Source organism: Cannabis sativa, chromosome 1 (genome assembly GCF_029168945.1).
Source record: "Cannabis sativa cultivar Pink pepper isolate KNU-18-1 chromosome 1, ASM2916894v1, whole genome shotgun sequence".
Classification (NCBI taxonomy): domain Eukaryota; kingdom Viridiplantae; phylum Streptophyta; class Magnoliopsida; order Rosales; family Cannabaceae; genus Cannabis; species Cannabis sativa.
In genome coordinates, this window is record NC_083601.1 from 10,155,077 (window position 1) to 10,227,165 (window position 72,089).

General features: G+C 32.6%; 4 protein-coding genes across 5 annotated transcripts; 2 read left to right on the forward strand and 2 right to left on the reverse strand.

The window, feature by feature from the left end:
• The first annotated feature begins 12,096 nt into the window (after positions 1 to 12,096).
• LOC115705581 (3beta,22alpha-dihydroxysteroid 3-dehydrogenase) lies at positions 12,097 to 17,003 on the forward strand. The gene is made up of 9 exons (XM_061103638.1): positions 12,097 to 12,854; positions 13,162 to 13,311; positions 13,413 to 13,688; positions 15,341 to 15,430; positions 15,543 to 15,621; positions 15,751 to 15,857; positions 15,963 to 16,096; positions 16,485 to 16,567; positions 16,816 to 17,003. Exons 1-9 carry the CDS (start codon positions 12,333 to 12,335, stop codon positions 16,869 to 16,871), a joined length of 1,497 nt encoding a protein of 498 aa, XP_060959621.1. The 5' UTR covers positions 12,097 to 12,332; the 3' UTR covers positions 16,872 to 17,003.
• Positions 17,004 to 17,282: 279 nt separating this feature from the next.
• LOC115705580 (nuclear pore complex protein NUP88) lies at positions 17,283 to 23,560 on the reverse strand. Its single transcript, XM_030632950.2, has 9 exons — positions 23,149 to 23,560; positions 22,702 to 22,853; positions 22,360 to 22,482; positions 21,746 to 21,890; positions 21,440 to 21,501; positions 21,061 to 21,277; positions 19,869 to 20,777; positions 18,990 to 19,239; positions 17,283 to 17,993 (listed from the first exon to the last, which is right to left on the reverse strand). The coding sequence occupies exons 1-9, from the start codon at positions 23,431 to 23,433 to the stop codon at positions 17,734 to 17,736; spliced, it is 2,403 nt and encodes an 800-aa protein (XP_030488810.2). The 5' UTR covers positions 23,434 to 23,560; the 3' UTR covers positions 17,283 to 17,733.
• Positions 23,561 to 35,811: 12,251 nt separating this feature from the next.
• LOC115706182 (uncharacterized) lies at positions 35,812 to 38,392 on the reverse strand. The gene is made up of 4 exons (XM_030633736.2): positions 37,800 to 38,392; positions 37,411 to 37,691; positions 36,471 to 36,627; positions 35,812 to 36,290 (listed from the first exon to the last, which is right to left on the reverse strand). The coding sequence occupies exons 1-3, from the start codon at positions 38,122 to 38,124 to the stop codon at positions 36,562 to 36,564; spliced, it is 672 nt and encodes a 223-aa protein (XP_030489596.2). The 5' UTR covers positions 38,125 to 38,392; the 3' UTR covers positions 35,812 to 36,290; positions 36,471 to 36,561.
• Positions 38,393 to 47,472: 9,080 nt separating this feature from the next.
• LOC115707427 (putative ABC1 protein At2g40090) lies at positions 47,473 to 53,669 on the forward strand. 2 transcript variants are annotated; one of them, XM_030635389.2, is made up of 12 exons: positions 47,473 to 47,795; positions 48,351 to 48,505; positions 48,687 to 48,812; positions 48,913 to 49,008; positions 49,158 to 49,258; positions 49,444 to 49,480; positions 50,222 to 50,440; positions 50,664 to 50,775; positions 51,388 to 51,479; positions 51,586 to 51,765; positions 51,890 to 52,003; positions 53,096 to 53,669. In XM_030635389.2, the coding sequence occupies exons 1-12, from the start codon at positions 47,612 to 47,614 to the stop codon at positions 53,300 to 53,302; spliced, it is 1,623 nt and encodes a 540-aa protein (XP_030491249.2). In that variant the 5' UTR covers positions 47,473 to 47,611; the 3' UTR covers positions 53,303 to 53,669. The 2 variants fall into 2 exon arrangements, with proteins under 2 accessions (XP_030491249.2, XP_060959624.1); XM_061103641.1 differs by lacking the exon at positions 47,473 to 47,795 and having other exon boundaries at positions 48,635 to 48,812.
• Positions 53,670 to 72,089: the final 18,420 nt, after the last annotated feature.

The window sequence follows — 72,089 nt, forward strand, 5'->3', positions numbered from 1 at the left end:
CTTTTTGCCACGTATGCATGGAAATTGTGGATCAACCCCAATGAGACCCACAGAAAGATATTTCTTCCATTTTTTTTAATTCATGAGTATGATTATAATATTATTAAGGTGTTACAACTTTCACGATGAGAGGAGGTAAGAGACTTACAATTAGGATTCGTTTGTTAGGCCGTATAAAAATTGTATTGTATTAATTAAAAAATTAGATAAAACATTAAATTGTATTAATTATTACAATTATAAATTTTAATACAATGTGAGTCATATTATATAATACATAATAAATGACATGTATTAGCTTGTATTATAATATTTACAAAGGGTCTAGCATCAACCCCAGTCCCAACCTCAATCTTGGACTGTGACAGTCAGTAGTCCCGTGATCCGTAAGGGGAAACACCGGGTAAGCTGTGCAATCCCACACCGCCTGGGGAAGGTCAAGTGGGATGATTCTGAGACTGTGTAGGTATGAGACTACACAGTTAAAGAGAGCTTAAATGGATTGATTGGTACTACCTATATCAACAAGGTGCATCTTGTTTTTCGGTAGCCCATCACGAAAGAACTCCACAGTTAAGCGTGCTTGGCTTGGGAGCAATTTCAAGGATGGGTGACCTCCTGGGAAGTTTTCCCAGGATGCGTGCGAGTGAGGACAAAGCACGCTGAAAAACACTCGTGTTGGTCTGTAGGGTCAGTCATCAATCCGGGAAGCAGCCAGAGTGACGTACTCGTGTATAAGAGCCATTTATTCCGTGGGTGTAAGGACCCAATGGAGGCTTGAAGCGGGGACGTTACAGTTGGTATCAGAGCCTTGACCCAGCCGGAAGTGTGGTCGACGAGGACGTCGGACCCCGTAAGGGGGGGTGATTGTGACAGTCAGTAGTCTCGTGATCCGTAAGGGGAAACACCGGGTAAGCTGTGCAATCCCACACCGCCTGGGGAAGGTCAAGTGGGATGATTCTGAGATTGTGTAGGTATGAGACTACACAGTTAAAGAGAGCTTAAATGGATTGATTGGTACTACCTATATCAACAAGGTGCATCTTGTTTTTCGGTAGCCCATCACGAAAGAACTCCACAGTTAAGCGTGCTCTGCTTGGGAGCAATTTCAAGGATGGGTGACCTCCTGGGAAGTTTTCCCAGGATGCGTGCGAGTGAGGACAAAGCACGCTGAAAAACACTCGTGTTGGTCTGTAGGGTCAGTCATCAATCCGGGAAGCAGCCAGAGTGACGTACTCGTGTATAAGAGCCATTTATTCCGTGGGTGTAAGGACCCAATGGAGGCTTGAAGCGGGGACGTTACATGGACCTAGAACCCGGACCCATACCCTAACCATGGACCAGGACCCGGACCCGAACTCCAGACCTCGGACCCCAACCCAAGACCCCAATTTAAGACCCTGACCCCCGGACCCCAGACCTAAACAGAGACCCGAGACCCAGACCCCAAAATTGGACCCCAAACCTGGAGCTCGACCCAGACCCTGACCTGAACCCTAATCCGGACCCAAACCCGAACTCTGGCTGCCAGCTCCCGGCCCTGGACCTAGGGTTCTGGTTTGAGATCTGAGGTCTGAGTCGCAGTTTGGGTCTAGGGTCTGGGTTTGGGGTTCGAGGTCGAGTCCGAGGCTGGGGCCGGGTCCGGATTCGGGTCCAGGTCTAGGTGCGAGTCCAGCTTTCGGGGCTGGGTCCTGGGTTCGGGTCGTGGGTGGTCTTTGGGTTCGTGTATGGGTCTGAGTCCGAGTTCGGTGTTTAGGACCGTGTCCAAGGTACCGCGAGTCTGGGGCCAGTTCCAAGATTCGGGGTCGAGTTCGGGGCTAGGGCTGGGGAAGGTCTAGGTCTAGGTCCAAGTCCAGGGCAAGGGGTTTAGGTCCGAGGTCCGAGTTAGGGTTGGAGTTTGGGGTCCAGGTTTCAGTTTCGATTCGGGGTTCAATTCCAAGTCCGAGTCCGAGTTTGAATTCGGAGTCTAGGTTTGGGGTTCGAGTTCGGGTCCAAGGTCTGGGTTCAGGTTAGGTTCAAGGTCCGAGTCCAAGTTGTGGTCGGGGTGAGGGTCGAGTTTATTGTAAATAATTTATAATTCTACACAATCTTTTAGTACAAGTTAATGTCAAACATAGTATTGTATTAAATAATACTAATTTAATACAATACAATACAATACATCACGGTGTACCAAACAAATCCCTAATCGTCATTGATATGGATTAAACACGATAATACGATTCAAAACTCAAACAAAATAAATAAATTTGAGTTTTTCTTAAATGTATTTAAGTTATTTTGAGTTGACAGGACTGACCTATAAATCAAACAGGTCATTTTCGTATTGACACAAATTTAGTTTGTCTATTAAATAGGTTATTCTTGAGTTGACATGACAATAACTAATTTAATAGTTATTTTTTATTATTATGTTGACATGACTAATCCTTCGTAAAGGATTATGAACATGTTAAACTATAAACAAATTAATGGGTTGATAAGTGTACAAAAATTAAACATTATCCTCCATATAAATGGGATACGGTCATGTTAAGTTAATCTCCCCACCTAGTACTAAGCAAGAGGCCACCACTACTAGAACACTTTGTAGAAAATTTTCCCTTAAACTTTCTTTTTGTTGTGAAACTCCCTAAGTTATCAAAATCAATCGTTGCAAATATTCTCATTCAATTACATTATGATCATTTTTTAAAAAATAATTGTTTATGTGGTCATAGGTCACGGGTATAGAGGTACAGTATGATGGGATCTATTTGACAATTTTAATTAGCTACTCGAAACCTAATTTATTAGCATTAAACATACAAACATAATTTTAAGAATGCTTATAATTAATAATTAAATGGTATTTATAGTATTTTTCTTTTTTTTTTTTTTTTTTGTATGTGTGTGCCAATTGCGATAAATTAATGCTGAGTTAGTGTTACGTTAATAAATTTATACAAAAATAAAACAAAAAAAAACTCAAGTCAAAATTCTACAATGAAAATCCTAGTTTAGGAGAACAAATCCTTTTAATTAATTATTTAATGTATTAATGAATGGAGAGATATTATCAAACTTAAGACGTCCATCTAAAAATTATTATAGTTCTATAAGTTTAACATTTTGGAGTATTTAAGATATATATACAAAAAAAAGTAATTATATTATTAAAATATTTATGGTGTGCCCTTTAAATATTTATATAGCCCACAAATTAAATATTATAATAATACCTCTTCATTTAAACTTTCAGCCGCACGGAACGAAACAAAAAAACTCACTTATGCACGCTTCGATCGATCAACCCAGCAAGCCAACCGAAACGAAACCCAACTGGGGGAAGAACTACCATTAATTTTAGCGAATTCACCTAAGAAGATGATCAGAATTAATTAAAATAAGGTTGTTTTGAATTTTAAAAAAAAAAAAGTGTAAAAAAACTACTACAAAACTAAAATTCAACCAGAAATCCAGTTTAATTCGTATAAAACTTCAATTTTCAAATCTATGAAATGTAGATCTCAAAAAGTTGAACTGAAGTTTCCAAACAATCCAACTCAGGTATAATCCAAAAAAAAATACATCAATATTATAGTTCAATGTTTATCCCTATGCATTTTCGTCATTTTTCAAATTTTTAATGGTTTGTTCATATTAAATCACGAATAGACACGTAAATAGAGTTATGCACGTGGAAACACTGTTCTGTTTTTTAATGTTTCATAACAATTGTATTACCGTTGCATAAATATTTTGCTAACTCTCTGAAACTTAACATATCAATTGTTACAAATCGATAACGATACAATGGAATTTATCATATTTACAATTATTTCATATCTTCAATACAATACATTAAAGCTCTTTAAAGAAACTTTTATAACATATTAGTTTTATTAATATATATACTAAATTAGTTGATATAAAGTTAGTTTATAGAGGTCTAACAGTTATTTTTTCACATATTACGATTAAGGCATAATTAATTATTGATCAGTGACAAAAAAATATTGACAAATAGTTTCTTATAGAGACACATTCACATTTAACATTTTTAGCTGCAATTAAGTTAGACGTTAGTTGAATAATAGTTTTGCTACTATAATATCATAGTATTATAAAAACATGGCTTAGAATTGTCAAATACGCGACCTGAACAGATAAAATACGATGTAATATTTGTTTGTATTAAATATGTAGAATTATTAGTTGTTTTGTGATTTTATGTTAGTTGACTCGCAAGAGATATAATGGTTGCATTACAGTTTCATCACAGCTGTCTTGAAGTTGATTTTTTCTTTCTCTTCTGGCCGTCAGAGTTGGAATTTTTTTACTGGAGGACGAACACCTTTAGCCACGGGGGGAGCGACATCGGAGTCATCAACGTTGATGACTAGACATTTTTCTTTAGCCTTGTTAGCAACTGATTTATGACATATTTTTGAAGCTTTTTTTGGCAATTGAGATGGAGAAGCAAAGCCACAGGTAATAGCTATTATATAAACAAAATGAAAGATATAAAAAGATGATAAAAAGACCGTTGGAAGAAGATGGGGAAGGTTATGGGTGGGAGGTGATTTTTGTGGGTTTTGAACATGGATTTTAAAAGGGTAATGGCTAAAAGGTGGTTTTGAAATAAAAAACTGAGAAAAAAAAGAGAAAAAGAAACTGAATGCTAAATTTGAAAATAAAAAAATAAAAAAAAAAAAGAGTTGATATTTGGACTGAAACGAATGAATATATGTGTAAGTAGTATTTTGGTAAATAAAAACTCATTAAAAATAAAATTATTATCCATATCTTATGAAAATATTTTTATAAATAAAGTTTCAATTTGTAATTTTTATGTAAAAAATTTTAACATTCGTTCAATAATCTCACGGCCTATTTTTATGAGGACCAATTAATTTTAATTTTTTTAACAAATGAGGACCAAAATTATTTGATTATCATATAGTAATCATCCAATATATATCATAAATTTAATTAATTGAAGTTTATTAAGTTATTGGGTATTTTGTTATCTTGTTTTTACTTTAGGATGGTAATGTAATGTGTTGTTTGGTTAAAGCTGTTACAGAGCAAATTGTATAATTAACTAATATGATTTCTTTCGAACACATATTGAGTAGCAGTTAAGATAAATTAATTAATAAACATATTAATGATTGCAAAGAAAATAATTGTAGAAAGAAACATTATAAATATTGCTTCAACAAGACAACATGGCAGGGAAAACTAAATAGATAAACTTTGGATATAAATTTAACCTATATAAAATCCAAAATAAAATAGTTATAACGTATAGTCAATTGAAAAGTATAAGATATCCTTGCATTCCTAATCTCTGTATAATTAATACAAACAAATATCATTTATTTAATATCCCTTTACCAAACAACATATAATTAATTAAGGCATTACTTTAATTCTCTATTTTAATATTACATTCAGTCTATATCTCAAGTTAGTTATTAATTAATTTTTTTTTTTATGTATAAACAATTAATCAATTAATTAATTTTCTGCTACATAGATGCTTCAAAATATCAATAATGTATAATTTGTGTATTAAAAATTAAAATAATTCAATTCCATGTGGGACCACTTCCCTTGTTGACTCAGTGAGTTTTATCATTTTCAAGAATCTCTAAATATACTATTTCACTAAATTAGTATGAAATTTTCACAACTTTCTAATTTAAGAATACACTATGACATATAGATTAAGGACATGGTAGTTCAATTGAGTGGGATCGCTAATCATGGATACAGAATCTATAACTTCTATCTGAACATAAAAGTGAAACGATAATTTCTTTCGAGCTTGGCTTAATAGAGATAAATAGTTGAGTACTTATTTCAATAATTATATTAATTCACTGAAATATTATTTATAGGTAGCTAAGTATTTTAAGGATAAAATATATTGAATGGTGTAACGGTAAATCTGTCCCTACTCAATGTAGATCATCTATAGAGGATCATTGATTATTAGAATTATAACAATGGATAATTCAAAGTGTATCTATATTGTGGAACTTATAGATCGCTCTATATAATTGAGAGTGCAATTCCTATTGGTGCAAGGATGAATTAATAAGTTAAGAAATGTACTTGATGAATTCTAGATCTACTTATTGGAAGCTCAGTTATATAGGTCAATAGTCCTCATACTAGTTGAGACAATACTACTTGTAAGACTCAGTTAATTGATTTTAATTAATCAATTATAATTCTAAAATTAGACTATCTCTTATTTATGAATTTTCATTAAGTTATTGATTGTGAAAAAAAAAAAGATTTCAGGGTTTATTTATTAATTAAGAGACTTTGTGGAGTCTAATTAATAAATAATATAAATGACAATTTGATAATTACTTATATTTATCAAATAAATAATTTTGGCATTTATAAAATTAAAATTAGAAAATATGGCATTTGTGAAATAAACGATAAATGGTTTAAAAATAGCAAAAATATAATTAGTGTCGCCCACAAGTGGTCGGCCACTTATTCCCTTGTTTAGTTATTATTTTATCATTTTTTTATTCTATATAATTCAATTCTAACCCTAAGTGAATTAATATAAAAAGAATAGGATGGTCTCATAATTCAACTAATGACTCTTAACCTAGTATACAACTTAACAGACAACTAGAGAGTTCTTGAGACTTCTTCCTCTTCTTTCTTCTAATATCTGAATTCTTGAGTGTTCTTCACAAAAATTTTCGAGCCTTGGTGATTGAGTGCATGCCCACCCATAGTAAGTCTAGTACTCAATCATAGTGTGTAAGACTGTGGAGAATCCAAACAATTGAAGGAGAATCGGGCTTAGATTTTGATAATACTCTGCGACAGAAAGGAACAAGGGTTAGAGATCTGAGTGGGAGGAGTCATTATATCCGCTACAATCAATGTAAGGTTACTCAAAATTTATATGTGTTTAAATTCTATTATTTTAGAAATTCATATTTAGGATGTTAATAAACATACTTGTAAATAAATCTAGGTCTTGGTAAAATATAATCTAACAGTCAGTACCCAACCCTTGAGTGTTTTGGTTGAAATAGCTTTGTATTAAGTCAGCAGCTTCTTGAATGTGATGATCTTGGTCGTCTTGGCTCATTGTCATCTCACGAGCATGTTCTTCCAACTAAGATTGGAACTCCCTCTTTTAGTTAGCGAGACTCTCAGTTAAGGCTGCTCAAGTATGAGTTTGCTCATGGTGAACGGTTTGGAACTGATCCTACATTTGACCTATCGTGTCTCGTAATTGATCCATCTCTGGGTCAATTCCTTTAATATCCACATGGGGTTCTCTTCGGGGCCTAAAGATGCCAGGATCCCGTGTGGTTTGGGTTTGGCTTGTGCCTTCATTATTTAGGACAAAATTTCTGGTATTGCCCCTTTCGGTGGTGCCGTCAATAGCACTGCCTCTAGTGGCGACAGCGTTGGTGGTACGCCTAGCCATCATTTTCCCAGCAGCGATAGTTTTGTCGATTGTCTCATGACCAGCAGTAGTCTGGGTAGTGGCTTGAGCTTTGGCTGCACTGTTGGAAGTTATTTTACCAGGAACTTAGATCTACTCACAAGTATGTTGATTTAACAACCTAAATATGAACTTCTAAAACGATATGAAATTAAACACATAAGAGTATCAGAAATCTTACAGTGATTGCAGCGGAATATATGTCTCCTCCCACTCAGATCTCTAACCCTTGATTCCTTTCTGTAGCAGAGTATAATCAAGATCTGAGCCCGAAAGTCCTTCTTTGTTGTCTCTGAAATCTACACAGCCTTCCTCACTATGATTGAGGTATTACTTGATGTGTGTGGGCACTACTCTAGCACTCATACATTTCGAAACAGTGAAGGAATAGAGAGAGAGGGTGGCGGCTCAGAGAGAATTTTCTGAGAGAAAATTCTTTCAGAATAATGCTGTGAAAAGCTTTTTCAGTTGTGTGCAACTCTGAAGTCTTTGCCTTCTATTTATAGAAGACCACCAAGGGCTATGATTGACATTTTGAATTGAAAAAAACAAAGGGAAAAGGAAGCTAAGTGGCCGGCCTAGGCAATGTGGAAACAAGGCTTGCCACTTTTCCAACTTTCCTTTTCCTACACTGATAGTTTCCTGTTTTGTGAAAAACTGCCAATTCCATTGTTCAACCATATTAATGACAAATCTAATTATTTAATAATTAAAAAATAATTATCAAATAATATATTATCATTTATTTTATTAATAATGAAACTAATTAAAGTTTCCTAATTAATAAATATGCCCTTCAAAATCTCTATTTACTGTTTTGCCCTTAATAAGTGCTAAATTCTCAAATAGACAAGTCCATCTTGAGAATTTTTAATTGATTAATTAAAATCAATTAAATGAGTCTTACAAGTAATATCATCTCAACTAGTGAGGGGACCATGGGTCTATATATCCGAGCTTCCAATAAGCAGATCTAGAATTTACCACTTAAATTCACTGACTTATTAATTCTTCGTTGAATCCACACATAGAACTCAGAATTGCACTCTCAGTATATAGAATGCTCTATATGTTCCACCATATAGACACATTATTAGTTATCCATTGTTATAATCCTAATGTGATCAATGATCCTCTATATGGATGATCTACACTGTAAAGGGACTTAAATTACCGTAACACCCTACAATGTATTTTATCCTTAAAACACTTAACCCTGTATAAATGATATTTCAACTAAGTGAAATGAGTACTCAATCATTTATCTCGTTTGGTTAAGCTCGAAGGAAATCACCCTTTGCTTACTATTCGCGAGATAGAAGCTATAGATTCCATATTTATGTTAGCGCTCCCACTCAATCGCACTACCGTGTTCCCAAAATGTATGTATTGCCCAGACTAAAGATTTAGGCTTAACTAACAAATCAAAGAACACGAATAACACTCTTGAAATTAAGCCTAACCATATCAGGATTTAGATCATGTGATCTAGGATCAACTTATGATATTGAATTGAATAGATGTTTACGGTAAATTTCAAAATCTAATTCAAAGTTCAATATCGGTCCATTCCAATGCGTACTCCATGCATCCAACCTGAGCTTTACTTTAACCTATGTTCTGGAAAGAACATAACATTTCTCCAAATGTAAGTAAACTCTGTTGTAGATTGTCATATCAGTGAAACCCTGTGTTCTGATAAATCTAGGAATACTTTATTCACATAGTCATGTTTATTTTCCACTATGTTGACAACACAATAAACATGATCAAGTATGTGAAAAGGGTTTGGATGAATTTATAAATCAAATAGACAAGCAATTGATTAAGTGAACCAAAACATACACAAGTGAATGAAAAATTACTTCTGTTACTTTATTGATATAGAATAATCTGGATTACATTGAAACAGAGTTTTATTTAGGGCATAAAACCCAACATGCACCACCTTTACCAGGATGTGGGGGTTGTTGTCCATTTTTTGCGGTGAGATTGCTTGTTGATGAAACTTGTCGAGCATTATCCATCTCCTCATCAGATCATTTTTTAGATCTTTTGGTAAGCACCATTTATTCTGGTGAAAAAACTCAAGGTTTTGGTTTATGCTCTCAATGAAAGTACTAAAATATTGATTGGATTTTTAGCCAATCGACGCAGAATTATAATAAATGAGATTTAAATCAAAAAACAAGCAATAAATGTAAATAATGACACCATAATTTAAAGAAGTACGATCCAAATATCGGTAATAACCTACTCCCATTGTATTTTATTAATCAAAGTTGCAAACTCAAGAACATGCTCTTGAATGCAAAAGATAACAATGATAGTCTTTTTCTCTAAGTACTCAAAATTTTTGGATCCCATTCCCAGGTCATGGGTAACCCCTTATATAGGGGAAGGGTCGATGTTTCTCGCTTCATGAGACACGACCATTGCGGAGATATCTCAACTGTCTCTTTGGTTTTCGGAGGTGGTTGAAGTCTAATTCTTTTCATAATATCCTGCTATTTTCGTGGATTTGTAATTGTTGTTGAGCTTCTTGCAGGATTTGAATATTTGAATTAGTTACTAAAGATGAGGGTCCCTCTTAGAGTACAGTATGACCGTTTGACTTCCTCTAAAGTATTAGCCATTACTTTGGGTGACATCCTCGAGGCCCATTGTGAAGGGGATGATAATTGTCATCTCGGGCTGGTTCTCCCCGAAACCCCTTCCACTTGATCTTTGATGTTGTGGGTATCATTGGCGTCATGAAGATGTACTATATCAACTATGTGTTACGTAGGTAGAATACGTGACTTGGACCATGAGGGTGTAGGGGGTAGGGGTATACCCCTAGACTAACCCTTTAGGGTGTAAGGGGTGTACCCCCAGACTAACCCCGTAGGGGGTAAGGGGTGTACTCCTAGACTAATTACATGTAGATCATTACATTTGAGGTAGGGATAGTAGTATATACCCCCTAGACTGGTTTAACTCCTGCAGGTGTTTGGTGATCGTTTATCCTGTTTATGAGGGTGATAGTCCACCGCAATCCTAGGGGTAGTCACCTTGCTCAAGCTAGGGGGAAGAATGACTATCAGAATTTTCTTCCAACGGTCATGACTTTACACATTCTTTTTCAATTCAATCCTAGTATTCTCATGCCACGTGTTATCATTTTTGTCACGTCACTATTGTCAAAATAAACAATACTCATATATTTAGTTTGTTTAGTTAAGAAATGCTATATTTAGTGGCATTAAATTTAATGTCATATTTATATAATTTTTTTTTTATATAGTTTTGTATATAACATAATTATATTATAAATTAGTTATTAATATAGATATTTTTCTTAAATATATATATAAAAGTTGGAAGATTTTTTAAGTAAAGTATATTTATTTTATGTTATGTTTGGTATAAATTATTGAAGTTAGTATACTAAGAGTAATAAATTCTTATTAAAATAATAGATTCCACTAAATTAGTAAAAAAATTACACCAAAATAGTAGAAGAGTGAGATTAGGGTTAGACATCCGATCCGATCGAAGTTTTTTTTTAATTTGATTACTAATTCGAGTTAAAAAAAATTATCATCTGATCCAATCTAATTAGACCTCAAAATTTAATCTAACTTTGATCAGTTTTTTAATTTGATATCTAATTACACACTTAATTTATAATATTAACTAAAAAGAAAGAAAAATACATAAAAATTAAATATAACAATTTATTTAAGTTTAATACTCCATAAAGATATTATCTTTACAAGATTAATGTAACTAAAATAACAATACTGCCAAGTAGTAAAATAGAATAAAATATCATGGAAATAAATACACAAAACAATCAAGTGTTACAAATTCAACAAAAAAAAAACCACTAAAATTATAATTAAAATAAATATTTTTGTTATATATAAATATTTTTTTAATATATAAATGTAATGGGATCAGACTAGATTGATTTTTAATTGGATTTTGAAATTTTACACCACATATTGAAATTTCTAACTTTTTTTACTGTGGGGCAAATTTTTTTTCAAAAATACTGTGTTTAGTTTTCACTGTTGTTTTACGGTTATTTTTTAGTTGTTCTATTGTTGTTTTGAATTGTTCTGTTTTGTTGTTTTACAATTGTTTTAGATTGTTTTATAAAAAGATAGTATTTTTGTAAAAGTTCGTGTGGCAATAAAATTGTAAATTTTTACTCAAAATTTAGTATTTTGTAAAAAGTTTTTTGAAATTAGCATTTAATAATTGATTCAATCAAATTATAAAATAATTTTTAATATCCAATTCAATTAAATTGTAAGTGGATATCTAATATTTTGTAATTAGATTGTATTAAATGATTCCGTTCAATTAGATGGGATGTTTCTATGTGAGATGGTCTAACTCTTGGAAACAATAATATCACATTTATCTTTTCCTTTAAAGAAATAAACAATATTAAACAATATCTTTATCTAAAAGACAGAAAATGAATTAAAGCTAATTAAAAATAGTGGAAAATAAAAAATAATATTAAGTTGTCATGTAAGAAAAATAATTAAAAAAAAAGAAATCCAACATCAATTTTATTTTCCCACAAAACCCAAAAAAATTTCTTTCTCTTACCTTATTCAGATTCTGAGTAGATATAGTAGATACCCCTCGTGTGCTTTCCTACATCTTCCATTAATGCCTTCTTGAAAAACTCCAAAAACTCACCTTTCTTTCTCTTTCGTAAACATTATTTCTATACACTCACACACACATATATATATATATATACGCATACCACGTATTCATATAGAAAAAGATTATACACCAAAAAAAAAAAAAAAACCAATGTACAAATAAGAAGAAAAAGAGACTCAACATGGAATCCCCTGTTTTTCTCCTCCTCTGTTTATCAATCATCACCGCCTTTTTCTTCCTTCTGTTCCTCCGGTCATCCAGGCACCGGCGGCTCCGGTTACCGCCGGGGAACCTTGGTTTACCCTTAATCGGAGAAACCCTTCAACTGATCTCGGCGTATAAGACGGAGAACCCGGAGCCCTTTATCGATGAGAGGGTCAACAAGTTTGGGTCGATATTCACTACCCACGTGTTCGGTGAACCGACGGTTTTCTCGGCGGAACTGGAAACTAACCGGTTCATTTTACAGAACGAAGGGAAGCTTTTCGAGTGTAGCTACCCGAGCTCCATATCGAACTTGCTTGGTAAACACTCTCTGCTTTTGATGAAAGGGAGCCTCCATAAAAGAATGCATTCTCTCACTATGAGCTTTGCTAACTCTACCATCATCAGAGACCATCTTTTGGACGATATTGACCGTTTGATCCGCCTCAATATGGATTCCTGGACCGACCGTATCTTTCTAATGGAGGAAGCCAAGAAGGTATATATATAAATATATAAATATAATATATATGAATCTGATTACTATTTCTGGTTGACTCGGTTTTGAATCGTCCGAGTTGAGGTGAGTTGTAATTGAAAATTGGTAATGAGTCAGATTCCACGGCGCCGAGTGGGTGGTATGTACACATGCATAAGCTAAGAAGTTACGACATAATAAAGACAATCATTCTCAATGTTGAGAGATTTTGTTAACAAAATATTATATATATATATATAATCAGAATTAATTATATTATTTATTATTTAATCTTTGTTGTTGTTGTTGTTGTTGGGTTATTGTGAAGATAACATTTGAGCTAGCGGTGAAGCAACTAATGAGCTTTGATCCAGGAGAGTGGACTGAGAGTCTAAGAAAAGAGTATCTTCTGCTAATTGAAGGCTTTTTTACCATACCTTTTCCACTTTTCTCTACCACCTATCGTCGTGCCATTAAAGTAAGATGAGTTTAATCCCCTTTTAATAATTAATCAACTAATTACCTATATATATTCATCATAAGAAATTAAGTCATATATATGTGTGTATGTGTGTATAGGCTAGGAGTAAGGTGGCAGAGGCATTGAGCTTGATAGTGAGGGAAAGGAGGAAAGAGATGATGATGATGATGAGTAGAAGTGATGAAGATGATAGAAAAGTAATAAAGAAAGACATGTTAGGAGCTCTATTGGGAGGAGACGATGGCTTCTCTGACGAAGAGATTGTTGATTTCTTGCTTGCTTTGCTCGTGGCTGGCTATGAAACTACATCAACTATTATGACTCTTGCTGTTAAATTCCTCACTGAAACACCTCTCGCTTTAGCTCAACTTAAGGTAATTAATTAATGCCTTAATTAATCAATTCATTGATTTTCTTTTCCTTTTTCTTCTTTCATTAGTTTTCTTAATGATGATCAACAACTAGCTAATAGCAAATAATTATAAGAGTAGTGGACCTAATTTTTAGAACCCCACCTCATTTTCGTTATCTATCTAAATCCATCTCTTACAGTCTTACAATATATATATAGATATGATTTTATTGTGATGTACTTTCACGGAATGTATTTCGTGTTATATTAAATGGGTCTCAGAGTACATTAAATGAGTGTCATTACTTTTTAACTCTAATTACTCTTAGATCAATCTCAGCTGACAGATGAAATAAATTCCTCATCTAACGGCTGCCGTATATCACGGATTACACTCCCTGAAAGTACAATAATAAAACAAAATTATATCCCCATATATATATATATCATGTGATTGAAGAAATTTGTTCTTATAATTACTTGTTGATCCATGTTCGTGCACATGCTGCACTTTATTTTTATTTTATTTTCTTTCCTTTTACGTTTTAATTGCTTCTGTTTTGTTTTTGTTCTTTTGTTTTATTTTCTTTCTATGATGTGATTATTTGGTCACACGCAAGGTTTACAAGTAGAACATTGAATTGCTTTTTTGTTCATCTTTTTCTAGACAATAAAAATAAAAGGTCACTAGTAGTCTTTTTTAACTGTATAATTTCTTACCACACTCATGAGATAGATGTCAAAATAAACTTTTATATATATTCTAATGTTGATTTTTATGTGAAATATAGAAATGATGATTACCCACATGAAACAATGATTGTAAAATATGCTATATATTGTTAAAAATTGGTGACATTTTTTTCCTAAAATTATTTTAAATTGTTAGATAGGCATGGCATAGGTATGCCCTAGAAAAAAACATTTAATAAATAGTACCTAGAATTCTGTGACACAGCCTTACAGGCTACGAATGTTTATTGTGTTGGGAAGTGTTAAGTGTACAAACACTGTTTATTGTGTTTTTCTTTTATTTTTTGAGTTTGTGTTGGAAAGTGGAAAGAAGATCGAGGTGGTGGTAGTGGTAGTGGTGGTGGTCAAAAAAGTCAAAGAAAAAGAGTAAAATGAGTTTTTTATTTGTACCGACGGGGACAGTATGATGCCTATATTTTCCTTCTTTCGAAACTGCACGCCTTCCTTAAAGCTGTTCTTTCTGTAGCCCTCTCTCTATGCTTGGATGTGTCAGATTATTCTGACCCCTTTTGACTAAACTACCCTTCTGAGTCACGTGCTTTCTTCTATTGGGAAGGGGTATTTTTGTCCATTTATTCATAATTCTTTTTTAGATATTCAACGGTTGAGATTCGGCCGATGTAGTCATATGACAATTTGAGGTTTTCCATTACCACCTGTGAGAGGAGAAGAAGAGAGTTGGGGTTTGGTTAGGAGTGGGAGTAGGACCACTGGTGGTACAGGGCTCATAAGAAAACCACATGGATATGGTCCACTTGATGGGCCCAAATTACTGCTTTGGATATGGACCTAAAAAGGCCCATCCAAGTTGGTTTTCTCATGACCCTTTCTTTTTGGTTTTGGAACTTTGATAGTAGTATTGGGTGAGGTGAGGTGAGAAAAGAAAACTAATTTTTATTATTGTTAATGGTAAAATGACAGGAAGAGCATGACCAAATTCAAGCTAAAAAGAATAAGTCTTCAAAGGCTCTGGAGTGGAGTGATTACAAGTCAATGCCATTTACTCAGTGTGTAAGTCCTTTACATTGAGAGACTCAATACTTTCTCATCAAATGTCTTAACATCATTTTCCTAAAATGCACTTTATTATTATTAATCATATATATTTATGCACATGATGTAGGTTGTTAATGAGACTCTACGTCTGGCAAACATAATTAGTGGAGTATTTAGGCGAGCCATGACAGATGTCAATATCAAAGGTAAAGAAATTGAAAAAAAAAAAAAAAAGTGGCTAATTATTTCTAAAGATTGCATTATATTATATTGTCACGCAAACATAGGCTTATGCAACAAAATAATAATATTCTTATGATATGGGATGAAAACAGGTTATACAATCCCAAAAGGATGGAAAGTTTTTGCATCGTTTCGAGCTGTACATTTGGATCAAAAAAACTACAAGGATGCTCGATCTTTTAATCCATGGAGATGGCAGGTAATTATTTCATATTAATTAGAGTAATTTTCTGAAATTTGTTTCTTCTTTTTTATTTTTTGGACAAACTATATATTTTGCTCATTGGTTATTAAATTTTGACAGAACAACTCAGGAACATCAACAAGTTCCTTGAATGTGTTTACCCCATTTGGAGGAGGGCCAAGGCTTTGTCCTGGTTATGAACTTGCTAGAGTAGAACTCTCTGTTTTTCTTCATCATTTAACCACCACTTTCAGGTATCATGCCAAAATTTTAATATGAGAAAATATTGGATTTTACATATTTGAATTTATATTTAAAATAGCCTATATTTTATGTCCATGCATAACAAAACAATATTAGAGAGCTCTATTCCATCCTTTTTAGAATACATTATCAAAATTTCACTTTCTCCATTTTATCTTAAATTTTTACATTACATTAAAGGTTAACTTATTTTAAATAAATCATTAAAACTATTTTAAATATATAATGCCAAAACATAAAATAATTAATAAAATATATTTAAAAAAAATGAATAGTCTTCAATTTCATAGAGCATAGAGCATGAAAGAGTTCAAAGCATCTAATATAGTGTATTTTTTTAGTTTGGTTTTTCAAATATTTTGAATTTGAATTTGACAGTTGGGTTCCAGCAGAAGAAGATAAGTTGGTGTTCTTTCCAACTACTAGGACTCAGAAAAGGTACCCTATCATTGTGAAGCCTAGGAATCTTGAGTGCCCATGTAAAGAGTAGATCTAAAACAGAGAATGAAAGAAAGAAAGGGAAAAGAAAACAAGATAAGATATGGGCTTCAGGGAATGTAGCTATAGCTATAGCTCGGCTATGCAATCTTGTTTGATCTTTGTGATCCTAATGAAATAAAGCTAATATCTTTTTCTTTTATTATTATATGTAAATCAATTAATTTTTGTTCAATTGGTTGGTCTTGAGCTTCTCTAGGATAGTTAAGTGGGAATCTCATTGTTTGGTCCAAAAAAATGGAGGAGAGTTCATTATTGCCCTCATGATAATCTCCATAAAGGGCTTCTTATTATATGATCATTATCATTATCCCTTTTGTACCTTCACTTTACACATGTTTTTACTTGAGCATGGAACAAGAACCAACGATAATAATAAATAAAAATAATATTCCACAATGGCCTCTCGTCAGAATTGAGAAGCATTTTGCATGTGCACGACATGTGAACTGAACTACCTGAAAGCCTATTTTTTAATTCATAAAGTTGTAATTGAAAGTTTTGATGAAGAAAAAAAGAGATCTATCCTCGAGCCCCTCAAAATTTTACTTTCATTTTCTTGCTTTCTGCAAATACTTGAGAATCAAATGTTCCTGACTTTTCATATACTATATTACTCGTATCTTATGCTATATATGTGCTTGTACTTTTCAGCTTGCTAAATGTTGAATACAAGTGTTAATAATCATTGGCATCAAGTACCACCTTTTTACTATATCATCATATCCAAATAATCATTGTTATAAGGTAAAACACTTCCGACATTCTCGGTAAAAACTAAGGATTCAATGATACAAAAAAGGGACAAGTTCCTTACCAACTCTCCTGCCCAGCATAGCCTCAACTTTTCGTGAGAAGTAAAGACAGAAAGGCCTCTAAAGAACCTCGCTGCAAACGCTTTTGTACAGATTTAAGTTAACATCTTAGAACAAGGATATGGCAATCAGGGTGATGAGAATATGTAAATCTTTTGCTCAGATTCATCTATAAAGAAGCTTACTATCTTGCATGGTACACACCATGTTTGCCTTTCTCAGCTGTTCAAAGAGCAATGCACAAACCCGAAATTGGCACAAGGCCCTTCACCCTAGTTATCCAATCATATAATTCAACCAAGAGTAGATATCTATCACCTGCCGCTCTCCCGGCCCTTCAATACAGACTCAACAAGCTTAACCTTTTCTGAGTTCTCGCTATTAACAAGTGAAAGCTTCTCAAGTGAAGATTTCAGAAGAGAGACTTGATTATCTTGAATGTTTTTCCTCCCTGAAATCAACTTGCGTTGGTCTGATGCATTGCCCTTAAGAGATTGTGTGTGCCTTCTCAACCTGGCCGTTAAAGCAGATATTGAAGAATGCAACGAATCCAGTTCAACCCCACGAAACTGGTCTGTAGAGACAAAAGAGGGCATTTAATTGCTGAGAAGGTACTCCAGCCATGCAAGGAATAATAGTGAAAGTTCTTTAGGTATGGACAAGAAAAATAGATAAATACATGTATATTTTGAGGGGTGGCAATATGGGTCAGACACGATAACACGATTCGAAACTAGCAAGAAATAAACGGGTTTGAGTTTTCCTTAAATGGGTTTGTGTCATCTCCGGGTTAACACAGCTAAACGGGTCTTTTTCAAGTCAACACGCCTAACCCGAAAATGACATAACAATTAGCTATGTAAGAGTATACACTCTTAAATTTATTATACTTATTACATGTAAACTATATTTTTTAGTTCAATGAGACATAAACATCCTAAATTTCTCATAAATGTGTTATAAAAAGATTGTAAACATGTTAGTGAGAAAATATGTTAACCAAATAAAGCATGATTCTTATATAAACGGGTTAAACGGGTCGAGTCAGGTTAATCCATTTATAAACAGGTTGGGCTAGGGTTTTAGTTTTCGACACGATTAATAAATGAATCGGGTTAGGGTTTGACATTTCGACACGACACGAACACGACCCATTAACACAAATTGCCCCCCCTAATTAAATATAAATAAACACCCAGATATATACAGACAAAGGAAAACTGAAGGAAAAAGCTACAGGGGCGGGGATATGAAACCCTTGACAAATCTCATTATTCTCCACTTTGATAAAGAATGAGGATCACATTCTTATCAAGCTGATTTAAATATTTTTCCTTGCCTTATTTTTCTAGAACTACTAATACTATACAAGAATGATTTGCTACTGGTACCGTAGCAGGTGAAATCAGAATATGATTGGCACACGAATCCCAAATAAGGAACACTAGCAGCAAATCTATCTTCAAAATTAAAGTGGACAAACAAGTAGTCCTTGGCATTATTTTTTAGCATGTAGTATAGAAATCTTTACTACAAAAGAGAGAAAAGAAATAGTTATAGAAATCCTTACCAAGTTCAGACTTGAAATCCCGCTCAGCTCTAGAGAGTGGTTTCCTATGTGCCCCAGGCAAGTTCCTCAAGCGATTCAAGCGTTCCTCCAAGAGATCATGCCGATGCATTGCATGAACAAGCTTATCCTCCAGCGTTGACTGCTTCTCCTCAACCTTCAAAATTTTATCATGTGCCTCATCTAAACGAGTGTGCTGGTTATCAATAATTCTCTTCAAGTGAAGCCCGTGATGCTTGAGCTCAAAGTACACCTAAACAAGTGGACAAACATTTCACAAAAAAACAGCATTGAGATGGCAAAGTATGGAGATGTTTATCAGTTTAACATCAGATCAAATTACCAATACACAAGATCAATGCTACTCTTACAAGTTAAGTTAGAACTGCTTATTAGCAAGATAGGTAAAAGAAAACAAATGCATGGGAGTGGCAAAGTAACTGACATCCCATCAAAAATGAAAGAAGAAGATACACATACAAAAATAAAATGAGAACACTGCAAAACATGTTGCCATCTCATAGACTTTGATATGGTACCTCACAAGTTTCGTGCATCAACTTTTTATCCAAGCTTCTGTTTTCTTAACCCATGCATAGATATATTATAACTTATCAACCGCAATATGTTTGACAAACGTAAGTTAATCGAAGATTGCCATTTAGAATCTTCCAACTGTTCTAAAACTAAAAAGTTTTTATTGAGTTGCTAGAAATAAACAATTTTCAAAAACAGAACACATAGAAACACTAAAATAGGTAAGAGAGATGGTAACACTAAAACAGTCTAAGATTACTGGCCAGCAAAAAAAAAAAAAGCTTGCTAATGCACCACCATTGAACAGTATAGTTTAGTTATTTTCTTGGCATGGTAGTAAATTACCTTATGTGCATACTCCACATAATTTTCATGGAAAAGCTTGAAGTACTGATGAAGTGTTGATCGACCTTCAATAGAATCTGCGGCAACAGAACAAAGATTTGAAGTTTGAGGCATAAGAACCACCTTAGGTCCACTGAGGAGTTCTTTGCTAATGATATCTGGCAATTCTGTCTCATTTAGTTCTGTAGGCTTGTTCTCATTGTCAACGTGAATTGGGAGCAAAAGGTTCCAAGTTTTCATCTCTAGCACTACACACTCTCGTGCAATTGTGACCCCAACAATCCAAGAATATCCAAATGAATCCGATAATGACACAAAACCACAAAGTGGGTATGGCGAGGAGGTTTCTCCCTGGCACGTACTCAAAACAGGATGCACAGATGGTATCCTCCCAACCTCATTTTTGCCACTAATCTGACTCGTAAATGGGAGAAAATGCAACACTACTGAATCTATCCCTCCATCATGAAGACAGTATATTCTTTCTGGCATAAGCGGATCAGCAAACATTGTGATGAGAGAACCACTTTCTGCTTTAGTTGGAAGAGCCAGATCCACGATAGCTAGTCTCAGTAGAGGAGGAGGATGCCCCAACCAAACAGTATTTTCAAGTGATTGATCAAGCTTAACAGTGGAATCATTGCTTTGGCTTCTCTCGCAAATCATAGCCATACCAACAATATGGTCATGGAAATCAACACGGAGACGAGATGGACTACCAACATTCCAAACTGGCTGGATTTCATCGGCCAAGGCATCTATTTGCAATTGACCACCACTCCAAGCAGTCACCAAAATTGAGTCTTTGCTGACTATATTATATAAAAGACTAACTGCACGACCTTCACATTCTACACCACGAATGGATAAATCTTCTTCTCCTTCATGACAAACTTTTTTAAGAGGGCCCTATAATGTAATAAAACAGAATGCATTAATTGATTTTCAAAGTTAAACCAAATTTGTGATCTTCGAAAAGGAAGTGCTCGCCATTGTGAAAAGGTGACTCAATTAGGTTACATTCTCTAATTTAATATTACCCAACAAAAGTCCAACTGACACACATGACATTGCCTACAAAATATTTGTGTTTTACAGAATATTGGTAGCTACAACTGGCGTATAGACAAGACAATCATTTTGGAAAATAAGTGCAGGGAAAGTATGTAGCATGAAAGCACAATATCTATACCTGCAAAGAAAGTGATGCATCAAATAATGCAAATGGACGAGCTCTTAATGTAGAAAGGTCCACCCCTTCTGATGTTTGGTTTGCTAGATCTGGAAATGTTGCCTCCAGCCAAGAAATTGCAAGACTGGAATTGCTAACTGCGACTGGATAAGCTGATTTCAGACCAAATGTGTGGGCATCACTATATATCTCCGTAATGGACTCCCATTTGTAAACACTGTTTTAAGAAAAAGCAGTTCATCATGTATAAAGAAGCAAGCCAGTACAATAGTAACTTAGCCTAAACGTTATGCTAGCTACACCATATATTGTTATCACATAAAGACTATTCAGAATGAGAAGCAATCCTTCTAATAAATTAATTTTATCTAATGCCTACCTTCCAAAAGGAACAACTGGGCAAAGGGTATAAATTGAACCATCACTGAACAAAATAAAGACCTGTACAACGGCGCAAAATAAGTAACAAGAAATTAGTTCTTGAGCTAAAAAAATTAATAAGAAATTAGTTGATGTAAACACAAATTTGGTTGAAAACCTAAAAGCTAATAGTTACCCTCAAAGAATGCCATAAAATGAAGAAATAAAGCACCAGAATAAACCAGCATTATAAAGAGAGCTTCATCCAAAATATTCATTGAACGAATTCAAGTCGATTGGAATCAAAATTTGAACAGTTACTTACACTAAACCTGTCCCACAAGTGGTCACCACCAAATGAAAAATCAACAGCACAAATTGATGTCGCATTCCTGTGTCTACCTGGTTCCAAAGGTTGAAGATAATACTCTTGCTCTGGTTGAATTATATTTGAAGAGAGATCAAAAATTCTACAAAACAATGGTAACATAAAAATGTTAAAACAAAAGGTTATACTGTATAACAAAAATTACATGTTCTGAAACCAGACTAATGAAAGCCAAAAACAATAAGGTAATAAAAACATCAAAAAGTAGAATAAGCAAAAGCATTCTCAACTTGTTGGCCCCCAACCCATTGTATCCAATTAAAAACTTCATGGGACGCAAACTGACCATTTAAATCTCATTCTCTTCTAAACTGAATTTTTCATTCCAACTTCCAAGTTATCTTGCTTCATAATGGTAACCTTCCTAACTAATCATCATAACTTCTAAATCATATTTATAATTTATAGTTTTGTATCTTCTTAATAATGTAAACCAAGAGAACTTTCAGAAAATAAATTTCAATTTGATTCATCAAGATTGGAAAAACATCAGTCTTACAACATAATAGCTACATGAAACATTTTCCAAAATGAAGATGTGAGTGAGATACCTGAAAACTGAATCAGAAGAAAGAATTCCCAAGTGAGTATCACTGTAAGGGTGCCATAAAACTTGCAGCACACGGATGACACTGCTCCCATTAGAATAGATTTGTGAACCAACACTAACAGTCCTGCATAAATGGTACATCAATCTCAAACCTTGACATAAGAAGTGATCTTTACCAACCAAGACTCAACTACAGGTAGAATCGAAACTAAAAAACCAAGAAAACAAAAAGTTTCCCAGTGATTCTCTATTATAAGTATTATAACTAGAAGTTTCAATATTTGTTACATTAGTTGAAGTATAATGCGAACCAAAATGACAGTGCATCACTATGTTTCCATACCTGCATATTATGGCATCGTCTTTGGAAGAACCACGTCCGTAGAGATACATTACACTTAAGGCATCTGAACCAAAAAGAAACAGTGCCGAACCACTCCTATTAATGGAAATTTTATGAACGGCAAATTCAAGTTCCACATCCGGTCGCAACACCTATTAAATTTACCAGATTTAATAAACAATGCATTGAAATCAAAATGAAGAAAACAGTCCAATAGATCTTCAAGCAAGTATAATCAAGAAACTGAAAGCTTAATTTTAAGTTCTTAACAACTGCTATTGTTTTCATAGATTCCAAATTACATAGAGATGTCATATAACAACGGTTGATATGTATTCGGAATCACAAGCATAGGTAATGGAGCACCCACATTCCCTCATATTTTCCTTCACTTTCTCAGCAACCAAAAATAAATTTGAAAAAAGAAGAGAGAGAGAAAGGAGAGACCTTTGAAGGAGAAGCGGCAAGGACAGAGGTGGGTTCTGGGTCGCCGAGGCGAACGGAGATCCTATGAAGGAAAAGTTGGATGGAGTCCCAAAAGTAAAGCCTCGAAGCTCCGTCCCAAGCCAAGAGATTTGTGGAGGGTGGAGCGAAGTTGGAGGCATGGGCTGGAGTGGCAGGAGCAGTGAAGACGGGGTGAGTGTTGAGGGGGACCCAATGGAGTTCATTTTTGGGCGTGGATGACCTTCCATGATCCGTTTTCTTCTCTTCAAATTCGAAGTTGAATCTCATCTTCTGGCTATTCGGAGCTCCCCAGCTATGGTGCGAGCTCTTAAACCCTGATTTTTGTTTACCGGGAAAACAACTTTCTCCAAACGACGACGCTTCATCCTTGAGAACATGAACAAACTATATTTGTAGGTCATAATATAATGGGATAAATAAGAGAAATGTTAGTAAATACTTCTTAGTGATAGTTAATGTTCTTTTTTTAAAATAATTAAACAAATATTTTTTTTAACAAACAATTTCGAAAATTATATTCTTAAATACTTTAATTTTTCGAAATACAATATATATTTATAGAAAATTAAATTTGAGTTGTAAATTAATTTTGAAACAACTTAAATTTAATATTTTTCTAAATATTTATTGGAAATTATTACTAAGATGGAAATAATTCATGTTATTTTCATATCCATCTAAGTAAAATTTATAAATATTAAAATAAAGTTTATATTTAGAATTTTTCATTCTAAATTGGAAATTTTAATTAAATAAATATATATTTAAAATAAATATTAGAAGAAAATACACTTTAAATAATGAGCTTTATTATTAGGACATTCGATCTCCATTGTTGGTTTTACATAGCTTTTGTTTTAGTGAGTAATCCTCCATAATGGAGGAACGTTCATTAGCAAGTTAGGACCGTTTAATCTCGAAATTTGTAAGTGTTTTATATGATATTGATCACCCTAATGGTGGCGATTGTATTTGACTTACAAAATATGAAACAATAGTGGAAGCTCATAAGATAGAATAGCCTTGACTCTCGCATAAACGGGACAACGCTGGATTCCAATCTTGATCGAATAAAAGGTTGCTAGAATGTTTATCATTTTAGATGAGCTGAAAACTCTATTCAATGGATGGTATCACTGACTCTCGCCTAAACGGGACACTGATATCAGTTTGTTGAAGACCTTGGAAATTATTTAGGTTTGTATGTTTTAGTATTTTCACTTGACATTCCTACTTGCTATGTGTTTAATAATTTCTGAATTGTGTATGAATTTATATTGAACCATGTTATTTTCTATTATTAAATTGTAGTTTAATTTCGAATCTTCATTGTTGGTCTAACTTAGTTTGTTTTTCTAATGAGATAAATCCCTAATGGATTTTCACCATTTGACAAACATAATAGTGTTAGATCTCGAATGATAAATATTGTAAATGCAACATCTAGTTGTTCATCAATTGATGACACCTTAGACTAGTATTTACAATATGAAATAAGAAAATTGTATAAATAAGATTACTTTGACTCTCGCTAATTGGAGCATCGTTGGATTCTTATTTAAATACGAAATTATCATAATTCCTCTTAGCTTATTCATTTCGAATTAGCTCAATAACATATCATTGGATGAATGGTCTATAAATCATTTAATGTCATTCTATTTTCTCTTAAGAAATTAATGACGCATATGATTATATTCCCGAAATTCTATCACAAAATGACATAAATCCTCAATCTTAGAAATCTCCTACTTGTATGGACAAATCTGACTTAGAGTTAAAATTAGTAGTTGTGGTCCAAGAAAGAATTACTCATGTATATTTGGTATAAATTTAAGTCTTTGACTTTAAATTTTAGATTCCAAATAACTTTTTAATATAATACAGCTTCACCTTCACAAGTGTTTAATAACCATTTTCTATCAATGGATTCAAACTATATGGAATATGAGTTTAGTATTCTGTGACCAGGATCCACTTGCACTATTCTAAGAACTCTTTGATGTAACTAAACCTAAGTCATCAAAAAGACACAACCACACATTTTTTTAATCTATGGCATTTGTATCTTGTTCATAGTGGTTTTGACAAACTCAATCTCTGCAAATAGTTAATATGCCTATATCCACTGAAAGTAAGTTCATCTCATTCGCAGATGGATGTACATTCAGGGATGAATATGAGTTTTTCGTTGTATTCTTAAAACGATCACTCTAGATTTTACCTTAAGCAAAAGAAATTTGAAATGTTTGAAAAATTTCATGAATTTCTATAAATGGTAAAAAACCATTACGGTAAGTGGTTAAAGATCTTGCGAACTGATAGGGGTGGAGAAATAGTTAGTAGATATGCAGTTCAAAGATCATTAATTTGTTTTTTGAATTATATCCAAACTTACATCCCCAGAAATTTCGTTTTGCATATTAATGATTAGTTACTAGTCATTGCCTAAATCCTTCTATGGTAATACAATTTCAGAATGATGCAATAGTTGGGTACTTAGTGTGAACCATTACTAGATTCATGGATGCCCTAATCGAAATCTTAAGAAAAGCTAGAACTGTTAACCATGGTTTACATGTTTGTTAGCTATTCTAAGTGATTGGGGGTGAACCATCCCTTAGTCATTAGATAAGAAAGTGTGTGTTTAAACAAATACTACTTTTCTAAGAAAATAACTAAGTCTGAAAACAAAGTAGTAAATAAAGGAGATATTTTTTTCTTGATTCCATAAGTGTTCTATCGTCTTATTCCATATGATGATCCTGTTGGGTTTTATGCCCTAAATAAAACTCTGTTTCAATGTAATCTAGATTATTCGATATCAATAAAGTAACAGAAGTATTTTTTTCATTCATTTGTGTATGTTTTGGTTCACTTAATCAATTGCTTGTCTATTTGATTTATAAATTCATCCAAACCCCTTTTCACATACTTGATCATATTTATTGTGTTGTCAACACAGTGGAAAGTAAACATGACTATGTGAATAAAGTATTCCTAGATTTATCAGAACACTGGGTTTTACTGATATGACAATCTACAACAGAGTTTACTTGCATTTGGAGAAATGTTATGTTCTTTCCAGAACATAGGTTAAAGTAAAGCTCAGGTTGGATACATGGAGTATGCATTGGAATGGACCGATATTGAACTTTGAATTAGATTTTTGAAACTTACCGTAAATATCTATTCAATTCAATATCATAAGTTGATCCTAGATCACATGATCGAAATCCTGATATGGTTAGGCTCAATTTCAAAATTATTATTCGCGTTCTTTGATTTGTTAGTTAAGCCTAATTTTTAGTCTGGGCAATACATACATTTTGGGAACACGGTAGTGCGATTGAGTGGGAGCACTAACATAAAGATGGAATCTATAGCTTCTATCTGGCGAATAGTAAGCAAAGGGTGATTTCCTTCGAGCTTAACCAAACGAGATAAATGATTGAGTACTCATTTAACTTAGTTGAAATATCATTTATACAGGGTTAAGTGTTTTAAGGATAAAATACATTGTAGGGTGTTAAGGTAATTTAGTCCCTTTACAGTGTAAATCATCCATATAGAGGATCATTGATCACATTAGGATTATAACAATGGATAACTAATGATGTGTCTATATGGTGGAACATATAGAGCATTCTATATACTGAGAGTGCAATTCTGAGTTCTATGTGTGGATTCAACGAATAATTAATAAGTCAGTGAATTTAAGTGGTAAATTCTAGATCTGCTTATTGGAAGCTCGGATATATAGACCCATTGTCCCCTCACTAGTTGAGATAATATTACTTGTAAGACTCATTTAATTGATTTTAATTAATCAATCAAAAATTTTCAAGATAGACTTATCTATTTGAGAATTTATCACTTATTAAGGGCAAAACAGTAATTAGAGATTTTGTAAGGCATATTTATTAATTAGGAAACTTTAATTAGTTTCATTATTAATAAAATAAATGACAATATATTATTTGATAATTAATTTTAATTATTAAATAATTAGATTTGACATTTATGTGGTTGAACAAAGGAATTGGCAGTTTTTGACAAAACAGGAAACTATCAGTGTAGGAAAAGGAAAGTTGGACAAGTGGCAAGCCTTGTTTCCACAATGCCTAGGCCGGCCACTTAGCTTCCCTTTTCCCTTTGATTTTTTCAATATTAAATGTCAATTAATTCAATCATAGCCCTAGGTGGTCTTCTATAAATAGAAGGCAAAGTCTTCAGAGTAAAACATAACTGTACAACTGATACACAATATTTTTTTCTGACAGAATTTTCTCTCTGAAAATTCTCTCTGAGCCGCCACCCTCTCTCTCTCTCTTCCTTCACTGTTTCGAAATGTATAAGTGCTAGAGTAGTGCCCACACACATCAAGTTATACCTCAATCATAGTGAGGAAGGCTGTGTAGAATTCAGAAACAACAAAGAAGGACTATCGGGCTCAAATCTTGATTATACTCTGCTACAGAAAGGAATCAAGGGTTAGAGATCTGAGTGGGAGGAGACATATATTCCGCTGCACCCAATGTAAGATTTCTGATACTCTTATGTGTTTAATTTTCTATCGTTTTAGAAGTTCATATTTAGGTTCTTAAATCAACATACTTGTGAGTAGATCTAAGTTCCTGGTAAAATAACTTCCAACAGATCCCACTGTCTCTGTTGTTTTGACACAACCGAATAGGTCAATACCATTTAGTTTTCTTAGACATAATTCACGGTACCTTATCGTAATGGGAGAGTTTCTAGGAACGCACCTTCTTATGACTTGGAAGACACTAGTGATTAAAATCCATTGTGAGTTTAAACAAGTAATGGATTGTCAAGATAAGAAACTAAGAAGAAAAGCCAATAGAACTATGGTTTGATCCATTCACATGGAATAACCTAAAATTTTCTATTACAGGGACAAAAAAGGAAATTTTCGTGTATAAGTCTATTCAATGGACTTAACAAAACTTCCTGTTCCTAGTATTATAGGTTTGAGTTTATCTAAATCTATGGCTTGTGGTATACCTGGTAATTACTTACTCTAATGCAAGCAACTTACTTTAGTACGATGCTGAAGCATTTTCTTTCTAATGGCAATCTATAGAAGCTTCTCAACTTCTAGGCATAGATTTTATTTATCTTAGGAAAAGTCTCAACTATTCTAGAAAAGATAAAGCCATGAAAGGATTCCTTAAATCAACAGTGAGAGGTCTTAGATAGGCTTTAGTATGCCTTAGACCAGACACTTGCTGTTGAGTGGGAGTAATGAGTAGGTATCAGATTAATCCAGGAAAGGAACATTGGAAGACAATCAAGTAAATCTTAAGATTAAGAAGAGGAACTATATGTTAGTCGATAAGGGTGTGTTTAAAACTCTTAGACTACACCACATCAGATTTCGAGACTTGCCTTTGTGCTAGAAAGTCTGCTGATAAGATGGTGATTACTTTGGGGGTGGAGTAGTGATTTTGAAGAAGTGTAAAAACCTATCTGAAGTCTCTAGGTCTACCAGAGAGAGACTGAATGTTAAAGTTGCAGGAAAGGTACTTATTCAGTCTAAGGAAAGTTCTATACATTTGTGGCACCGTTCCAACCTGTCTTAACTACTAGTGTTATTTCCTGATTAACCAAAAAGTAGTTGCCAAAAGTATAGAATCCAGTATCCCAAGAGAGTAGACATATAGAGAGGAATTTCACAATATCAAGGATTTTGTGATTAAGGAAGAGTAATGGTGCAGAGAAGGTTGTGTTTAATTCAACCTGTCAGATCCTATTACGAGGAGTATAATACTACTACACTTGATTTGTATATCAAGGTGTTGAGATTATTTGAAATGCACATTTTGTTTTATATTAGTGCTAGTGGGAGTTTGTTGGGTTTTATGCCCTAAATAAAACTAATTTCAATATAATCAAATTTACTTATTAATAAATATCAGAAATAACATTTAATGTTGCATGGTTCACATGATTTATTTCATGATTATGTACATAATGTATGAATTCTATTTAAGTCCAGAACATATCAATTTGTTAATGATTATAGTGTTGTCAGCACAGTGGAATATAATCTTAATTATATGTTCGAAAGTTTATTCCCTGATTTGTTAGAATACTGGATTTAGACTGACATGATAATCAGCGATAGGTATTCTTACACCTTCGATAAGTGTTATGTCCTTTCTAGGGCATTGGAAAAGTTTACCAGTATCGGATGTATGGAGTATACATCGGAAGGGGCCGATATTGAACTTTGATTAGATATATATTAAATTTACCGTAATATCTATTCAATTCAATATCACTTGTTGATCCTAGATCAAATGATCTTAATCCTGATATGTTTAGGTTCGATCTCAAGAGTATTATACATGTTCTTTGATTTGTTAGTTAAGCCTACTTTTGGGTCAGGGTGATACGTACATTTTGGGAACATGATAGTGCAATTGAGTGGAAGCGCTAACATAAATATGGAATCTATAGGTTCTATCTGACAAATAGAAAGTAAAGGATGATTTCCTTCGAGCTTGACCAAACGAAAATAAATGATGGAGTACTTATTTCACTTAGCTGAAACATCATTTATACGGGGTTAAGTGTTTTAAGGATAAAATACATTGTAGGGTGTTACGGTAATCTAATCCCTTTACAGTGTAGATCATCTATATAGAGGATCATTGATCAAATTAGGATTATAACAATGGATAACTAATGACGTGTCTATATGGTGGAACATATAGAGTGTTCTATATACTGAGAGTGCAATTCTAAGTTCTATGCGTGGATTCAACGAAGAATTAATAAGTCAGTGAATTTAAGATATAAATTTTTTATCTGCTTATTGGAAGCTCAGATATATAGACCCATGGTCCCCATACTAGTTGAGACCATACAGCTTGTAAGACTCAGTTAATTTATTTTGATTAATCAATTATAATTCTAAAGTTAGACTATGTCTAATTTATGAATTTTCACTATGTTATGGCTTGATTGTGAAAAAATAGTGTTTTGGGGTTTATTTGTTAATTAATAGACTTTATGGAGTCTAATTAATAAATATTATAAATGACAATTTTATTTGATAGTTATTTTAATTATTAAATAAATAGTTTGGCATTTATAAGGTTGAATTGCAAAATATGGTATTATTGAAAAGAAGAATAAGTGGTTGAAATAAAGTGGCAAAATTGTAACTAGAGATTGGCTCACTTAAGTGTACGACCAAGAGTGATTTATTGCCTAATATTTTATTCTTTTTTAATCCATTTAATTCAACCCTAACCCTATTGAAGTGTTGGAAATTATTTTACCAGGATCTTAGATCTACTCACAAGTATGTTGATTAACACCCTAAATATGAACTTTCTAAAACGATGAAATAAACACATATAAAGTTTAGTAAACCTTACATTGGGTGCAGCGGAAATGAATGACTCCTTCCGTTCAGATATCTAGCCCTTGGTTCCTTTCTGTAGCAGAGCATTATCAATATCTGAACCTGGATCTCTTTCTCTGATTCTTTAGTGCTGAAACTCCTTCTTGCTGAAAGTCTTTCTTCACGATCTTCCTCACTATGATTGAGGTATCACTTGCTGTGTGTGGGCACTACTCTGACACTAAGAATTTCAAAATTCAAGAGGGAAGAGAAAGAAGAAGTGGCGGCTAAAGATAGGGAGAGAGAAAGGCTCAGGTTTTTCTCTGAAGGAAAAAGTAGAAAATTTAAGTGTAATTTTTCTGAAGCCTTCACTATCTATTTATAGCATTCCACTAGGGTTAGGTTTGAATTATTTGACATTAAAATAATGAAAATATCAGTTTAAATTCCCTACAAAAGTGGCCGCCCATGTCAAGTGGATTTGGGTCTCACTTTTTGCAATTTTGCAGTTTTATCTTTTCTGCATCTGATTTTCTCAAAAAACGCAAATTTTCAAATTCAACTATTTAAATGCCAATTCTAACTATTTAATAACTATAAATAATTATTAAATAATATTGTCATTTATCATATTTATTAATTGAACCATACAAAGTATCATAATTAACAAATATGCCCCTAAAACTCTTTCTTTACAATTTCGCCCTTACTTAGTGAAAAAATTCACAAATAGACATAGTCTAATTTGAAAATTATAATTGATTAATCAAAACCAATTATATGAGTCTTACAAGCAATATTATCTCAACTAGTGCGGGGACCATGGGTCTATATAACCGAGCTTCCAATAAGTAGATCAAGAATTTATTACTTAAATTCACTAACTTATTAATTCTTCGTTGAATCCACGCATAGAACTTAGAATTGCACTCTCAGTATATAGAATGCTCTATATGTTCCACCATATAGACACATCATTAGTTATCCATTGTTATAATCCTAATTTGATCAATGATCCTCTATATGAATGATCTACACTGTAAAGGGATTAGATTACCGTTACACCCTACAATGTATTTAATCCTTAAAACACTTAATCCCGTATAAATGATATTTCAGCTTATGTGAAATGAGATCTCCGCCATTTATTTTCGTTTGGTCAAGCTCGAAGGAGATCATCCTTTACTTACTATTCGCCAGATAGAAGCTATAAATTCCATGTTTATGTTAGCGCTCCCACTCAATTGCACTACCGTGTTCTCAAAATGTACGTATCACCCTGACTTAAAAGTAGGCTTAACTAACAAATCAAAGAACACGAGTAGCCTCTCGAGATCGAGCCTAATCATAACAGGATTAAGATCATTTGATCTAGGATCAACTAGGCGATATTGACTTGAATAGATATTACGGTAAGTTTAATAAATCTAAGTCAAAGTTCAATATCGGTCCCTTCCGATGCATACTCCATGCATCCAACCTGAGCTTTACTTTAACCAATGCTCTGGAAAGAACATAGCATTTCTCCAAATGCAAGTAAACTCTGTTGTAGATTATCATATCAGTAAAACCCTGTGTCTGATAAATCTAGGAAACTTTATTCACATAGTCATGTTTACTTTCCAATGTGTTGACAGCACAATAAACAGGATCAAGTATGTGAAAAGGGTTTCAGATGAATTCATACATTATGTACATATAATCATGAAATAAATCATGTGAACCATGCAACATTAAATGTTATTTCTGATCTATATTAATAAGTAAATCTGATTATATTGAAATGAGTTTTATTTAGGGCATAAAACCCAACATGAAGAATAGTATAAAAGGAAGGTTATGGTCTCATTATCCAACTAATGCCTTTAAAGCTAGAAACCTAGATGAGACCTCTTCCTTCTTCTTTCTTCTTCAATTCGAAACACCAAGCCTTTCTTCACACTAAATATTTTCAGCTATTAGTGAATGAGTGAGTGCCCACACACATCAAGTGGTATCTCAATCATAGTGTGTAAGACTGTAGGAGATTCCAAACAACAAGAAGGAGAATCAGCATCAAAGGAAGAAGAGAAAGAGATCCAGGTTCAGATCTTGGTGATGCTCTGCTACAGAAAGGAATCAAGGGCTAGAGATCTGAACGGAAGGAGTCATTATATTCCGCTGCACCCAATGTAAGGTTTACTAAACTTTATATGTGTTTATTTCATTGTTTTAGAATTCATATTAGGATGTTAATGAAACACACTTGTTAGTAAATCTAGATCTTGGTAAAATATTTCCAACATGGATGCCACGTGATTACTAATGTGGACGGATGAAAACTCCCTTTGTAACTCTGCCACGTCACTGGCCAGAATAGCATTCTGGCAGCATTTTCTCCAAAATTTTAGGTGTAAAACTCCTACCTTGCATCATTTCACTTGGCTGATATAAAGGATTTTTTCTAACAACAAAATAGATAACTAATAAAATAATTATAATTAAGACTAAAAAATTAATAGATATCCAAAATTAACTTGCTAAATTAAAAAGAAAGATAAAAACTAACAAAAGTAACAAACAACATACTCTTTCACTATTCTTTTCATCAAAATTAAAGTTTAAATATGATAAAAATAACTCTATACCATAGAGTTATTAGTGCATATCACTAAGGTAGACAAAATGAATTCTAGCTACAACTCTCAAAGTATTTATATAGAATATATTTCAGCAAAGTGCTCTTAGATGCGTGAATATCATTTCAGGTCCCTTCCCCATCTGATTTCATTCACTATTTATAGGGAGAAGGTTGTTGCAATTAACTCTGTAAAAGGAGTGATCAGAAATTAAATATCCCTATATTTTAGGGGCAATTACGATCTACTGAAGCTCTTACTTAAGAATGGCAAACGGGGTGGGTCTGCCCCGACCTGCCACTAGCCCGCCCCGCCCCGACAAGGTATTGCCCCACCCCAACCCGCCCTGATTGGCTCGCAAGCTTAATCGGGTCTGATCCAACCCGACCCAATCAGGTTGGATTTGACCCGAATTTATTTATTTATTTATTTTCACAAACACTCAACAATATAATACATACGTGTGTATACAATATTAACTTCTTCTCTTAAAAAAAATCAATAAATGCATTGGAAGTAAATGAACAAATGCAGAAATGGGAACAAATCATATAAATGATTTGACTTAAACATTAAAAAATACCTTTTTCCGATAGAGTATTATGTCTTTCTTGAAAACCCGTTACGGAATATAAAAGAAAAGCAAAAGTGACAACCCACACACCATTTTTGTTTCTCTCTCTCTTTCTCTTCTTCTTCTTCTCTGTTCCTCTGAGATTGTTGAAGAGGAAAAGCAAAAGCTGAGTTAAAGAAGTTGGTCGGAAGGGAAGGGGATGCAGATGATCTCCAGGACATCCTCCTGTGCAATGGCCTCCTTACCTTGTTCTTCTAGGGTCTATATATATATATATTCCTATATCTTATATGATTTTTTATGTTTGCAAAATTGTGGTTTACCCTAGTTTTCTTTTTCTTGGTTGAGAAATAATTGGATTTTGATTAAATGTAGGTTCAAATCTAAACTTTTATCATTTAAAAATAAAGTAGATTGCTTTCCTTAGCCATTTTGATCTTATTTTTTCCTTTCTCTGTGGATGTACCATATGATTTTCTCTGTCATATTCTGGTATAACATAATTTAGTGGCTTTTGTCTTTCTTTATTATTATTATTATTATTATTATTATTATTATTATTATTATTATTATTATTATTATTTTGGCTTCTTCTTCTTATTCTTTTTTTCAGTTTGTTTATCGAGAAAATTACAGCAGGGAGAAAAGAATCAAAATTAAGAATTTTCGAAGGAATAATCGAGAGATAGAGTATTATGTCTTTCTTGAAAACCAGTTACGAAATTGCGTGAAGATCTCAGATCAAAGGGACTTCATTTAAAAATGAAAATGATTAATTAAGGAAAAAATAGTTGCAATCAATGTATTATCGAACCGGGGCAGCCCCGTCTCGAAAATAACCTAACCGGAGCGGGGCAAAGACCCGAATAGAGATCTGATTGTCCCGGGGCAGGACTGCCCCATCGGGTTGGGGCCCCGATCCGATCCGCGAAAAAGCCCCTATTTCCCATTCCTAATCTTACTATCTCAGGTAAATCAGTCGGAATGTGTAGGATTTAGTTTTAGATATTTGTGGAAGTTTGTTAAAGAAGAAATCAAGGCTCATGTAACCTTGCCCGACATTCTTGGCATCGTTTCATCCAGCTGACATATTGATTGCCCAACCAGACCATTTTCAAGACTGGTCTTTCTTGATGAAGTTACTTACGAAATAATTTTGGAAGGTACATTGATATGCCCTTTATTAGATAGCCTAATGATGGCCTGGCCAGATGTTGCCTGGAAGACAATCCACAGTCCATGGGCACTAGCCTCATATGGGATCTGCCTGGCACATTCCTGTCCAGAGGTTCCTTGTCATATTAATACCAGCTAAATCATGTCACGTGTAAGTGCCACGTCAAATGTACAAGCTTTGGGATAATAATAGTATTGGGTCTCTCATGAGTCTTTTACCCATAAGCTTCGATATTGATTTTGCCTAGAAATCTCCTTTTGTATTATTATCCACACACTCTTGAGAACATAACTCTGTTAAGTCAAATCCAATTAATAAAAATAAAGTAAACGTAGTCCCATTACCATCGCGACATGAGAGGTGAACTATTATAAATTCTTGGTGTCCTTTTTTATTTATTGTAATTTTATTTAGACAAATTAATTCATCGCAATCCCCTTATTTGTACGATCTTCTTAGATTATTTGATGAAAAACTTCGTCAACAAATATTAATTAAGATTATGAGCACAACCTATTTATTGTGTTGGACATGACAATCTATCATGTTGTTAAGTATATATGACACAATATAATAAGGATGTTGTATACAATAATCGATAGTATAGGAATAGGGACATAATGAAAGATTAGGACTTCTAATAATTTCTGTTAAAATACATAAATTGTAATAATCATTTAATAAACATTCTAATAGTATTCTGTTTTAAAAAAACATTCTAATAGTATTCTTGTGAGAGAAGAAACAAGTTTCTTTTGGAAACCCCTTAAAACTTGTTCAAGTCTTGTGTTATCTTCTTCTCCTCTTTCTTTAGTACTTTTCAGTGCTATTTACTTGTAACCTATAGTATAGGATTGAGTTTGTATCCTTCTTCATCCTTATAAATAAGAGGTTCTCATTTTCTTGTTGGTTTAAAAAGTATATTAGATATCTACATCCCACTTTTCTTCTTTTTTCATTTTACAAAGACACTATGCATACATTAACATTATATCACTAAAAATGTCACTCTTTTGTAGAGGACATAGGTACAAGTTCACACCACAAGCTCAAAGAAGAAAACAACAGAGACCTATTTCCCAACTTACAATCTATCCTTATTTTTTTTCTAAATGAATGAAAGTAACTGTACAATTGGTAAAGAAATAAAAGAAGCCTTCAAAAAATAAAAGAAAAAAATATGTGTCGAGATATGGCAGACGGCAGCCTCTCTATATAAGCAATCACCAGTTACACGTCAAATACATTTTAAGCTTATTCGACATATTCAAGTGGTCACCTTCTCTGCTCTGTCTGCTTTCCCTAAGTTTTTTTTTTACTATATATAATTATATATTATACACACACTCCTGAGTTCACTGATTCCTTTAAATAAATCTGCCAAAAAAGTAAAAAAAGAAAAAAATCAGAACTTGAACAGTTGTTGGTATCCGATGTGTTGTTGAGTCATTTTTGACCAACTTGTAATCTAGTCACATGGGTGGGTGGGTGAAATCCAATAGTACAATTTAAGTCATATTCTATTTTGAAAATAAAATAAACAATTAGAGCAATTACCTGAAAACTCAAGGCTGAAGTGAAGAAGGGTTAGTTTGAACACTTGGGTAGAAATCCATTGTTGAAAATTCTCTTTTGGAGGTTAAATAATTTACTTGGTTCTTTCCTCTTGAAGAATCTTTTGATACCTAGGAAACCCTTTCTTGCAAGCTGAAACCTGCACACATAATAAGGTAGACTTAATATTAATATTATAATTCAAAGAACAAATTTAAAGCAAGTAGAATATGAGGCCATTTTCTCAAGTAAACAAGTACGAAAGTCATGTGTATATTTATATGTATATGGAAATGAGTTTTTTCAAAGTCAAACAGTATCGAAGGCTGGCTTATAATTACATTCCCAATAAATTTTTCTGATAATGAAAATTATATGTAGAAAACCACCGTTGAGGGAAAAAAATAATATATATAAGGTATGATCAGAATAAAAGCATAAAAAGTAAAAAAAAAAAAAAAAGTGGAGAAAACAATATTATTTTTGGAAGATTCTTCGTTTAATTATTTTTTAATGAAAAAAGATTACTATAGACTCAACAATACAACTATTCAAATAACTAGGCATAGTCAAACAATACAGCTCCAACAACAAGTTGCCCATCTCTGACTCTGATCACAGATTCCTTTTAATTTCATTTATTTTTATATTGACAATAGACTAACCCATTAATTAATAATAAGAAATATTTATAGCCTAACTTAACAAAAATGAATTGTTGTCTCCAAACCCAACTGCCAATTGTTAAACCACAATAATTATAGTGATTTATTTTTCAATTGAATTTCAAGAAGAACATAAATTCAACCCTTTCATATTCAGCTTAAAAAAAAAGTCTAAATCATTTACACTAAACTTTCTTCCCAAGCAAGTAAAATTGAAAGCAAGGAAGAAAGCAAATAATTAAGAAAAAAAATTAAAGAAGAAAGATAGAACTACTCACAGCTTCAATGTCGATTTTGTAAACTAAAAGCTTTCGTCTTTCTCTGCAGCTAGTTCTATAAGCCACAATTATATGACCCACAGCCAAAATCAGTGAGCATAAGAAAAGGGCTATTTCAGCTACTCTCATATTGATATACCCTTCTTGATCAACACTCGAAACCCCAAATACATAAGAAGCTTTTAACGAAACAAACACAAGAGAAAGCAGAGAACACACTGTTGTAATCCCCAAATATGGTCCTCTCGATAACTTTGGTCCATCACAGAAGCTATAAACACCTACACACAAATACAAATACAAAAGCTAATTATTAATTGATTCATTAATAATTATTTTCTTTCTTTAAAATAAAATAATTGTATCAATAAATTAGTACTACTACTTACAGATGATTACGGCTGATCTGACAATGGAAATGATTGGAATATCAATGAGAGAGTATCGAAAATCGTAGTTTCTGAAATGAAAAGAGAGAGTTTCGAGCGGAGAATAAGAGGTGGGAATGGGATTAGTATTATCATCATGAAACGACGCCGTATGGTGTGGAGAAAGCGAGGCAGAGAGAATCGCCGAAGGGAGTAAGGTATCGGCAATAACAAGAAGAACAGGAGCCGAGAATAAGAGAAGAGAAATCAACATAGTGATTAAGAAAAACACTGTCTTTATTATTCTCAACACTCTTTTAGATTTCTCTTCTTTTAAAAAACCCATCTTTCTCTGTTTTTCTTTTCTTCCTTCTTTTTTTTTTCTTCTGAGGAAAATTTGAAACTAAGGGTGTATATGTACAAGAGAAAGGGTTTAAAAGATTTGAATATTAATAAATTCCAAAAATAGAGGGCTTAAATGAGAAGAATAGAAGAGGAAATGGGCATGAAATGGAAGGTGCAATGTTTTGACTGGACTTGTAGTCTATATACATAGTGATGGCCGAAGCCAAAGATTGGAACTTTATTTACACGCGCAAGTTACTCGTCAAATATTAAAGTCTTTTCTTTTTTTTTTTTCGTATAAAAAGCCAACGGCAATACCTAAACGCCTTAAAACGACAAATTTTTATAACGTATTGCTGTACTTTATTTATTGAGAGATAATCGAGTGTGACTGAGGTCATCCATGAAGCCACCAAAACATTTGGTTATTTACATTCTGACTTTGACATGTGTCATGACTCATCGGCTGAGGTTGCATAAATAAGATTTTTTTTTAAAAAAAAAAAACATGTAATAAATTTCTAGAAAAAAAAAATAGTACAATATCTTTGATATTTTAATTTGCTATGCTCTGGGTCTGGGAAATTCCTTAACTATTTCGCAAGTGCTGTTAATTTTAGTTGATGTATTGTTTTGGCTGATTTTTTTTTATTATTATTATTAACCAAATCTTTCATGTTACTAGTTCTTCCCCCTTTAAAAAAATTGTAACTATATTATATAAGTAGATACGCAATTACATTCTTTTTTTAATTTTATATATTATATCTAGTCAATAAAATTCAGTCAAGTCAATACATATTTTAAACTCAATTCCCCCAAATTTTCAAATTAGCAAATTTGCTCTATAATTGAGTTTTACCCATATATTATTGGATATGCATTCAAATACTCTAAAAAAATAAAATTCACAATTATTTATGTATTTTTTTAGTTTTTATAAAAAGGAAATCCCAATATAAGGGGTAAGGAGTGATTATTTCTCTAAATATTTGCATTTGAGCCATATGCTTATATTCTTGAGATTTTATTCGGTTTGGACTAAACGTATTAACATATGAGTAACATATATATATAAAATAAAATATATAAATATATATTCACACGTCACTACTAAATGTATGCTTCACGACCAAAATTTTAAATAATTCTAATTTAAAATTGTAGTTATATTATTTATAAAACTTGTTTATAATAACTCACACACAAATCAAACTCAAAAATAAATAACTAATAAGTTACCAATCAATCAAGCGGGTATGTTGGAACCGACCCCATTGGAGAGTGCATGTGATCACATGCACCATTTGTCATTGCTTAAGGTCTATTTTGTTTTGCTCTTATAATTTTTATTATATTTCTTTCATTTACTTTGTTTTTTTTATTGTCTTAATTTTGTGGTTAAACTGTTTCTTTTATAATAATATTAATTTTTAAGATTACAAATATTAATTTTCGTTAGAATCTTGGGTGGTTAAATCATAGGACCGTTATATGGTGGAAATGCTACTTTCCAGTTCAATTTCCCATTAATTTTTGATAATTCCAGCATTGGTTGGGGATGAGATTCCACTAAAAGAATCTATATCCCCACTATGCCACAAAAACTATACAATAGCCACCAAACTTGATTTATATATATATATATAATTTTAAATGTCTTATTGTTATAATACATAAATTTTTAATTATTTCTAAATTTATCTCAACATAAATAAACACAGATTATGTCTTCTTGTACAATTTTCCTGACGAGCTACCACTAACCACTCTGTTTTAGCTTTACAAATGGAGAATGAAACTTTTACATCATCATTATTATTTTTTGTTTTATTAATATTTATAGGATAACAATGAGGATAAAAAGTGGAAACATGTACTCATAAAATGCCACCCTGTGTATCTCATAACTTAAAAATAAATTAAAAAATATATACATAAAAAGTTTATGAGGTTATTTTTAAGGACATGAATGAACGTCATTGCTTTTGAAACTAATCCAAGGAAGATCATACTTATCATAAAAGATCTGAGTAAGGCCTTAAAAACCAAACCCCACTTACGTAATTACATAATTTTTTTATTTTGCTAGGTGGTTTTGCAATATATAAGCCTCCTATTAATATTATATTATATACATACAAAATTATAAAATATAGCATTAATTGCTGGTCAATGGTAAGATGATGATTTCATATATTTTGAAAACATGTTTAACTATTATTATTAGTCTCACAATCATTTTCGTATTTTAAGCTTTTAATATCAAGATATTTAGCTTCCGGGCTAAGTTGGGGATAGGTATGGTACGTAAATATTAGTCAAATTAAAACCGATAATGGCTTTGGTTGCTATATTGTGAAGCCGCCTTTGGCCAGGGTTGGGAAAGAAGAGTCAAAATTTCAATTAGTCAAAACTTATTACAAATCAAATTCTACTCTGCCCAAATTCTAGAACAATTTTCTTTTGAATTAGAATTTTTTTAAAAAAAATTAGGTTAATTAGAATTTTTGCCCCTGAACTTTGACATGTACCAAATTATGCCCCTGAACTTTTAATGCATTGAAAATGCCCCTAAACTATTGAGATTGTTGGATTTAAGGACTTTAGTCTAATTTTATTCAATTTTACTATTTCAATGATTGTTTATGTACTAAACCATGTTCCCAGCCTTTGATATCTACCAAATCATACCCTTCGAACTTTAATATGTACTAGAATTTTTATTCATGTTAGACTTTTTTACTAAAATTAGAAAAAAAATCTTTAAATCCAACAATCTCAATAGTTCAGGGGGCATTTTCAATGAACTTAAAAGTTCAGGGACATGATTTAGTAAATGTCAAAGCTCAGTAGCAAAAATCTTAATTAGCCAAAAAATTAATATAAAAAAAAATTCTTCACTTGTGGAATCTTCGATGGCCCCATTTGGTCCCACCAGAATATATATTTTCTTTTATCCATTTTTTTTTAGTTTCAACCCTTTCCAGCGAAGGGTGATGGTTTAATTTTGTACTAAAGCTTTGTTCTATATTCTTTTTCTCTGCCACTCTTTCATAACCAAATTATTGAATCAACTTTTGGATTCATATCATGTCTGGTACTGAAAAAAAAGCCCAAAATCAACATTAATTAGAATATTTTTTTAAAAAAATAATTAATAATAATATTGTCAAGCTGCTAAAATAGTGATTATGTTATCCACATGTACGGTTGGTGAAGCTTTTCAGAAATTAGTAGGTCATGTAATTATACCTAAAAAAGTGGTTAAAAAAATTAAAAAAAAATGGAAGAAAACAAATTGCAAAGGCAAAATTCCTTGTAGAAAACTAATTTGTGGCCCCTTTTTTAAGTATTTATTACCTGAACACGCGTATTACACGCGGAGAAGCAGAATTTTGGATTTTGATTTCATTTTTTTTAATTTAAATTTATTTCGTGTGTTAAATTACATACGTGTGTATCTTCTAGAAAGTTTGATAGGGATGGACATTGCTATAATATTTGTAGTTATTATTGTTTTTTCAGTTAGTGAAAATATGATGCATAAATCACACCTTATAGGCTCACATTAAATATATAATATAATTTTTCTGAATTTTTTTTTTTATGGATATGTGATTGTTAGATCATTGGTAAGTCATGCAACCTGTGAGGGACTGGTTTGGCCTATTTATAATTCTTTTAATGTGTAATCACATCATCTCTCATCTTGTTCCTTATTTTATAAAATATAAATTAAAAGTTTGGTAATTTTGTTTTTTTTTTCATAATTTTCCTTTTACGCTGGAAAAATAATGTTTGGTGATATTATAAAATTCATGATAGAATTGTCATGTAGTAGTATATCTTGATATAATTTAAGGAAGGGGGTGGTTGGATATTTGTCACTTTTGAATGAGAGTTTCCAAAATTTTCAATGTGGTGGGGGTAAAATGGAAGAAAATTAATGTTCACGTACCAATTTTTCTTGTGCCAATAACACAATATAATAATTATTTCTTATTGTTTATTTATGATATATAGATTTATGACTCATTATTTGTAATTATATGGTTTTATTGATCAGGTTGCGATATTTAATTATATTATATATCCTGACCTATACATGCATTATTGCCTTAAGCTTTTCTTATTCTACATCATGTCAACCTTTAATAAAATAAACTACTAAAGTGGGTAAAATGCCTCCACAATAACAATATTTTGTTTTTTTTCTTTATTATGGTTGAAAAAATATTTGATTTTCCTTCAATATATATTTAAATTGTATAGAGTAACAAAAGTAAAAACTTGCAACGAAAACTGTCTTTTTTCTTAATTTTCAAATTTTCTTGCCCTTTTTTTCTAACATTCTAGAACAATTATTAGCCCATGGTCACACTCCAATATTAATGTTTTAATAACTTTTATTTTATATATTTGCTTAATTTCATTTTGGTAAGTAGTATCTATTTTTTATGTTTGATGATATTGTTTCAATCAATAATACTATTATATGTTGGTTACCACTACTAAGGAGCAACAGCTCAAAATGGAAACACCTTGATGCTCAATTGGGAAGAAAATGAGCAAGGAGTTTCTAGTTAAAAACATAGAAAAAAGTTGCTGCAAGCTTCCACTAATCCAGAATCTATTTCTCTTGAATAACATTGCAAAGAAGTATGTACGAGACAATGTAACATTCTTGGTCATAGAAAATGGTAAACTTAATTAGGCCATTAAACTTGTTAAGGATTTAGGGTCCAGTTCCACCACCTCTAAAATTGACCCCTTCATTTATGAGATTCCATTGACTTCCAAACCAAAATGGCCTTGGTGGTAATTAATACAAGCAATAAGCAACAATTTGATTGAGGACCACTAAGGAAACTTGAAGCCACCTTCCATAGACGATATGGAAATGCATCATGATTATATTTTTTCAAATTTTATTCTAGATAGGAAAGACAATATGGAAGGAAAATTTACAAAAATACTGTAATTTGAGTTAATTTTTACAAAAATACTGTCATACGGAAAAAATTTCAAAAATACTGTGTTTTTATAAAACACCATTAAAACACAAAGCAGAACAACTCAAAACAATAGTAGAATAAGTACAAAACACCGGTAGAACACCAGTGAAAACTTAACACAGCATACTCCAGTATGAAACTTATAAAAAAATACAGTAAAAAAGTAAAAAATACCACTTGGCAGTAATTTTGTAGAAAATTAGCAAAAGTTAGTATACCACTTAAATTTTCCATAAATCCATTTCCATTCATGGCCCAATAGGCCTCTTTTGCATAGAAAAGGCTCCATTTCAAGCTAGCATGTTTCCATAATAGAATGAGAAATAATGGGGAGAGAGAGGGACTTAGGGAGTGTGTAGTGACAGAACCAGTATATAATAATAGTTGGGCTAAGTAATGATTTATGTTTGGCGGCATGAATATATTATTTATATATGATGTATGATAATATAAATATCAGCTTTGTTTACAAAAATAAATATGATTATTATGAGCGAGACAAGAATTGAGGGAGAAGAAAACTCTTTTAGTCTATCCTATCAGCCTCGAATGATTGTTTACAAAGTATGATATAAGGGTTTAAATTAAGGAAGGTTCAGCTAATAGTGAGTTGTACAACTTTGTTGATTAGTTATACTAAGAGAATTATCTAACAGCTAACTAATTCTAACAGTGCTTTAGTGAAGACATTAGCGAGGTTGTTTTTTGAAGAGACGTGGATCAATTTGAGGATGCTTTGAGTGACTTTCTCTCGAATAAATTGGCAGTCAATTAATTTCTCGTGCTTTGTACACTCATGATATACTGGATCCTCACTGATGTGGATGGAAGTAGCGTTGTCACAGTAAAGGTAAGCAAATGGTGTATGATTGATGGCAAAATCTTGAGAAGAGCAAAGATCCAAGTTACTTTACATGTTGCATTTGTCATCGCCCTATATTCAACTTCAGCAGATGATGATAGGTTGATTTTTTGATTTTTAAGAGATGAGTGAGGAGCCAAGGAACACACAATATAGATTGGCATGTGTCTTGACAGCCACCCTAGTCAGCATCTACAAAAAAAGAAATTGGTTTGTTGTTGGGGGATAAACTGGTTTATGCATATGGAGAGATATTGAGGAAAGTCTCAAATGAAAAAATAGACCTTGACCAAGAGTGGCTTTAAGATATTGGAAGATTCGTTGAGTAGTCTGTAGATGAGGTACTTAAGGAGATGCTAAGAACTGACTAAACCGATTGGTGGCGTATGATATGTCAGGTTGTGTGATTATGAGGTAAATTAATTTACCAATAAGGCTTCTATTCTAAATAAGACTATGTCTTGTATGTGAATTTTCACTAAGTAAGGGCTTATTTGAGAAGAAAGAGAGCATTTAGGGTTTGTTTATTAATTAAGATACTTTGTACGGTCTAATTAACAAATAAGTTAAATATAATTTTATTTGATAATTAATTATAATTATTAAATAGATAGATTTGATATTTATAGAGTTAGAATTGAAAGATTGCCTTTGTGATAAGAAAGATGAGTTAAAATAAAATAGCAAAATTGAAATTCTAAAGGCCCATTAAGGGTTCGGCCAAGGAAGTTAAATAAAGTCATTATTTTATATTTTTTAATTTTATTTTAATTCTAAACCTAACCATAAAAGCTACCCTATAAATAGAATAAGATGGTTTTTATTTTTAGATGATGATCAGACTCCTTTATGAGACAATTAGAAAATAATGAGAGCCACCATAATATTCGAATCCCTCTTCTTCTTCCTCTGTTATTTTCAAAGCCTATAGTGGTTGGGGAGTTGTCCATACAATTAAAGTCAATATTTAGACCTTTTGTGGAAGACCGTGTTAAACACCATCGAATGAGGAGAAGATTGAGGTTCAGATCTTGATCATACTCTACCACAGTTGGGATCAAGGGTTAGAGATTTGAATGGAAAGAGACATTATATTCTGCTGCCACCAATGTAACTTTATATGTGTTTATTTCATTGTTTTAAGAAATTTATATTTAGGATATTAGATTATAGTTTATAATCAAACATACATGTTAGTAAATCTAGATCCTAGTAAAATAAGTTCAAACATTTAATGCCCGAGGCTTTCCAAGCCCCCGACAATGCCATGAAAGGATTAACATGGGGGGTTGGGGGCTTGTATAGGCCCGCCTCCTCGGCCTTGGAAAAATCCTTCTCATTATGCTCATTTATGCAGTGTTTCTGCATCTGTCATGGACTTGCTATACTCCTCATTCTCCTTCTGAGTACAGGTTTTCTGACCATCTCCATCTAAATGAGCTGATTCATAACCTGGTTTCGAATCAATAGTAAGGTGATTGTTGGGATAGCTAGTTAGACATGTTTTCTTCCCTTTCCCATCCTTCCCTGAAATTAAAAGGTCTCCCATCCAGCTACAAGGGCCTTCAATATCCTTTAGCCGCCTCTTTTTTCCAACCCCAGACCCAATAGAAATAGACGAAGAACTAGTCCACTTAGAAATCAGGGAGCACATTTGACCCATTTTTTATTATTAGATTTAGTAGCTTTGCTAGCCGACCTATGATTTGGGTGAAGAATACCTTTAAAGACCATCATGAGATGGCTAGTTTTCTCCTCAGCGGGCCCTTCACTATTAAGGCTCAGTTTCCTAACAATATTCTTCGTACTAGGACCACCAAGAATCATGGGCTCCTGAGCCACATTCTTTAACAGCTCATCATTCCCAATCACCTTAGCGTTACCACCACCCACATTCGAAAGGCCATTCGTACCCTCTTCCATACTATCCACGTCAGCATTCTGGATTGATCCACCTTTCAACAACAGAGCATTTGGTAATACCCCATCTCCATCATTTTCTATATTAATCATAACCCCAATGGAGGCTTTTGCAATAGCTTCTCGATGAATCTAAGTTCCCAAAAGATCTGATTTAAATCTCCATCATTTTGCAGTATATTTCTTCTCATTTCTTCATGAACATTGGCCTCCGCCACCTTGTGTTCCATTCTATCATGTTCGTAGGATTGATAATTTGAAAGACAATCCTTTATGCGAGAGCCGAGTCTCATCCAAGGTCCATACATGGGGATTGTTCATCCAAAGTCATCCACGATCATTTGCCTTTTAGTTCGATGAAGAACACTTCATGTCCCACTCCACATTTGTAACACACATGAGGTAGATTCTCATACTTGAAATAGCACCACAGGCCTCCTCCATAAGGAGAAACAAGCCCACCAGCAAAAGTTTCTTCAACTGTAAAACGACTTGGAACCGAATATACTCATTAGTGGGGAAGCCATTTTTCCACATCCTATCGATACTCACCACCAAACTAATCCTATTAGCCAAGACGTTAGCATTTTTCAGCGACCAAAAACGCGAGGGGATTTCATAGACCCTCACCCAAATTGGCCGTGAGGTTAAATCTGCAGAACGCCACTGACTCTCTTCTGGCATTTGTTTAATAATCATAAAACCATCACAAATCTACCATGGGGCGTTCTTCATAGCAAGTTCTGCTTCATGCCTCTTCATGAAGTGAAATATGAAAGTATTCGTGGCCACCTCCTCAAGTTTTCAGCCTTGAGCCATCTTCATTTTATTGATAACATCAAACGGAGTAAATCATGGAAAATGACTTTTTTAGTTATCAATCTTACCACGACGAACTTTTCGTTGAAGTCTTTGCCCACTTCAGCATTAGCCTTTAGCGCAATAAAGAAGTTACAGGCAATATGAGAATCCACTTGTTCAACAACTTCCTTCCCAGCCATACTCGACGTCTTAGCCAACTACAACCAAAACAAAAACAGAGAGATATGACAAGGAAGAGCAAGTATAATATACACAAATACAAGGGACCCTAGACCACAAAGAGTGGTTTAATCAAGAAAAGAGTATGGAAAGGGAAATAGTATAGAGAGAAATGGTACCCTCATCGAATTTGGAGATTAGTGGAGTGGTTGGTTAATTCCTACCGTAATTTTGTTAAAAAAAATCTTATATACCGTAAAACTGATTTATTCATAAAAAAAAACAAAAATTACTGCAACTATATTCATGAAAAAAAGTCCTAATATTTCAGTCTCGTTTTCTTTTCTTTGCTCCAGTTTTATAATTATTTTCTTCTAAAATTAAGTACACACAAAGCTACATGTCGTTCACTTTAGGAAAAATGAAACGACATGATCATATCTTGGTTGGCACAATTAACGACATAAAGAAAATCTGTGATGGCGTGGCGTTGAATACCAAAACACACGTCGTAGCCTTCTAAGCCTATCAATTTTTGTCTTTTAAGAAAATAGTTTTCATTTAACAGTGAAAATACCGAAACGGTGAAAGAAGGGGTACATACAGTACAGGTTCTTTAAAATAAAATTTATTTTTCCAGCAAAAAAATAAATTGTTTTTTATTTATTATTATTTTCAATAAATTGCCGCGCGTTATTCCCGAGAAAATGGCGACGCGATCCTTGTGGCGCGGCCGAGCCAAATTCGCGGCGGTAACCACCGCCTTATTCGGCGGAGTAGCGGCGGCCAACGTAGCTACCTCCGATGATCCTTCCAGGACTCTGAAGCTCTACACTGCAGTTCCTGTTCGCCTGTTTCGTGACTGCGTCACTGCTGCTAGTATCGCCTTTGGTATGTTATCTGAACTACGTTCCGTATTTAGGTTTTAGGTTTTACTCCTAGCCCGTCGTGTTTTTGCTTTAGCTTCGATTAGTCTTTATATGTTATAGAACTTGGAGCTTGGAATTCGGTGCTATAATTGGTGAAATGTGTAACTGATTTGAGCTTACAATACAATTTAAGATGATCACAAAGGAATTTGTTTTATTGCATTAGTTTGCTGATCGTAACTTATTGCTAAGTTGGGTTTATAATTGTTTAAGTTGAGTCTGCTAATGTTCTGTTGAGCCTATGTGAGGCAAAATTATATGTCGTTATTGTTGAAGGCTTGAAGCCAGTGATTGTGAAGAGAGCTTCAGTGCGGTTCTTTCTTCATTACATGTTCTCGGCTTTTTGAATCTCTTAACTGGTGATTTTAGAGAAGTATTTTGAAATTGGTTATGATGGAGAGGCTTTTGATGCATACTTTGTTAGAAACAATGTATTCATACTTAAGCAATCAAGCCCCAAGAATGGAAATTATGTGTACATATCTTTGAACATATTTTTGGTTTTTGTATTGATTAGATTATGAGTACTCACTGTTGGGACTGGCTGAAGATAGTGATGAAAGGTCACGTGTTAAGCATGAAGTTCATCTAAGATCTGCACGTAAACTTCAAGAATTATGTTTCAAGAATGGAGGCATATATATCAAGCTCGGTCAACATATTGGACAGCTGGTATGCTTCATTTTACTTTTCTACATGTCTATGAAGAGAAATTTAACTCACATTCCACATTTCATGACCTTCTGGACAAAGTTTTGTCTAATTTTGAACAATTTATTTCATAAATATATTATTCTTCAGGTACAAATGTGGAATTTCAATTGTCATAGCTGTTCTTTCATACTTTATGCAGGAGTACTTAGTACCTCATGAGTATGTTCAGACAATGAGGGAGTGTATGTTAAATAAATGTCCTGTTTCTTCCTATGATCAAGTGTGTGAAGTGTTCAAGAAAGAGTTGGGAGAGACACCGGATAAAGTATGTATTTTGTTTTCATCTAGATTCATGGTTGCAGTATTTTCGTTATGTAGAGTAGAAGTAAAATAATTGTGTACTGAAGTAAGCATTATTAATGCAGATATTCTCTGAATTCGATCCTGTTCCTATAGCAAGTGCTTCACTGGCTCAAGTTCATGTTGCTCAGCTGCCTGATGGCCGTAAAGTTGCTGTGAAGGTTTTAGTTGTCAATTTTACCTCAAATAAGAATCTTTAGTGTTAGGTGCCGTGCACCACCAAGTTTTCATCCTTTGTGATGTAGAATGAATTACAGTTTCTTTTTCTATTGAGAATTACTTTCCACTTTTAAATCTTTCCAACATTCAGGTTCAGCACATTCACATGACAGATACTGCAGCTGCAGATCAGGCCACCGTGGAATTAATTGTGAACACCTTGCATTGGATTTTTCCTTCTTTTGATTACAGGTATTCTAGGATGATTTCTTCCCTAACACAGTATGGTAAGCCAACTTAGTACCACCACAATCATGCTGTCCAACCATGCATCAATTGTCATATAAATAGTACTTCTAAAATTTAGGAATACACTTCTTTCAAATGAAATGCTGTGTTTAAAATTTCTTAACTAGTTCTTTTCTGCTTATGTCCAGATGGTTGGTTGACGAAATTCGTGAAAGTTTACCTAAGGCAAGTTGCTTAATCTCTTGAGTATGCTTTTCTTATTTTTTTTTTCTCGTCTTTGGATTAATACTTGTTATGTTTGTTTTTGTGATGTATTGGGTAACAAAACATCTGACTTCTATATCTTAGTTTTTTTGCTATAATTATCCGCAACTCTTAGGATCACTTTCTGATGGGGTTAATACTTTTCTCTCAAGTTATTGTAAACTTTCTCCAATTTGTATCCAACTTTTTCAATTTTGGATTAATAATCAAATACATTCTTTATATAATATGTTAGGCCAAATAAATAAATACAAGAAAAAGTTGAATTGATTTTGGTCAAGACCCTGGACTAGGAATTGTCATTGTTTATCCGTGCAAGGTCTTTTGTTAATTTGAGTTACTTGTAATCTACTGATTTTTCATATCACTATTGTTAAATCTTTTTTTAGTGCATCATAGAAATTAGAATAGAAAACTTGTGACAAGTGATGGTCTGTACATGTGAAAAGTATAAAAAAACTACTTTATAGTTTGGAAAAAGAGTATGCTTTTTCAAGTGTGAGAATTATATGTGACAAGTAGACTTATATTAAAAATTTGTAGCTCTTTTTGATACGTAAAAGTGCATGGTTTTTATTTATTTAAAAAGTAAATAAATCTAAACACATATTTGTTTCTGACAACTTGATTAGATATTTGTAAGCATGCTTCACTTATTTCTGATGTAGCCTTACACTGCTTTGGCTTTATTGTAACCACCAGGAGCTAGATTTCTTGGTTGAGGCCAAGAACAGTGAGAGATGCTTGGATAATTTCTGGAAACTATCTCCTCATATTGCACCTTATGTATATGCACCAATAGTGTATTGGAGTTTGAGTACCAAAAAATTATTAACCATGGAATATATAGATGGAGCACAAGTAAATGATTTGAAGTCTATTCGAAAGCTTGGTGTTCAACCACATGAAGTTTCTAAATTAGTAAGCTCATCACTGTAATTTTTGTATGGGGCCTCTAAACTTGCTGCTGATCCAACCATTCTTTGTCATATTATCATATTATAATGGCAGTAGACATTTACTTTGACCAAATTATATTTTATATTTTTTTATGCTTCAATGTCATTGTTTTCACAAATAAAAACACTTGAATGCACTTCGAGTTTACAAAAATATTCATGACATATGATTGTGCTTTATGCAGGTTAGTCAAGCTTTTGCTGAAATGATGTTCAAACATGGGTTTGTTCATTGTGACCCACATGCAGCAAACCTACTGATTCGCCCGATGCCTTCTAGCAGAAAGAGCATTCTAGGTAGAGTTCTGCTTTATTGTTGTTCTATTAGTCTTGGTGCTAGTTTAATGCATAACTTGTGACTAGCATTGGTACTAGTCCAGCCTGTAAATGCCTGCCACCAAAGTTTTCTGAGTCCTAGTTGCAACCTGTCATTAGTTACATGTGTGTTTGAAATTGTGCCAACTACTCACACTAGTGGAAACACGTATAACAATTATTTCAAGTGGTAGTGAGTGTTTGTAGCCTTTGTTTTGGGAATTTATTTGACAGAGGAAGTTTGTCGGGAACTTATTTTCTAAATCTTCTTTAGTAGTAGAAAGTTTGTCATAACTTGTTCCTATTGAAAATGTAGTAAATTTTAGAGCACACCCCATTCTCCATCAATTTTTTTCATGATAGATTTCAATCAGTTAGATAGCATTTATCCAATTACCAAAATCCTATCATGGGGGTTTCCCCATCAAAATAAAATAAAAAAATAGTAATAAAGAAAAATGTAGTTAATATCTAGAGCTTATTTTTATAAACTCAAATAACATGTCCAGTATGAATTTTCTGATCTTCTAGTAGTTTCTGTGGTACTAGTAATTCATATGTGCCAAAAACTAACTTTTCCTTTCATGTGAACAGGCAAGAGAGAACCACAGTTGGTTCTTCTAGACCATGGACTGTACAAAGATCTTGACTTCCAGACAAGAATTAGTTATGCTTCACTCTGGAAGGTACTTAATATTATACCTGACAAAATTCTTATTCCGTTATTGCATCAATCTTTTGAATGAAGCAGCACACTTAGTCGTCTTCCTTCTGTTTTCGTGTTTACTACAGGCATTGATATTTTCTGATGCTAAATCCATAAAGGAAAACAGTGTGAAACTGGGTGCTGGAGAGGATTTGTATGCGTTATTTGCTGGAATTCTTACAATGAGGCCATGGAATAGAGTAATAGATCCAGCTATTGATCACTTAGTCATACGAGGTGGTGACGGTGACCGATCTGAACTACAGGTGAGCTTTTCTTACTGCATACAATCATATTATATGGTACCTAGTTCTGCTCGGTGTTCTATGAATATTGTTATGAGTAGTTGGTACCACATGCTTGACAATATTTTTCTATTCTATCAAGCAGATGTATGCTTCTCAGTATTTCCCCCAAATTTCAGAGCTTTTAAGGAGGCTACCACGTGTAATTCTTTTGATGCTAAAAACAAATGATTGTCTACGATCAGTTAATAATGCCCTGGTATTGCATCTTGACCTCTTTTTACCCCTTTCATCTGTTTTTGATTGCATTCCTTTAATTAAAACCCTCCCTGTGTTTTGGCATTGGTAACTATACATATTTCTTTTCTATTTAAACATGGTAAGATTCTAAGAATTTCTCAAATCAAAGATAAGGAACAATCAAGTAGAAAAGAAGAATAATCATGAGACAATATGTTTAATCTTAGAGATAATCACGCCAAGTTTACACAAGTATTGCACTTTGTCCAAAACCTTTATTTCCAAATCCTAGGTGATGAATTTGAAGCTTGAGGTTTCTTCAATAGAAATAAGGAGTGGGATGAAAAAAGTCTTTGAAATTATCAGGTCAATTTTTTCTTGATGAATTTCTTAGAGAGAATTTGGATTCTTGGAGAGCTTGGAGAGAGTGAGAAAGTGTGATCAAGGCTTTTAAATTCTAATGAACACCTTAAACAGTGGAGGAACCACCATTAGATTTGTCCAATAGAATTAGAGTCATTAAATTCAAATTTGGGATCATTTACTTATTAATTACTTAACCAGGATTTTCTCCCAGCGAGGTTAGGTCGCATAATCCTTGGAGTAAAACCCTGGGACTTCATTTTCATTTGTCCCAGACCTGTTTAGGAATAGGCGATATGTAGCCTGTCCTGTTTTATAATTGCTAAAATCACATTCGACATTTCCAAATGCTCTCAAAAATTTTGGGTATCCTTTTCCACTCCAATGGTACACTTCAGACTGAGAAACTTAATTTCTTATCACCTACAACTCAAAAGTCAAATTTTACATTCACTTTGATGTGATTTTGACTAAGTATGGAAACACAACCATTTGTGTTCGCACTTTGCCTATTACCAGCTCCAACATCTTTTGGCCTTATTTATTTTGTGACGGCCCACATGAATGGGGCATGTCAAGTATATGCACTACATTGTTGCTTCATTTACACTTCTAAAGTATCGTTGTAAACTTGTAGTTTACCCAATATGCAAAAGTTTTCATAATTTATCTGTGGTTTAGTTTGCTCGGCACGTTGCATGCCACCGCTTATTGAGACTCTTCATCCACTAAAACATTTCTGAAACAGTTGCAGGAGTCTTCTCTGGAAACATTCTTGATAATTGGAAGGATATCTTCTGAAGCTGTTATTGAGGCTAAATTGTTAGAGAGTAAATCCTTGTTGGTTCGGTTGAATGTTTGGATCGATGAAATTTTATTGGACGCTCGACTTTTTGGAATGCAGGTGGCCCTATGGCTTTTGCAGCTGAAGAGAGCTTTGTGTTGGATATACTGAAGAGATGTTCTTATAATTATTCTTTGGTTCCTGAACTGGGCTCGCACATTCTTTTTCTCCATAGGTCACATTCCCCACGAAAAAAAATACAGGGTCTCGATCATATGGGATTTGATATATAATTGATTTTATAAAATTGAAGAACAAATAAGTGATTCTTTTCTTTTAACCAAAAAAGAGGGAAACAATTCACTGTTTTTGGTTTCAAGATGCAGACTTTTAATTTTTTTTTTTTTTGGATCTCATCGATCTTTGTAAACATTTTATTCCAACTCGTAAAGTGAGAGACTGAAAGAAAATGATTCATTCGGGATGCTAGTTCTTACACACAACTTCACAATAATTAATTGATTAATTTCCCTGGAAATTCAGAAGTGGGAGTACCAGATTTATACAAATTCATATTTTGTTCTGTATCTTAGTACTACTACACGTCCTGTCCAAATCCGGGTTTTCTATATGATTAAATTTGTATCTGATTCAAAATTGTGTTCATTTGCCAAAATCTTGGTTTGTTTGTATTGTAATAGGAAAATAATAGTGTATACTAATTAATATTTAACATTAATCTTTTTGTTTTGGAAGGGATTCTAAATTGATCTTTAGTAACAAATATTTAAAATTATTTTAAGGAAAAAAAATTAAATTGAGAGGTTGAATAAAAAATTATTCTAGAAGGCACAAAATTTATGTCAGAAAACAAATATGGTTCATAAATATTTTTTATTAATACATATATTATAATATATATATTGTATTTTTGTATCCAATACCATTAATTAAAACACAAATCGAGTAAGATACATGCCCTCACAATTTAGCCGACCCAAGGACTAAATGAATTATGAGTTTCTTCACCCAAATGTCACAATACATAGAGTACGTCAAAAGAGACTTGTGGCCTAACAGAAGAAAAGAGTAGTAGAATTTTGTGTTAAGCCTTCAAAAGTACAACGATCGTTACCTTGTTGGCATCATTGATGTGATATGTTTATTATTTCAGCTTTCATTTATTAAAACTAAATGAATTGAATTTGTATTTGAATGCCTATATAGTAATACACATTGATACATACCTTGAAAATGAATCCCTGAATTTCATGTAAACATCTTTCTTTATTGTAACATGTGGGGTGAGTTAGTGAGTGAGGGTTGCAACAACTACATCCGCCCCAGAAGAGTAGTAAGTAGTTGGTCATTATAATTAATAATAACTCCAACTGGTTTATGCTCTACTATTACTACTACTATTTCTGTCCCTCAATTTATTTCTAGTGTCTCTCAACCAAACTCGTACGATTGCATAATCTTTACCGACACAAATATGGTAACAACAATAAATGAATAATTAACATTATTACTTTGGTTGGGTTGCTGCTATCATAACTCAAAATCAAAATAACAACATATGAGAGAGGAGAAATTTCTGCTTTTGTGACGTTGAACAGCACATATAAGACAAAAACGACAATGATTTTTATATTGTAATAGAATTTTTTTTTTTTGGGTTTCACCTTTTGTACTTGTATAGTGTTTAATTTGTTTTAGGATAATTTAAAATATAAAAAAGCTTATCCAAAAGCTTTATTTCACGCATATAGAATAAAAGAGAATGCAATATACTATTTGAAATATCTTAAATAACATTATATAGAGTAAGTATTATTTTGAATTTGTAAAACTTATTAACTGGACTATTTGTTTTGTTAAATGATAAAATGAACCTTGCATTTTCTAAAATAGTAAAAATAGGATTTGAGCTCAAATTTTGACAATTTTATTTTTTAATAAAACCAACTTGAAGACAATTTATAACAGTACAAATACAGAAAATGTAACTAGTTTTACCAAAATATCTCTAGATCGGATTATTATTAAGTTTTATTTTGACAAAAAATTAATTGAAAGTCTTATTTGTACCATTTTAAAAAATACTAACAAAATAGAAAATCTAATTAATAATTTTTACAAAACACACCATCCAAAATAATATAATTGTGGAAATTGATCCTCTAAAACAACTTACTTTTACAACTCATCTGAACCAACTAACTTAACTAACTTTCGATTATGTTAGTTAGTTAGTTGGTGCTATCCTTGTTTGAGTTAGGACTATGTATATAAGTCTAGTCTTTTCACTTCAGAGATATGAGATAGTGAGAGATCTGAAGAGAGAGAATAAGAGAGAGGATTAGAGGGAATTGCTTAGGGTTCTAAGCTGAGAGTTCTGTTCTTGAAGAGGGTCAAGAACAAGGGGTGTACTCGGGTTGATTGAGAGAAAACTGTGACTGTTTTCTCTGGTGTGTGTCGAGTACCATCTGAGCTGTGATTGCTCTGGTTATTGTAATTGCACTGTTGCTCTCTTATTCACATATTAATGAAGATTGGTGATGTTTCTCAGCTGGAGTATGGCCAGGGATCATATTGATCTCTAGGACCGGAACCAGGATAAAATCGTGCGTTTTTCTTTGGTTGATTTCGGGTTTGATTCATTGTGTTGATTAAATTGGTTTATGTTCATTTTACTGTCAAAGGTGTGAGTTTATTGCAGATTTTATGATTGAATCCTCAAGTTTATTTCCGCTGGAATTATAACAAAATCAGAGCTGAGGTTCAAGATCCATTTGAGGAATTCAAGAATCAAGATTCAATCAAGACTCATCTGCAACCAGTTATGACAGGATCAGCAAGATTTGAACTTGAAAAGTTCAATGGGACAGGGGACTTTGGCCTATGGAGAGAAAGTTTGAAGGGAATTCTTGTTCATCAAAAAGTTGCGAAGGCATTGAAACCCGAGGAAGAACTCACTGACAAGTTGCAGAAGGAAGAACTTGAAGATATGGAGGAATTGGCATATTACACTATCATAATGTACTTGTCCAATACAGTGAGAAGGAAGGTTCAGAATATGAAGACAGCTCGAGAACTATGGAGCAAGCTTGAAGAGATTTACATGAAACCCTCTCTAACTAACAAGATTAATTTGTTAGAATCTTTATATGGTTTTAAAATGTCTTCTCATTTGTCTTTAGATGATAACCTTGATGTATTTAACCAAATCATTATAGGATTGGCTAACTTGAAGCACACTGTTGATGAAGAAAGCCAAGCTGTCATTCTTGTCAGATCTTTGCCACCTGCATACCAAGAATTGAAGGTTGTGATCAAGTATGGAAGCGATACTCTCACCCTTGATGATGTTCTTGGAGCCATGAAGTCCAAAGAACAAGAAATGTCCAAGGAGAAAGACAATGCCAAGGATGAAGCTTACTTGGCTAGAGAAAGAGACAACAACAGAGGCAGATATCACTACAGATAGGATCATTTCAAAGGCCAACATAGATCCCAATCAAGATCGAAATCAAGAGGAAAATACCATAAGGACAGAAAATGTTATTTCTGTGGGAAAGTAGGTCACATCAAGAGGTTTTGCATTGAGTTCAAGAACAAACTCAAAGAAGACAGAGAAAAGAAGCATGATTCTGCTTCTAATGTTGAAGAATCAGATCATTGCTCATCTGATAGTGACCTGTACATGGTGTCAGATCAAAGAATCACAAATGAATGGATTCTTGATTCTGGATGCACATACCATATGTGTCCTATTCTTGAAAATTTTATTGACTATAGGAAAGTAAATTCTGGTACTGTACTAATGGGAAATGACAATTCTTGTAGGGTAATTGGCATTGGAAAGGTTGCTATTAGGCACTTTGATGGTACTGTTCGAATGCTACATGAAGTAAGGCATATACCAGAACTTAGAAGGAACTTGATATCACTTGGTACTCTTGAGGATGAAGGCTACAGTTACAAGTCTAACAATGGTCATATGAGAATTGCAAAGGGGTCTCTTACCATCATGAAAGGAGAAAAGAAGAATGGTTTGTACTGTTGGGTTTTATGCCCTAAATAAAACTCATTTCATATAATCAGATTTACTTATTAATAAAAATCAGAAATAACATTTTATGTTGCATGGTTCACATGATTTATTTCATGATTATAGGTATATAATGTATGAATTCTTTTTAAGTCCAGAACATATGAGTTGGTTAAAGATTATAGTGTTGTCAGCACAGTGGAATATAATCTTAATTATATGTTCAAAAGTTTATTCCCTGATTTGTCAGAACACTGAATTTAGACTGACATGGTATAATCAGCGATATGTATTCTTACACCTTGGAAAAGTGTTATGTCCTTTCCAGGACATTGGCAAAGTTTACCAGTATCGGATGTATGGAGTATACATCGGAAGGGACCGATATTGAACTTTGATTAGATATATTAAAATTTACCGTAATATCTATTCAATTCAATATCACCTGTTGATCCTAGATCACATGATCGAAATCCTGATATGGTTAGGTTCAATCTCAAGAGTGTTATTCGTGTTCTTTGATTTGTTAAGTTAAGCCTACTTTTGGGTTAGGGTGATACTTACATTTTGGGAACACGGTAGTGCAATTGAGTGGGAGCGCTAACATAAATATGGAATCTATAGCTTCTATTTGGCAAATAGAAGTAAAGGATGATTTCCTTCGAGCTTAACCAAACGAAGATAAATGGTGGAGATCTCATTTCACTTAGGTGAAATATCATTTATACAGGGTTAAGTATTTTAAGGATAAAATACATTGTAGGGTGTTACGGTAATTTAATCCCTGTACAGTGTAAATCATCTATATAGAGGATCATTGATCACATTAGGGTTATAACAATGGATAACTAATGACGTGTCTATATCGTGGAACATATAGAGCGTTTCTATATGACTGAGAGTGCAATTCCAAGTTCTAAGTGTGGATTCAATGAGGAATTAATAAGTTAGGGAATTTACTTGGTAAATTCGGTTCGACTTATTGGAAGCTCGGTTATATAGACCCATGGTCCCCATACTAGTTGAGACCATACTACTTGTAAGACTCAGTTAATTGATTTTAATTAATCAATTATAATTCTAAAAGTTAGACTATGTCTACTTTATGAATTCTCACAGTTTAAGGATGAAATTGTAAATAAAAGGGTTTCTAGGTTTAATTATTAATTGAGAGACTTTGCATGTCTGATTAATAATTATTTTAAATGACAATATTATTTAATAATCTATTTTAGTTATTAAATAATTAGTTTTGGCATTTAAATGATTAGAATTGGAAAAATGACATTTTTGGAGAAATTGAAATAAAATTGAGGAAACTGCAAAATCCAAGTGAGGCCCATATCACCCTATGGTCGACACCTCTTTGTGTGTTTCCCAATTATTATTTTCAATTTTAATTGCCATGTAATTGCTAATCAAAGCCTGGAAAAATAGGAAAGTGGTTGATCACACTAAATAAGGCAGTTAATTGATTACACAGTAATTAAGGAAACTGTTTTATTTGGAAAGTTGTGCTCTCCCTTCTCCCTATATATAGCAGCCCTTGTTCTCTTCTCTTGCACATCTTTGTATGAAGCCATAAGCCACGAAATTCAAGAGAGAAAAAGAGAGAAAAATTCGAAATCCTTGTGAGATGAGTAGTGCCCACACACATCAAGTGGTATCTCAATCATAGTATGTAAGACTATGGAAATTCTACATCAAAGAAGGAGAAAAGAAGATCCAGGTTCAGATCTTGGTGATGCTCTGCTACAGAAAGGAATAAAGGGCTAGAGATCTGAACGGAAGGAGTCATATTATTCCGCTGCACCCACTGTAAGATTTTCTAACTTTATATGTGTTTATTTTCATTGTTTTAGAATTCATATTAGGTTGTTAATCCAACATACTTGTTAGTAAATCTAGATCCTGGTAAAATAATTTCCAACAACTGGTATCAGAGCTATGGTAATGATTTACTTTCATGTAATATGAATTAAAACGATGATTGATATGTTCTGTGTTGATTTGGATGGTTTCATGTTGGTTTATGTGCTTATGTGATGAATGTGTGTGTTGTACGAAATTTTTCCATGAAATATATTTTTTCAATTTTTGAAAATATTTTATTTGGATTCCTTGTGAAAAATTGAGCAATTTTCGTTTTTGCGGAACTCGATTCCGAGAAAAATTGAGAAAGATATGAATTTTGGAAGATTGGAAATCATGATTGCTCCATGCAGCCTATCTTGGCAGTTCCCCACAAATTTCGAATTTTTGAGGTTTTTTCCCCAAAAATCCAAATTTTTCATGGGATTGTTTCCCAAAATTTATTTTTCCAATTTTAAATATTTCTAAATTGAAATGTTTCCAATTTTAAATATTTTTAATTTGGAATTTTTCCAATTTTTAAATATTTCTATTTTGGAATGTTTCTAATTTTAAATATTTCCTATTATGGTCAGATTTAAAAATTTGTAAACTTCTTTAATATTTATTTATTATTTAATTATAAGATTAGATATTTTGATATTTAAGATATTTTAAATTAAAAGATAACTTTGTCTTTTTATTTAAAACATTATATTAAAATTATCTTATATGACAAATTAAATAATTAATAAATTTGAAATTAACATAGATATTTTTATAGATATACTTACCAGAATGTTTTTCAAATTCAAAAATTTGTTATTTTGTTAAATATTTAATTATTTATAAATTATAAGTATAAAAATAATATTTTTTCTATATATATCATTTTTTCCTTATTAGAAATTTATAAATCATATCTTAAATATTTAAATAACATAGATATTTTTGTAGAGATTTGAATATTGCTTAATTTGAGATATTTTGACATATAATTATGGTAATTATTATTCATTTATTATTTTATTCCTAAAATAATAATTATCTAATAACCAAATCTATTTTAAAATTGGTTTATTTTATTACTTTAATTTTATTAAATTATAAGATCTGAAAGTGATATTGAAGATTCTTTCCTTTCAAATCATTGATCTTATTAGATATTTAATTTAATTTTGATTCAAATAAACCTAGATATTTTAAAATTAGTTTCCTTTATTTGGTTAGTTTAAGAATAATAATTTAATTATATTAATATCTTGATTCACATCTGTTACATGGACAATGTTTGTTTATTTATATTGTTTATTCAAAACTTTTTAACAAACCTATTATTTATCTGATCTAAATTGCTATGATTAACTTGTTGACAGATCATGATCCAATGATCTGATTTTAATCATAGTCCAATTGACGATAGATCTTATAAATAATTTGTAACAGTTAAATTTTGTACTTCTTTCATCTGTGTAAACCTAGTAACATGATAGGGCCCATCCAAATCATTTGACCTGTGTGAGCCTATATGTTTGCTTTTGGGCTTAGATGCATATAGGAAGCCCATTTAAGTTTTTACTAAGTAAATAGACTAGGTTGCTAAAATAAATTTGGGAAATTTACATGTGGAGTCTTAAAATCCATCTCAATTAGAGAAATAACGTTACTTTTAAAACAATCAAACTTACTCTTGTATTTGTAACGTTTTCATTAATATTAGTTTTGTTTTTAGTTTATACATTCTTGGTTATCTTTGTGACATACATTCTTTATTTTTGTTTGTACAATATATTTCAATGTTTGTATCAATTATCTTGTCTTATATACACCTAGTTCTTTTTACTGTACATATATTTAATTAATATTTAGATTTATAATATTTTCTCTTTCTTCTTCTTTTTTTACATTTAATTTCTTTTTTTGGCTACACTAATAATTATTTGGTCTCAAAACTTACACATTGTGATCTACACTTTAAGATAATCATTTTGATATATTTTTTTGCTAGCCTGAATCAAAGGTAGCATTTTAGTTTTTTTCGGTTGTTTTTTTCTTTTTTTTTCAAAAGTTTTTTTTTATATTTAGCTTACCAACAATTAAACAATATTCAAATTATGAAGTATACTAAATAAAACTATTTCATATTTATGCTTACTTTGTATATTATATGTATGAAAGGGGACTAATTTCTAGAATAAACTTAAAAGATAACTAAAAATGTAATTTTAAAATAAGTAATTAATAATTTAAATGTTTACTAATTTTACTAATAAATTATGTGAGTTTTTTTTTATTATTATAATTTAGTAGTTTATTAAATAAACTTGAAAGTAACATAGATATTGTTACAAAAGAAAAATAATAAAAAAAAATAACGTAAAAAATTCAAAATAACTGAATAGTTTAATATGATTTAAAAATAAACACATAGATTTCAAAGTATCAAAAAGGTATACAAAATAATTGGTATATAAAAGTGGTATCTTATTATATTACATAACAACTCATTAGTTTCAATAAACTTTAAGATTACCAAAATATATTTTAAATAATAAGATACTATAATATAACTTAAAAATAACTAATTGATTATTAAGATGTTTACAAATAAATTTTGGAAGTAACTAAATTGTATCTCAAATTATATGATATAAAAATGAATTTTTTTTATGTAAAATTAACTAATTAGTTTCTTATCAACATCATAACTAAGTAACCAAATAATTACTTTTGAAAACGCAAGTAAATTAAAAATAAAAAGTAGAATTTGAGATTAATTTTGTTTCAGGCATATTAATTTTGAATTAAGGTATTTTTTGAAGACGTGGCAAGGTATTATTGTAAATTAGATTTGTTATAGTATTTTTGTAATTAGTTTGTATTTTAATTATATTATTAAAAAAATCCCAATAAATTTTGACATAAGGAAATTTATTTAGGCCCAATTAGATTTGGGCTTATTCAATGAATAACAATTGTTTATTTTAAGGTTAAATTCCTCTCTTTTGGGCCTTGTGTGAGAGTTGGGGGCCATATAAGTGGGTACGACATACTGAACCCAGCTCCCCCTCACATGAACTACCCCAATTGTGAAGGCCCATTTGCCTTATTTAAATAATTGTATTAGGTTAATTATATTAGTCTAACCTAATTAAAATTGAATTAGCAACATAATTAACTTTTAAAATATATGAAATTTATTTTTCATGTAATATTTTAAAGTTAATTTTTAGAAAAACACTTAGTCAATGATATATTCTAGATAGTTATTTCTAGTACTAGTTATTATTTCTAATATTAAATAGGAAAATATCATTGATTGTGAAATTAATTGTCTCATAATTAATTTTGGTACAATCTAAGTTTAGTATATTTTCCTAGTATTAAACTAGAATTAATAATTAAGTTTCCTCTTTACTTAATTATTTATTTCTTGAATTTAATACATTTAATTAAATTGAAAATTTCAATATCTAAGTTGATTTTCATCATGATACTTTAATATTGTTATTTTCATGTTATTTAATTAAAGTTGAAAATTATTTTAAGTTTGGAATCTTATTTCAGAATAACTTAAGTTTGAATAATTTTCAAAATATATTTTATTTTATTTTATTAATCATTTCCCAAAATTTTGAAATTGCATTTCTTTAATGCAGAAATTTCGAATTTTATTTGAAAAGTAGATTAAAGTTGAAAATTATTTATTTAATTTTGGACCAACTTAAATCAATGACTTTTTCATTTAATGGTTAATTAAAATAAATGAACTAAAATATATTATAATTAGAAATTGGATTAATTAGTCCATGAAAGTCTAGATAGATATTATCTGTTTTGCTTGAAGTATTTTTCTAGTGTATTTAATTAAATAGAAAATTAATATTTAAGTTGATTTTTTAATCATGATACTTAAATATTTGAAATTTTTCTTAGATATTTAATTAAATAGGGAAATTATATTTTTTGTTGAAAATTAATTTTATTAATTTTGGGCCAACATAAAATTAGAGTAATTTTCCAGGATTTATTTTTATTTTATTTTAAAGCACTTTCGAAAGTAGTATTCTTATACAGTTCATTTTTCGAAATGCAATATATATTTATAGAAAATTAAATTTGAGTTGTAAATTAATTTAATTTAATTTTGAAACAACTTAAATTGAATAATTTTCTAAATATTTATGGAAATTATTACTAAGATGGAAATAATTCACGTTATTTATCTATCTAAGTATAATTTATAAATATTAAATTAAAATTTATATTTGGAATTTTTCATTCTAAATTGGAAATTTTAATTAAATAAATATATATTTAAAATAAATGGATTAAAATAAATATTAGAAGAAAATACAACCCTTCATTAAATAATGAGCTTTATTATTATAAGGATATTCGATCTCTATTGTTGGTTTTACATAGCTATTGTTTTAGTGAGTAATCCTCCCTAATGGAGGAACGTTCATTAGCAAGTTAGCACCGTTTAATCTCGAAAGATAAGTAATCTTGTAAGTTTTTTTTATATAGTTTATGCTCACCCTAATGGTGGCGACTGTATAAGACTTGCAAGAATATGAAACAATGGTGGAAGCTCATAAGATAGAATAGCCTTGACTCTCGCCTAAACGGGACAACGCGGATTCACATCTTGATCGAATAAAAGGTTGCTAGAATGTTTGACATTTTAGATGAGCTGACAACTCTATTCAATGGATGATAGCTTTGACTCTCGCCTAAACGGGACACTGATATCAGTTTGTTGAAAACCTTGGAAATTATTTAGGATTGTATGTTTTAGTATTTTCACTTGTCATTCCTACTTGCTATGTGCTTCATAATTTCTGAATTGTGTATGAATTTGTATTGAACCATGTTATTTTCTGTTATTAAATTGTATTTTAATTTCGAATCTTCATTGTTGGTCTAACTTGATTTGTTTTTCTAATGAGATAAATCCCTAATGGATTTTCACCATTAGACTAACATAATAGTGTTAGATCTCGAAAGATAAATATTGTATATGCAACATCTAGCTGTTCATCAATTGATGACACCTTAGACTAGTGTTTTACAATATGAAACAAGAAGATTGTATAAATAAGATTACTTTGACTCTCGCTAATCGGAGCATCGTTGGATTCTTATTTAAAACGAAATTATCCTAATTCCTCTTAGCTTATTCATTTCGAATTAGCTTAATGACATATCATTGGATGAATGGTCTATAAATCATATAAAGTCTTATTTTCTCTTAAGAAATTAGATGACGCATATGATTATATTCCCAGAATTCTATCCCAAAATGATATAAATCCTCAATCTTAGATATCTCCTACTTGTATAGGCAAATCATAGAGTTAGATTAGTAGTGGTGGTCCAAGAAAGAATTACTAATTATACAGTTACACTTTCACAAGTGTTTCATAACCATTTTCTTTCAATGGATTCAAACTGTATGAGTTTAGTATTCTGTGACCAGAATCCACTTGCACTATTCTAAGAACTCTTTGTTGTAACTAAATTGAAGTCATCAAAAGATACAACCACATATTTTATAAATCTATGGCATTTGTATCTTGTTCATAGTGGTTTTGACAAGATCATTCTCTGCAAAGAGTTAATATGCCTATATCCACTGAAAGTAATTTCATCTCATTCGCAGATGGATGTACATTCAGGGGTGGATATGAGTTTTCGTTGTATTCTTAAAACGATCACTCTAGATTTTACCTTAAGCAAAAGAAATTTGAAATGTTTGAAAAATTTCATGAATTTCTAGCAATGGTGAAGGTAAGTGGTTAAAGATCTTGCGAACTGATAGGGGTGGAGAAAAAGTTAGTAGATATGCAGTTCAAAGATCATTAATTTGATTTTTGAATTATATCCAAACTTACCTCCCCAGAAATTCGAGTTGGATATTGATGATTAGTTACTAGTCGTTGCCTAAATCCTTCTATGGTAATAAAATTTCAGAATGATGTAATGGTTGTATACTTAATGTAAATCATTACTAGATTCATGGATGACCTAATCGAAATCTTAAGAAAAGCTAGAACTGCTAACCGTGGTTTGCATGTTTGTTAGCTATTCTAAGTGATTAGGGGTGGAGCATCCCATAGTCATTAGACAAGAAAGTGTTTGTTTAAACAAATACTACTTTTCTAAGAAAATGACTAAGTCTGAAAGTAAAGTAGCAAATAAAGGAGATATTTTTTCTTGATTCCATAAGTGTTCTATCATCTTATTCGTTACAAGTTGATCCCACTGCCTCTGTTGTCTTAACACAACTGAAGAGGTCTAAACCATTTATTTTTTTTTGACATAGTTCACGGTACCTTGTTGTAGTGGGAGAGTTTCTAGGAACTTTACCTTCTTATAACTTGGAAGACACTAGTGATTAAAATCCATTGTGAGTTTAAACAAGTAATGGATTGTCAAGATGAGAAACTAAGAAGAAAGCCAATAGAACTATGGTTTGATCCATTCACATGGAGTAACCTAAGGTTTTCTATTACAAGGACATGAAAGGAAATTTTCGTTCATAAGTCTATTCAATGGACTTAACAAAAATTCCTGTTCCTAGTATTATAGTTATGAGTTTATCTAAACCTATGGCTTGTGGTATACCTGGTAATTACTTACTCTAATGCAAGCATGAGATGCTGATGCATTTTCTTTCCAATGGAAATCTATAGAAGCTTCACAACTTCTTAGACATAGATTTTATTTATCTAAGGAAAAGTCTCAACTATTCCAGAGAAGATAAAGCCATGAAAGAATTTCTTAAATCAACAGTGAGAGGTCTCAGATATGCTTTAGTATGCCTTAGACCAGACACCTGTTGTTGAGTGGGAGTAATGAGTAGGTATCAGATTAATCCAGGAGAGGAACATTGGAAGACAATCAAGTAAATCTTAAGATTAAGAAGAGGAACTATATGTTAGTCAATAAGGGTGTTTGTTTAAAACTCTTAGACTACACCACATCAGATTTCAAGACTTGCCTTTGTGCTAGAAAGTCTGCTGATGAGATGGTGATTACTTTGGGGGTGGAGTAGCGATTTTGGAGAAGTGTAAAAACCTATCTGAAATCTCTTGGTCTACCAGAGAGAGACTGAACGTTAAAAGTTGCAGGAAAGATACTTATTCAGTCTAAGGAAAGTTCTATACATTTGTGGCACTGTTCCAACTTGCCATAACTACTAGGGTTACTTCCTGAATAACCAAAGAGTAGTTGCCCGAAAGTATAGAATCCAGTATCCCAAGAGAGTAGACATATAGAGAGGAATTTCACATTATCAAGGATTTTGTGATTAAGGAAGAGTAATGGTGGAGAAGAGGTTGTGTTTAATTCAACCTGTCAGATCCTATTACGAGGAGTTTACTACTATTACACTTGATTGGTATATCAAGGTGTTAATGATTATTTGAAATGCACTTTTTGTTTTATATTAGTGCAAGTGGGAGTTTGTTGGGTTTTATGCCCTAAATAAAACTCATTTCATATAATCAGATTTACTTATTAATAAAGATCAGAAATAACATTTTATGTTGCATGGTTCACATGATTTATTTCATGATTATAGGTATATAATGTATGAATTCTTTTTAAGTCCAGAACATATGAGTTGGTTAAAGATTATAGTGTTGTCAGCACAGTGGAATATAATCTTAATTATATGTTCAAAAGTTTATTCCCTGATTTGTCAGAACACTGAATTTAGACTGACATGGTATAATCAACGATAGGTATTCTTACACCTTGGAAAAGTGTTATGTCCTTTCCAGGACATTGGCAAAGTTTACCAGTATCGGATGTATGGAGTATACATCGGAAGGGACCGATATTGAACTTTGATTAGATATATTAAAATTTACCGTAATATCTATTCAATTCAATATCACCTGTTGATCCTAGATCACATGATCGAAATCCTGATATGGTTAGGTTCAATCTCAAGAGTGTTATTCGTGTTCTTTGATTTGTTAAGTTAAGCCTACTTTTGGGTTAGGGTGATACTTACATTTTGGGAACACGGTAGTGCAATTGAGTGGGAGCGCTAACATAAATATGAAATCTATAGCTTCTATTTGGCAAATAGAAGTAAAGGATGATTTCCTTCGAGCTTAACCAAACGAAGATAAATGGTGGAGATCTCATTTCACTTAGGTGAAATATCATTTATACAGGGTTAAGTGTTTTAAGGATAAAATACATTGCAGGGTGTTACGGTAATTTAATCCCTGTACAGTGTAAATCATCTATATAGAGGATCATTGATCACATTAGGGTTATAACAATGGATAACTAATGACGTGTCTATATCGTGGAACATATAGAGCGTTTCTATATGACTGAGAGTGCAATTCCAAGTTCTAAGTGTGGATTCAATGAGGAATTAATAAGTTAGGGAATTTACTTGGTAAATTCGGTTCGACTTATTGGAAGCTCGGTTATATAGACCCATGGTCCCCATACTAGTTGAGACCATACTGCTTGTAAGACTCAGTTAATTGATTTTAATTAATCAATTATAATTCTAAAAGTTAGACTATGTCTACTTTATGAATTCTCACAGTTTAAGGATGAAATTGTAAATAAAAGGGTTTCTAGGTTTAATTATTAATTGAGAGACTTTGCATGTCTAATTAATAATTATTTTAAATGACAATATTATTTAATAATCTATTTTAGTTATTAAATAATTAGTTTTGGCATTTAAATGATTAGAATTGGAAAAATGACATTTTTGGAGAAATTGAAATAAAATTGAGGAAACTGCAAAATCCAAGTGAGGCCCATATCACCCTGTGGCCGGCACCTCTTTGTGTGTTTCCCAATTATTATTTTCAATTTTAATTGCCATGTAATTGCTAATCAAAGCCTAGCAAAAATAGGAAAGTGGTTGATCACACTAAATAAGGCAGTTAATTGATTACACAGTAATTAAGGAAACTGATTTATTTGGAAAGTTGTGCTCTCCCTTCTCCCTATATAAAGCAACCTTTGTTCTCTTCTCTTGTAAGCCATAAGCCACGAAATTCAAGAGAGAAAAAGAGAGAAAAATTCGAAATCCTTGTGAGATGAGTAGTGCCCACACACATCAAGTGGTATCTCAATCATAGTATGTAAGACTATGGAAATTCTACATCAAAGAAGGAGAAAAGAAGATCCAGGTTCAAATCTTGGTGATGCTCTGCTACAGAAAGGAATCAAGGGCTAGAGATCTGAACGGAAGGAGTCATATTATTCCGCTGCATCCACTGTAAGGTTTTCTAACTTTATATGTGTTTATTTTCATTGTTTTAGAATTCATATTAGGTTGTTAATCCAACATACTTGTTAGTAAATCTAGATCCTGGTAAAATAATTTCCAACATGTACATTCTGCAAGGAGAAACAGTTATGGCTTGTGAAGCTGGTGTTGTGCAACACCAAGAAACTGAGATGGAACTGTGGCATAAAAGGATGGGTCACATGAGTGAGCAAGGGATCAAAGAACTGACCAAGCAAGGGCTCTTAGGCAATTTCAAACCGAACTCACTACCCTTCTGTGAAGCATGTGTGTTGGGAAAGCATCACAGATTGAAATTCATGGCTGGCCACCATTGTTCTAAAAGACCACTAGAATATGTTCATGCTGATTTGTGGGGTTCTCACAAAGTTGGAACTCACTCAGGTAAACACTATTTCTTGTCCATTGTAGATGATTTCAGTAGGCATGTATGGGTTTATTTACTTAAAACCAAAAATGAATGTCTAGAGAAATTCAAAGAATGGAAAATCGAAGTGGAAAATCAGTATGAAAGGAAATTGAAGGTGCTTAGGACAGATAATGGTTTAGAGTTCATTAATACTGAATTTGGCTTGTTATGTTCTAAATTTGGGATTGTTAGGCATAGAACTGTTAAGCACACCCCTCAGCAAAATGGTGTTGCTGAGAGGATGAATAGAACTTTGTTGAACAAGGTTAGGTGCTTGTTGATTAGTTCTGGTTTAGGTAAGATCTATTGGGGAGAGGCTTTGATCACTGCATGTTATTTGATTAATAGGAGTCCCAGTAGAGTGATTGATTTAAAAACTCCCTATGAAAAATTGCATGGCACTACACCTAAACTGAATCACTTGAAAATATTTGGCTGCACTGCATATGCACACCAGAAACTTGACAAATTGGAACCTAGGGCTATTAAATGTTTCTTTCTTGGATATCCTAAGGGTGTTAAAGGATATAGACTATGTCATGTTGAAAATGGAAAACCTAAGATTATCATATCTAGGGATGTAGTCTTTAATGAGCATGATTTCATGCACTTGATAGCCAAGGAAGGCAAAGGTTCTGATGTTGCAGGTACTAACAGGGATGACCTCACTGAGTTGGGGATCAACACTGAAAAGATTGAAGTCTCCATTGATTTACCCCACACACCAGAGGCAAGGACATCTCCTGAGGTGGAAACACAGGGTGCAGACACAACTGAGGCTGGTACAGACACAGCTGAGGTGGAAACCAGTCAAGATGATCAAACATATTTGACCAACTATCAATTGGCTAGAGACAGGTCAAGGAGAGAAATTAGACCTCCCAGTAGGTATGCTGAAGCTGATTTGATAGCCTATGCCCTGGCTGTGATACAATCTGATAGTGAACCTGAACCATGCAAATCAAAGAAGAAATGGCTTGCTGCAATGGGAGAAGAAATGTATTCCTTGAAGAAGAATAGAACTTGGGTTCTGGTACCAAGACCAAAAGACAAGAAAGTTGTCTCTTGCAGATGGTTGTTCAAAGAAAAAGAAGGAATGACAGAGGGTGAATCACCTAGATATAAAGCTAGATTGGTAGCTAAGGGATTCACACAGGTTGAGGGAGTTGATTACACAGATATCTTCTCACCTGTTGTAAAGTACAAGACCATTAGAATGATGTTAGCCATTGCTGCACACAATGACTTGGAAGTTGAGCAGTTGGATGTCAAAACTGCCTTCTTAAATGGTTTTCTGGATGAAGAGATATTCATGGAACAACCACCTGGTTTTTAGGTGGAAAATGGCAAAACTGATCTGGTCTGCTTGCTTAAAAGGTCATTGTATGGGTTGAAACAATCACCTAGACAATGGAATCAAAGGTTTAACCAGTTTGTTCAGAGTATTGGTTTTTCAAGGTCAAAATTTGACTCTTGTCTTTACTACAAGGAACTAGGAACACCTAAGGTTGTGTACCTATTACTATATGTCGATGATATGATGATCATCAGCAAAGACAAGGCTGAAATACAAGTCATTAAGAACAAACTCAACTCTGAATTTGAAATGAAGGACTTGGGAGCAGTCAAGAAAATTTTGGGGATTGAAGTCATGAGGAACAAGGAAGAAGGAAAGATGGTGCTAACTCAGAGAAGCTACATTGAGAAGGTGATCAAGAAGTTTAAATTAGATTCATCTAAGGCCACTGCAGTTCCTCTTGCAGGGCACTTGAAGTTGTCTAATGAGTACTGCCCTAAAACTGAAACAGAAAGGGAAAATATGAGGGGTATACCGTATGCTATGGCTGTTGGATGTCTAATGTATATCATGGTCAGTACTAGACCTGATATAGCACATGCTCTAAGTGTTTTGAGTAGGTTTATGGCAAACCCTGGGTTAGAGCATTGGAATGCTGTAAAGTGGTTGATTAGATACTTGAAAGGGACAATCAAGTATGGTTTGATCTATCAGAAAGACACATCTGATGTGAGGTTAGAAGGCTATGTTGATGCAGATTATGCATCAAATAGGGACAATAGAAGGAGCACCACTGCCTATGTATTCATGGTCAACAAAAGCTGCATATGTTGGAAATCACAACAACAACCAGTGGTGGCTCTGTCAACTACTGAATCAGAATTCATGGCCACCACTGAAGCATTCAAGGAAGCTATATGGTTACAAGGAATACTGCAAGAGCTGCTATTGCTCAAAGATAAAGGGACAGTCTATTCGGATAGTCTGTCATCTATTCACTTGTGCAAGAATCCTGTATACCATGAGAAAAGCAAGCATATTGACATTAGATTGTATTGGATTCGAGAGAAGATTGAGGACAGGCAACTGGAATTGGAAAAGGTGCACACAAGTGACAACCCTGCTGACATGGGAACAAAGGTTCTCACATTCAGCAAACTGATGCATTGTCTCAGTTTGCTGAACATTGGTTCTTGCTGAACATTTCGAGATATCACATCATCAAGGCTTCAGTGAAAAGATTTGGCTAGGTTGCTTTAGAGAATCAAGGTGGAAATTTGTGGAAATTGATCATCTAAAACAACTTACTTTTACAACTCATATGAACCAACTAACTTAACTAACTTTCGGTTATGTTAGTTAGTTAGTTGGTGCTATCCTTGTTTGAGTTAGGACTATGTATATAAGTCTAGTCTTTTCACTTCAGAGATATGAGATAGTGAGAGATCTGAAGAGAGAGAATAAGAGAGAGGATTAGAGGGAATCGCTTAGGGTTCTAAGCTGAGAGTTCTGTTCTTGAAGAGGGTCAAGAACAAGGGGTGTACTCGGGTTGATTGAGAGAAAACTGTGACTGTTTTCTCTGGTGTATGTCGAGTACCATCTGAGCTGTGATTGCTCTGGTTATTGTAATTGTACTGTTGCTCTCTTATTCATATATTAATGAAGATTGGTGATGTTTCTCAGCTGGAGTATGGCCAGGGATCATATTGATCTCTAGGACCGGAACCAGGATAAAATCGAGCGTTTTTCTTTGGTTGATTTCGGGTTTGATTCATTGTGTTGATTAAATTAGTTTATGTTCATTTTACTGTCAAAGGTGTGAGTTTATTGCAGATTTTATGATTGAATCCTCAAGTTTATTTCCGCTGGAATTACAACAATAATAAAATAAAAGAGACATCCATGAAATACATTAAAAATGCACCAATAGAATTTAATACAATAATAATGAAGACTTTTGTAGTCTATTAACTACCTATGGCACCTAACACTATTGACAGAGCTAGTAATAAGAGCAAGGACTGTAGTCCTTCCAAAAAAAATTGTATA

Coding starts and splice junctions, on each gene's coding strand:
- LOC115705581 (XM_061103638.1), top strand. CDS start 12,333: ATGGAATCCCCTGTTTTTCTCCTCCTCTGTTTATCAATCATCACCGCC. Junction 13,689..15,340: donor TCGCTTTAGCTCAACTTAAG/GTAATTAATTAA, acceptor GTAAAATGACAG/GAAGAGCATGACCAAATTCA. Junction 15,622..15,750: donor GACAGATGTCAATATCAAAG/GTAAAGAAATTG, acceptor GGATGAAAACAG/GTTATACAATCCCAAAAGGA.
- LOC115705580 (XM_030632950.2), bottom strand. CDS start 23,433: ATGAGATTCAACTTCGAATTTGAAGAGAAGAAAACGGATCATGGAAGG. Junction 21,891..22,359: donor TCTTCTGATTCAGTTTTCAG/GTATCTCACTCA, acceptor ATTGTTTTGTAG/AATTTTTGATCTCTCTTCAA. Junction 21,502..21,745: donor ACTTGTGGGACAGGTTTAGT/GTAAGTAACTGT, acceptor GCCGTTGTACAG/GTCTTTATTTTGTTCAGTGA.
- LOC115707427 (XM_030635389.2), top strand. CDS start 47,612: ATGGCGACGCGATCCTTGTGGCGCGGCCGAGCCAAATTCGCGGCGGTA. Junction 49,009..49,157: donor GCCGTAAAGTTGCTGTGAAG/GTTTTAGTTGTC, acceptor TCCAACATTCAG/GTTCAGCACATTCACATGAC. Junction 49,481..50,221: donor TTCGTGAAAGTTTACCTAAG/GCAAGTTGCTTA, acceptor TGTAACCACCAG/GAGCTAGATTTCTTGGTTGA.
- LOC115706182 (XM_030633736.2), bottom strand. CDS start 38,124: ATGGGTTTTTTAAAAGAAGAGAAATCTAAAAGAGTGTTGAGAATAATA. Junction 37,692..37,799: donor CAGATCAGCCGTAATCATCT/GTAAGTAGTAGT, acceptor ATTTGTGTGTAG/GTGTTTATAGCTTCTGTGAT. Junction 36,628..37,410: donor ACAAAATCGACATTGAAGCT/GTGAGTAGTTCT, acceptor TTATGTGTGCAG/GTTTCAGCTTGCAAGAAAGG.